The 69,777-nt window shown below is 36.0% G+C and overlaps 7 protein-coding genes and 1 long non-coding RNA gene across 9 annotated transcripts in view; 7 read left to right on the top strand and 1 right to left on the bottom strand.

Annotated features, from left to right (window-relative positions):
- Positions 1-6,259, top strand: part of LOC132170277 (probable linoleate 9S-lipoxygenase 5) — a 6,638-nt gene extending 379 nt beyond the window's left edge. The window contains exons 2-9 of the mRNA XM_059581194.1: positions 2,222-2,511; positions 2,576-2,816; positions 3,759-4,097; positions 4,192-4,277; positions 4,376-4,483; positions 4,569-4,873; positions 4,960-5,223; positions 5,392-6,259. Coding sequence (XP_059437177.1) covers positions 2,222-2,511; positions 2,576-2,816; positions 3,759-4,097; positions 4,192-4,277; positions 4,376-4,483; positions 4,569-4,873; positions 4,960-5,223; positions 5,392-6,145 — 2,387 coding nt within the window. The 3' untranslated portion in view covers positions 6,146-6,259. The remainder of the gene's footprint in view (positions 1-2,221; positions 2,512-2,575; positions 2,817-3,758; positions 4,098-4,191; positions 4,278-4,375; positions 4,484-4,568; positions 4,874-4,959; positions 5,224-5,391) is intronic.
- A 4,450-nt stretch (positions 6,260-10,709) lies between these two features.
- Positions 10,710-16,623, top strand: LOC132169987 (probable linoleate 9S-lipoxygenase 5). The gene is made up of 9 exons (XM_059580918.1): positions 10,710-11,299; positions 12,448-12,737; positions 12,830-13,070; positions 13,810-14,148; positions 14,265-14,350; positions 14,472-14,579; positions 14,666-14,970; positions 15,172-15,435; positions 15,752-16,623. Exons 1-9 carry the CDS (start codon positions 10,858-10,860, stop codon positions 16,506-16,508), a joined length of 2,832 nt encoding a protein of 943 aa, XP_059436901.1. The 5' UTR covers positions 10,710-10,857; the 3' UTR covers positions 16,509-16,623.
- A 587-nt stretch (positions 16,624-17,210) lies between these two features.
- LOC132173096 (DNA polymerase zeta catalytic subunit) lies at positions 17,211-30,225 on the top strand. The gene is made up of 19 exons (XM_059584671.1): positions 17,211-17,419; positions 17,975-18,057; positions 18,513-18,570; positions 18,960-19,009; positions 19,132-19,244; positions 19,335-19,377; positions 19,574-19,642; positions 20,084-20,186; positions 20,344-20,511; positions 20,603-20,694; positions 20,792-21,172; positions 21,564-23,181; positions 24,415-24,639; positions 24,730-24,780; positions 24,869-24,945; positions 25,046-25,210; positions 26,186-26,328; positions 27,302-27,890; positions 28,138-30,225. The coding sequence occupies exons 1-19, from the start codon at positions 17,308-17,310 to the stop codon at positions 29,956-29,958; spliced, it is 5,961 nt and encodes a 1,986-aa protein (XP_059440654.1). The 5' UTR covers positions 17,211-17,307; the 3' UTR covers positions 29,959-30,225.
- A 1,808-nt stretch (positions 30,226-32,033) lies between these two features.
- On the top strand, positions 32,034-36,426 carry LOC132173097 (uncharacterized). Its single transcript, XM_059584672.1, has 5 exons — positions 32,034-32,824; positions 33,081-33,198; positions 33,466-33,818; positions 34,272-34,370; positions 34,891-36,426. Exons 1-5 carry the CDS (start codon positions 32,172-32,174, stop codon positions 36,209-36,211), a joined length of 2,544 nt encoding a protein of 847 aa, XP_059440655.1. The 5' UTR covers positions 32,034-32,171; the 3' UTR covers positions 36,212-36,426.
- Positions 36,427-37,734: 1,308 nt separating this feature from the next.
- On the top strand, positions 37,735-39,425 carry LOC132171470 (translationally-controlled tumor protein homolog). Its single transcript, XM_059582789.1, has 5 exons — positions 37,735-37,834; positions 38,433-38,506; positions 38,656-38,784; positions 38,874-39,031; positions 39,135-39,425. The coding sequence occupies exons 1-5, from the start codon at positions 37,807-37,809 to the stop codon at positions 39,250-39,252; spliced, it is 507 nt and encodes a 168-aa protein (XP_059438772.1). The 5' UTR covers positions 37,735-37,806; the 3' UTR covers positions 39,253-39,425.
- Positions 39,426-43,235: 3,810 nt separating this feature from the next.
- Positions 43,236-44,964, top strand: LOC132171434 (translationally-controlled tumor protein homolog). The gene is made up of 5 exons (XM_059582743.1): positions 43,236-43,370; positions 43,968-44,041; positions 44,195-44,323; positions 44,413-44,570; positions 44,674-44,964. The coding sequence occupies exons 1-5, from the start codon at positions 43,343-43,345 to the stop codon at positions 44,789-44,791; spliced, it is 507 nt and encodes a 168-aa protein (XP_059438726.1). The 5' UTR covers positions 43,236-43,342; the 3' UTR covers positions 44,792-44,964.
- A 6,906-nt stretch (positions 44,965-51,870) lies between these two features.
- On the top strand, positions 51,871-67,172 carry LOC132170228 (protein ALWAYS EARLY 2-like). Of its 2 annotated transcripts, none has more exons than XM_059581127.1 (20): positions 51,871-52,093; positions 53,312-53,437; positions 53,909-54,007; positions 54,280-54,342; positions 55,257-55,334; positions 56,112-56,280; positions 56,926-57,173; positions 57,304-57,667; positions 58,633-58,710; positions 59,530-59,810; positions 59,996-60,061; positions 61,049-61,372; positions 61,464-61,642; positions 61,746-62,028; positions 63,320-63,526; positions 64,359-64,508; positions 64,969-65,112; positions 65,203-65,418; positions 66,058-66,348; positions 66,625-67,172. In XM_059581127.1, exons 2-20 carry the CDS (start codon positions 53,333-53,335, stop codon positions 66,787-66,789), a joined length of 3,510 nt encoding a protein of 1,169 aa, XP_059437110.1. In that variant the 5' UTR covers positions 51,871-52,093; positions 53,312-53,332; the 3' UTR covers positions 66,790-67,172. The 2 variants fall into 2 exon arrangements, with proteins under 2 accessions (XP_059437110.1, XP_059437111.1); XM_059581128.1 differs by having other exon boundaries at positions 51,872-52,093; positions 64,969-65,079.
- A 690-nt stretch (positions 67,173-67,862) lies between these two features.
- On the bottom strand, positions 67,863-68,733 carry LOC132170431 (uncharacterized). Its single transcript, XR_009438957.1, has 2 exons — positions 68,609-68,733; positions 67,863-68,528 (listed from the first exon to the last, which is right to left on the bottom strand). It is a non-coding gene; the product is annotated as an uncharacterized LOC132170431 (long non-coding RNA).
- Positions 68,734-69,777: the final 1,044 nt, after the last annotated feature.

The raw sequence follows: 69,777 nt of genomic DNA, 5'->3' as shown, positions 1-69,777 counted from the left end.
TAATTTACACAATTACAAGGCTTATATATATATATATGCAGGTTTTCTGGATAAGATTTTTTCATTTCCCACAAAAAAAAAAAAAAAATAAATAAATAACCCGGAGGGTTGGCCTAGTGGTTGAAGTTTGTGGTTTTTGAGAACTATATCATTCTTTAGATTCTAAGCTCGAAACTTGTTATGCGCAAACTTCTCCGATGTAAAAAGCCCGCTATTTATCTTGATTTGTATAAAAAAACTTTTGAGTTGCAGTGCTCGAGCTCGATGTTTACTCTACTGCGTTCTCGAGGTTTCTGTTTTTCTGAATCAGTCATGCCTTCATCATCATTAAAGACAACTGTTTTTCTGAGTCAGCCATGCCTAGCTTCATCATCATTAAAGGTGCTATAAATGGACACTGCAGTTGGTCATATCACTTTTTTTCTACATTATTTTAATTTATTTAAATATTTTTAAATGGGAATGGGAAAATGTGCTGAAGACTTTACCTTACGCCAATTAGCTGGTGGATCACGGGCATGCACTATCCTCAACAATCAGTCAAAAAGAGCAGTCAGTCATCTTTCAAGGCCATGCTTTCCATCATCTTTTTTTTTTTTTTTTTTTTTTGAAAGACTTTCCATCATCTACTTTGTTTGACTACGGTGGTGTTTGGCAAATGAGTTGGCCTAGACATTGTAGTTGATGTAGATTGATGTGAAAAAAAGTAAAAATGTTTTGTATAAAAAAAATGAAAAAGTGGTATGAAAAAGTGAAAAAGTTTTGTTTTGTAGTAATTTTTTTATTTGAATAATAATAGAAAGTGAATGATTTGATATAAAAAGTGAAAAAGTTAAAATGTTTTGATGTTGATTTTTTTGGGAAATAGTGATGAATAGTGTCTGGGCCAAAGCAAAGCTTTTACCAAACAAAGCTTACATGTATCATCAGAAAGCCCATACCCACAGGCCCACAAGTGAAATGGGTTATGCATAATATGCAGATAATTGCTATAGTTCTCAAATTTTTTCTTCAAAATATGATCTTTCAATAATGTGTCACAATTCTATATAATTTATTATTTTAAAAATTGTGACACATCATTTTAGGACTATATGTGTGGAACAAATTATAAAATTTGGACATCATTTTGGGCTTTTTTTGGTCTTTGGGTTTTTGATTTTTTTGATTTTTTTGATTTTTTTTTTTATAACTATGGAGTTAATTTATATGAGCATGCTTTTTAAAGCTTTTTATGACTTTTTTAAAATGGGATTAGTCTAATTTTTGAACTAAATACACTTGTAAACTGTACTATGAAAATACAAATTGAAATGTAAACACTAGGCAATACAAGTAAATTGAAAAAAAAAAAAAAAAAAAAAGTACAAAATATAATTGAATTAAATTATATTTTTTGAAAAAAAAAAAAAAGAATTGAATTTAGTTGCCTTGAAATAATGTCCATAGCTAGATAGTGGACACACACTGTTAAGTGTTTTACTGAAATTTCAAACCACAGTCAAATTAGCTAATATTTAGAGCATTCATATTCAGCTCAGTAAAAATTTAGATAAATTTAACCATTTTTTTAAATTCTTTTTCTATTTTAGCTGTCAACTTCTTTAAAATACTTACATCGGGCTCAACATTTTAATTATCAACTTTTAATATTTTATTTAAAATTTATTATTTTTTATTCTTTATGTAATTCTAGGAGGAGGAGAGAAAAGTTTAAATGATTTTTAATTAGAGGAGAGATGATGAAATGATTTTTTTATTAATAAAATTATAGATTGTTGAGCTATAGTGCTCAAAACTTTTGGCTAATTTGTTGAGTCGGATTTTAACACTATGGCTCAATAAAATAGCCAAAAAAATTATTTTGTTGAACCGGATGTAAATGCTCTAAATACCGAAGCACACAGAAATAAAGTCTCAATAAGACAATTATTTTCTTATATCCGCATCCATGTACCCATATTCAGCTATCCATCCGCATATGTATAGCGTATATGATATCTGCATGCCGAGGGTTAGGGGCTGAAAATCTCCCATAATCCATGTGGACAGGCAGATAGCGGATGCAAAAGGTTATTAACCGCCCACCTGAATAACCCTACTTGCATCTAAAATTACTTTGATGGACCAAATGACGTGTCTTTGCAAATGACAGAATGAATGATATTTGGCTTCTAAATCACTACATAAACCAATTATTGTATTTGTTGTGTTTTTGTAGCAAATGGGTTGCAAGGGAAACTTGGAAATCCAGCATACTTGGAACACTGGATAAGCACAATCACCCCATTGATAGCAGGGGAGTCAGCATTCAAGGTTACCTTTGACTGGGACGAGGATATAGCAATTCCAGGAGCATTCTTAATTAGAAACAATCATCATAGTGAATTCTACCTCAAAAGTCTCACCCTCGATGATGTTCCAGGCCAAGGTCGGATCCACTTTGTCTGCAACTCATGGGTTTATCCTGCAGACCAATACAAAAACGACCGAGTTTTCTTCTCCAACAAGGTAATATAGCAATTTTGGCATAAGGTGTGGGAATGTTCAAGCTGATGCATTTATATTTTTGCAGACATATCTTCCAAGTGAAACACCGGCGCCACTGCTGAAGTACAGAAAAGAAGAACTTTTGAACTTGAGAGGAGATGGAACAGGGGAGCTTCAGGAATGGGATAGGGTCTATGACTATGCTTACTACAACGATCTGGGAAATCCAGATGAGGACCCGAAATATGCCCGCCCGGTTCTGGGAGGGTCTAGCGAGTACCCTTACCCTCGTCGGGGAAGAACAGGACGACCACCGACAGAGACAGGTTTGGACCCAACTATGCTATATTAATCGCTCGCACTTATAACTTTTTCTAATGTGCGACTCATAGGGTTGGCAATTTAACCCGCGAACACGACACATAATTTTAGAGTTAGGGTTTAGGTTAACTGGGTTTGGGTCATAAACGGGTCATCCATTTTATGACCCGTTTAATAAACGTGCCATGTTATGTCAACCCACGGGTTCGCGGAATGACCCATTTATTTTTATTTCTTAACTTAGATTTTTAACCCCAAAAAAAAAAAAAAATGTCATTCATTTGTTTTGTATTGCATGATATAGATGTCCATTGTAATTAGACATGTATCTTAAAATTGAGCTAAATAGATTGTCCATATGTTTGTTGAATTTATGCAATTTATTTTAAGATATGTTGAGATGTACATGCTCAAGCTCAATCAACACCAATAATAGATCCATGAATTAGCTTTTATTGTTTTGGAGGCTTTCTATCAATTTTCCCAATCATCATTCTTTTTCAATTAAAAATTGCCACATTGTTGCTTGGTTGCTGGGATTTTGCCATTTTTGGTTAGCCTATAAAATTAAAATGACTTCACTGCCATGTCGGGTTGTGCTGGGTCGGAACCTATTGACAACTAAATTAAACTTGTTCACAGGTCGGGTCGGATCAACCCGAAACAACACGTTTATCTAAACAGGTTACACGTGTCATGTCGTGTTACCCATTAAGAAAACGTGTTGTGTTCGGGGTTGAGTGTTCGACACGTTTATATAAACGTGTCAGGTTTGGGTTGGCATAAACGGGTTCGCAGGTCAACCGGGTTGACACGAACACATCAACCCGTTTTGCCAGCCATACTCAACGTACTGTACTTTTTCACTGAAAAAGTTGGGAGTCATTTTGGTGTGTATGACTATCATCATTGTTGTCATTAAGATTTTTATGTAATAACCTTAACAGATCCCAACAGTGAGAGCAGAGTCAAGCTTCTTATGAGCTTAAACATTTATGTTCCTAGAGATGACCGTTTTGGCCACTTGAAGATGTCAGACTTCCTTGCTTATGGAGTGAAATCCATAGCTCAATTCCTTAAACCTGAGCTGGAGTCCATATTTGACAGCACTCCCAATGAGTTTGACAGCTTTCAAGATGTGCATAAACTCTATGAAGGAGGAGTTAAGCTACCTGGCGGCTTACTTGAGAATATTAGGGACAATATCCCAGCGGAGTTGCTCAAGCAAATTTTCCCAACAGAGGGTGAAGGACTCCTCAAATATCCAATGCCCCTAGTGATTAAAGGTATCATCATGTCTTTTTAGGCATAGCCATATCTATGTGCCTTCCAATACTACTTTCTTTGAATTGATAGTGGTGTTTCAATGATCTGGGGCAGAGGATAGGTCTGCATGGAGGACTGATGAAGAGTTTGCAAGGGAGATGCTGGCTGGAGTAAACCCTGTCAACATTCATCGTCTTGAAGTAATCTTAAACTTCTATTATCAGTTGCATTTCAATTGATCCACATGCAGGATCATGTCTTTTCATCTTTACTCATAATTAACTCTGATCTAATACAGGAATTCCCACCTGCAAGCAAGCTAGATCCTAAAGTATATGGTGATCAGGCCAGTACAATAACCAAAGATGACATTGAAAATAGCATAGATGGAATCAGCATAGATGAGGTAATATTCTGCAGTCGCTTTGCAATTACAGTGCTTTATTCTTATAACAGTTGAAGCGTCGGGATTGAAACGGCTTTGGTTGTAGGCAATCAACAGCAACAAGCTATTCATATTGGATCATCATGATGCAATCGTGCCGTATCTGAGGCGAATAAACTCAACATCCACAAAGACATATGCCACCAGAACAATCCTTTTCTTGAAGAATGATGGGACTTTGAAGCCATTGGCTATTGAATTAAGCTTGCCCCATCCTGAAGGAGACCAATTTGGTGCCATTAGCGAAGTGTACACACCAGCTGAAGAAGGTGTTGAAAGTTCTATTTGGCAACTGGCAAAAGCTTATGTGGCTGTAAATGACTCTGGCAATCATCAGCTCATTAGCCACTGGTACACCTCTGTCAGAAAAAGCTTAGCAAATAAATTCACTCTCTATTTTATGATGGGTTCTTGAACAAATTTTTTACTTGTCACAGGCTAAATACCCATGCAGTGATTGAACCATTTGTGATAGCAACAAACAGACAACTGAGCGTGCTTCACCCAATTCACAAGCTTCTGCATCCTCACTTCCGTGACACCATGAATATCAATGCATTTGGTCGGCAAGTCGTCATCAATGCTGGTGGGATTCTGGAGGCGACTGTTTTTCCAGCAAAGTATTCCATGGAGATGTCATCAGCAGTTTATAAGAACTGGGTTTTTCCTGAGCAAGCACTTCCTGCAGATCTCATCAAGAGGTAAATGTTTTACTCCAGAACAAAATGACATAATCATGGTACTGTATGAGATATTTGGCATTATAAATAACTTTGAATCAGAAATGCAATGTGAATTTATCTCAAATTACTTCAAAACTGCTGAATGATAGACTTCAAATGACATGTTACTTGTTTTGCTGCAATTAGGGGAATGGCAGTCAAGGATTCAAACTCCCCACATGGTGTTCACCTACTGATTGAGGACTATCCATATGCTGTTGATGGGCTGGAAATCTGGTCAGCAATAAACACATGGGTTGAAGACTACTGCTCCTTCTATTACAAGAGTGATGACATTGTACAAAATGACTCCGAACTGCAGTCCTGGTGGAAGGAACTTAGAGAGGAGGGCCATGGTGACAAGAAAGATGAGCCCTGGTGGCCTAAAATGCAGACTCGTGAAGAGCTGATAGAAACATGCACTACCATCATATGGATTGCTTCTGCCCTCCATGCAGCCCTCAATTTTGGACAGTTCCCTTATGCAGGCTACCACCCAAACCGCCCAACAAAGAGCCGAAGGTTGATGCCTGAAAAGGGCAATCCTGAATATGAGGAACTCAAGTCAGACCCTGATAAGGTTTTCTTGAAAACAATTACTGCCCAGCTCCAGACACTTCTTGGTATTTCCCTCATTGAGATTTTGTCAAGGCATTCTTCTGATGAGGTGTATCTTGGGCAAAGAGATACTCATGAATGGACGTTGGATGCAGAACCATTGGAAGCCTTTGAGAGATTCGGACAGAAGCTGGCAGGAATTGAGGATAGAATTATAAAAATGAACAATGACAAGAAATGGAAAAACAGAGTTGGACCAGTCAAGGTGCCATATACTTTGCTCTTTCCCACTAGTGAAGGTGGGATTACTGGCAAGGGAATCCCCAATAGTGTCTCAATCTAAAACTATGCTTCTCTAACGGGTTGTTATTAGAGTTCTACATCAAAGTTTTTCTTTCTTTCGGCTACTTGTGCTATAATAAGTTTTCCCTTAATAAAGACGTGAGGTTGGAAACTCTCTCGAGGGAGTGAGTAGTTTCGATTTGAGTAATTGCTTCTTGGAATTTCATCGAAAGTACGAGGTATTTTATGTCCTTACACTCTTGAGGGTGTCTTATAAGAAAATGCGATGGCAAAATGCTGATATGAGGAGACTAGGGTTGTCTGCAATAGCTCTCAATGCAACAAAAACTTAAAAATACGGGAAGGCTCTCATGGAAAACCTGCCTCAAACATAGACATTTTCAGTTATACGATCACCTATCAATTGATATCAGAGTCACTCATGTCGGACTTTACCCTCAAGGACAAAGGTTTTTTAAAAGGAAAGAATAGGACAAGGGTCTTTTAGAGGGAAAGAAGTATTACGGGCCTATATGGAACTAAGAAACCGGAATTGCGTGGAAGCTGGCAATGTGGGACTTAATAAGCATATTTATAAATTACTCACTTTATGTAAACTATTTATCTTTTCAATATATGACCAGGATGTTTCATGAACTAATAACCCAGAAAAGAATGCTGCTCAAACCAATAGAGAAAAATCAAGCATGGTGATACTGCACAACAATAATGAATAGTATAGAATCGAAAAGAGAGAGATTAAGAGAGAGTAGAGATACAGATTTACGTGGTTCAGTAAAGTGCTTACGTCCACAGAGAGGCAGCTATATTTTTACTCTTAATGATTCAGGGTTACATCATAACACACACACACACACACACACACACACATATATATATATATATATATATATATATAGGAAAAAACCCTAAATTCTACTTATACGGACATATTAAGAAAATTCCCAAAATACTCCAGCTCCTCCGCTCCTATCTTTTACTGGTGTTAATATGAGACAGCAATTCTAACAAGGCAGATTTCAACGACCCTTCCCTAAGGCCCAAATGAAGTCGTCTCAAGTCATTTATTAGTAGATGAGTTATTTTGCTGTCAGCAATCCTCTTCTAAATGTCAGATGTCCTCCATTTGCCCACACAGCCATTTGGAAGCAGTGGTTCATTTCATCTTTCATCTTTAATCCTCTGTACAGGCCACGGCTCTATCAATTGTACTAAAGTACTAAAGCCCCTATGATTCTTAAATGGCTGTTTGCATCAGTTGTTGCTTAATAGTAAACGTTGTTTCGAAAAGTCTCCCACGATGCCTTGTCTAAAGATATGACACAAAATTTAAGAATTACAACTGGCTGTGGTTTTTCGCCCTGTCTCCATACTTGTTTATGTTGCTATCTACCATTCTCGATCATTGACTATAAGATCAATGTCTTTTTCAGTTATGGTGCACACCTCTTTTCTATGTTAAATTACCAACGGAGACCCCCTCCCTCCCTGTTATCCTTTCTGTTGCTCAGAAGAAGAAAAACAATTAACAAAGACAGGAATAGGATTTTTCTTCATTTCACAATTAAGATTTTTTTTTTGTTACATTTAATGCGTACAAGATGGACCCACATTTAGGTATCGGCTTGGGGGCGATACCTAAATGTCTTCCCCCCCCCCCCGGCAAAAGTTGATACTTTTTTTAGAAGAGTAAATTTTTGATGCAAACATCCCTCCGAAGCTTGTTTACCAAATAATAGGTAAACATGTAAATAACGAGTAATGCTAGGGACCATTCGTTTTATCATCACAAAGATGATGTAACTTTTAAAATTACTATTGAATAAGTTGTTGCAGTATTTGAATTTCTCTTAACTTGATCTGAATGGTTGACTATAGATATGTCTCTAACACGCCTCCTCAAACTCACCATAGGGGGTAACGTTGTGAAGTACAATGAAGTGTGACAATGAGATTGGCTTTGTGAATACGTAAGCCAATTGATCTTTGCTCAATAGGAACCGGATGTCAATTGATTTTCTTACCACCATATTATGAACAAAATGGAAGTCAATTTTAACATGTTTTGTCGGGACGTGAAACGCTTGATTGGAAGAGATGTATGTCGCGCCAATATTATCTCACCACAAGATAGGAGGCTGAGAACGTAGTTAACCAAGTTTAAATAACAAGTAATTTATGCTGTGCAAGAGCTTTGTACTCTGCTTCTGTACTAGAACGGGCTACTGTGTCTGATTTCCAGCAACTCCTAGAAATTAGATTCTATACACAAAAATTCGGGTTCTGCCTTAGCTAACTGTGTATATGATACCATGTTTTCTAAAAAATTTAAACAACTCGGTAACATATTCACCATTTGACATACGTAAAATCTAATCTGAACCATAAAATACATCATCTTCATTTCTGATCTAGACAAAAATGGAAGTTAAAAGTATTGTTTCATTTTTCCACGAGGCTTGAGCAGGTGGCATAGACATGCCCACCTTTATCAGATAACATTTCGAATACATGTAACTGGGAAAGAATATTAGAAAAAGGTATTAACATTAGTTTTTAGTTTCCCTTTTAACTATTTGTTGGTCTTTAATTATAATTTATGGTCGGTGAAGTATTATCATGGGGTTGAGCTTCTAGAATTCTCTTCTCAACTAAAACGATGGGCGCATGTGGTTTGGGGTTCAAGCAAGAGATCTTCCATTTTTGTGTTAAGTTGGCCTAATTGGATTCAAATGGAAGCCTAAGTCAAAAATGAAAACTAGTTTTTTTTTTTTAATCTGAAAATTCATAAATTTGTCAGTATAATTGGGGCCAAGTGAATAGTGTTTGTGAAATTACATGATCTATTTCTAATTGACAACCATTTATTTTAATTTGGGTTAAGTTTCATTACCACAAAGAAGAGTAATGTTAAATACTATATCTTTATTTTACTTATATCCCAGTAGGTTGATGTGGCAGCGCCCGTCAACCCTTGAATTTCTCTTTTCTTCTTCTTCATATATATATATATATTTTTCCTAACAATAGCTAATTCAAAGGCTGATGGACATTGCTACCTCAACACTGTAGGATGGGGTGAGATGATGTCGTAGTATGTAGCATTACTCTAACATAAATCACATTTATCGAGCATCCAAATTAATCCCACTGAATTTCCTTTTATTATAAGGAAAATTATTTATTTAGTATCTACGTTTACAATTGTACTAAACTTATTTCTACAATATCAAAAGTAATTTAAAGATTCTTAAATAAGCCATCTATCCAAAATGGTCTCTACGGTTTGTTTGATAGAAAACGTTAAATGCATATGTGGATCCACGTCACAACCAATCGTTGATTGACATGTGATATAACTGATGATTTTATCTATTGGTTTTTATTTTTCAAACCACCGACGATACGAATCATTTTAAACAAATGGCTTCCTCTAAAAATCATAAAGGTACTTTTATGCCCCAAACCATCAATTTGATACAACTACATACCTTCAAACGAAATAAGCAATTTTCTCTTGTTACAAACAAAATCACATAGCCACAAAATTGAAAACCAATTGCATGATCTCACCCTAAAATAATCTTTATTAATACCCCAAGATCTGAGCTATGTGGTTAAATGTCAATCAATATATATTATACACGTTTTAGACAAGTGGGAAAGGCCAAGCTTCAAAGCTACTAACTTTCAAATTCAGCATTTTTTTTGGGCATATACTCTAGGTTACAAATGACTTTTTCTTCCCAAATTTGATACTAGTCCTGTTCCAACCCCACAGACCAATTGCAAGTCGGACTAGTCACTAAGAGCCAAAGTGAACCTCCATTCTTAAAAAATTCCCTAATAAAATTTTCAAGACACGCTTTGAAAAGACCAATCGCAAGTCGGACTAGTCACTAAGAGCCAAAGTGAACCTCCATTCTTAAAAAATTCCCTAATAAAATTTTCAAGACACGCTTTGAAAAGACCAATCGCAAGTCGGACTAGTCACTAAGAGCCAAAGTGAACCTCCATTCTTAAAAAATTCCCTAATAAAATTTTCAAGACACGCTTTGAAAAGTCAACCCTAGGTTGGTGACAAAGGTAGTAATAATACTAGGATTCTCACATAAATTTGGACCATTAAAAAGCTTATGCTATAGTTTTTTTTTTAACAACACTTAGCCAAAAAAAAAAAGACCAACTAATAAGCAAACAGATGGACATAGATTTTTAGTAATTTCATTGTTCGAATTAGTATGGGGCTAACTTGTTCAAACGAATTTTAAATTGTTCTGCCACCAATTTAAACAAGTTCAAACTCTTTTTTAATAGGTAAGGTCGAACATGAAGAATATTTAATTTACATGGAGAGTGATTTGATAGAATCAAAGTTCGATTCTAGAATTTTTGGCTCTGATACTACGTTAAATCACTATTTTTCGCATAAGCTTAAACTGATAGGAAGAGGTAAATTTAATCACTTAATTATGACTTTAACAATCTAAACATTAAATTGGCGGGATTCCAATCCCAAAAAGACCAAGTATTATAAGAAAAGCCATGGAAAGGTGGAGTGTGAACAAGTGAGCTTCTTGGTCCTTAATTAGTCAATGCCATGTTGCATATTCTTGTAAGTTTCTATTAGTCAAGAGTCCGTATTGCATATTCATTATCCCTGTTAGTATAGCCAGCTTTGCTCTCCCATTCCTCACACCGACTTCCTCAAAGCTTCCCTATATTCTCTCTGCTTCTCTCCCGAAGCAAGAGATGTTCCAGCCCACAGATCTGAGCCTGTCTCCATTGAAGTCGCTGGCAGGACCTGGAGTTAGGCCAATCTTGACCATCAAAGATACAATCAATGGTCGAGATCGCTTTGCATCAGTCCACAACAGACCCATATTTTCCACCGTGAAATGTCATGGTGTTTCCAGCATGACTGGTTTGGCGCGAACTCGGCCGCGAATTATCACTTCAATGGCAGAAATGGGCAGAACTCCGCCACGAGGAGTTCCGGCGGCCAAAGGAGCCAGATCCTCCTTCACGGCGGAAACCGAGAACAGAGCGACCAAGATCAAAGGGACTGTCGTGCTGATGAAGAAGAATGTTTTGGACTTCAATGACCTTCATGCATCGGTTCTTGATCGTGTGCATGAGTTGTTGGGCAGAAGGGTGTCTCTGCAGCTCATTAGTGCTGATAATTGTGAGCCCGGTGAGTTTGTTTTTGCTACTTTTTCTTCATTATTTACTGCTCTCTGTTTCTTCACCATGGAAATGATAGGCATGCCATGTTGGAATCAAATGTATATATGCATAAAGCAAAAAAGAAGGTAAATTATTGATGAAAACAATGCTGGTTTAAACAAATTAGTGATGAAAATCAGGTCATTTATGATCCCAAACAAGCTTTTTGGTATATCACAGACTTTATAAAGTAGGCCCCATGAAACACCCAGAATGATTTGTTGGTGTGCCAGCAATTGTCACAGAAAGTGGAATCGACTTTTTCTTCTTCTTTCTCTTCTTTTTTTTATTTTTTTTTTTTTTTTTTATTTTTTTTTAATTTTTAATTTTTAATTTTTAAATTTTTTTTTTTTTTATCTTTCTTGGATGGGAATGATGAAGAGTTTTTTGTTTTGTTTTTATCTTTCTTGGATGGGAATGATGAAGAGTTCATGAGTTTCAAGTGAGACTGAACAGCCAGGGGGGAGGCTTTACTCTCAACAAAGAGTCAATGCCTGAAACTCCCAGTCAATGAGCTATTTCTCGTGGCCTTTAGAATTTCTCTATAGTTTTTTTGTTTTATATATTTATATATATAGGCTTATCTAATCAACTTCTAATGGTGAGCCAGCATCGTCTAAAACCCAGAGGCGTATGAAGACCAAAGAAGAAAAAATTGAACCGTTCACGTTTAGACTAAGACTTAACGACAGTGACACTGACATGGACCCACCATGGCATTCAATATTCATTAACAATTTTAAACACAACCGACAAATATGATAAAAATTTAATATTAAATTAGCCGGTTAAAAGTTAAGGGATTTGATCCATTTAACTAAATGAATCGAATCGACAATATTTTAGATGACTCGTAAATCTGGCATAAACCGAATTCAAAATTAGCGAGAAATGGTTAAGAGGTCTAATTCATTTAAGTTGATGAATCTAAAAGTTTAATACGATAGGATTGAAATGAGATGAATTGTTGGCTTGGAGTTCAAACTCATGACTTATGTTATTAATATCATGTTAGATTTGTTGTGAATTTAATAATTTAATTAATTAAATGGGTTTGGTGATTTATGAGCTTCATGAATACGACGAAACTAATTTTAAATTGGATTTGTTTATTAGAAAATGGGTCGCAGGCAAAAGTTGGAGAGCCAGCACATTTGGAAGATTGGATTACAACAATCACCCCATTGACAGCAGGGGAGTCAGCATTCAAGGTAACCTTCGATTGGGACCATAAAATAGGAGTTCCGGGGGCATTTACAATAAGAAATAATCATCACAGTGAGTTCTACCTCAAGAGTGTCACGCTTGAAGATGTTCCAGGACATGGCCGGATCCTCTTCGTTTGCAACTCCTGGGTTTACCCTGCTGACAAATATAAGAAAGATCGCGTTTTCTTCACCAACAAGGTATTTGCTTTTGTATGCAGCAAGTGAAATTGCTCAAAGTTATCAGAAATGAAAAAACATCATATTTGTATATATATATTATGTTTCTGCAGACATATCTTCCAAGTGAAACGCCATTGCCGCTGCTCAAGTACAGAAGAGAAGAGCTAGTGAGCTTGAGAGGAAATGGGAAGGGAGAGCTCCAAGAATGGGACAGAGTGTATGACTATGCTTACTACAATGATTTGGGAAATCCTTGCAGGGGTCCAGAATATGAACGCCCAGTTCTTGGAGGGTCTAGTGACTACCCTTATCCTCGCAGGGGAAGAACTGGTCGACCACCAACAAGGATAGGTCAGACATTTGAATTTATTCCTGTCACTTCCTCAAGTTAATGTTTGTTAGCGTTCGGGATGATGTAGCAGTGAAAAACAATCTTAATTTTTATATTTTTTATAAATGCTGATACAATAGCTGATTTTCACTACCACGTCTTCAAATTGTACGACAGTCGTATATAAGGACAGAGCCAAAAAGGGTAGGGGCCGGCGATCAAAAAATTTTACTGCTAGGGGCCACTATCCTATAATTTTTATTTATTTTTCTTAAGATTTGAGGCGGGGCATGGCCCATGCCAGTCTCCCTCCCTCCGTCCTTAGTCATAATACTAAATAATATTACTTTTGCCAGAAACATATCACAGATACAATATCTCGGAAGAGTAATGTTACTTTTCACATTCATTTCAAACTAGTTGACATTACGTGTTTTAAGAGGCTTTCATTTTTGGCCATATCAGCAGCATAAAACATCTCATGTTAGCCCATGTAAAAGCATTACTCATCTCGGAAATAATTAGCTTTTGTTATTCTTTTCTCTCTTTTGTGTGTTGGGAGGGCAGTTCATGCAAGAAAAATGATATAGAATGTAGTCATTTTAGAGTTATTTACAATCATGAATCATTTGGGAATCAATCCAATTAACATATTATTAATGATGAATCAGATTTTAATGTGTTATTTCAACTCATTGATAGAGTAAGAGAGAGCATAATGTTTTTATCCATAAGATTCTTTTGTTAATATCTCAACAGATCCTAACACTGAGAGCAAGCTGAACCCTCTTGAGATCCTAAAAGTTTATGTCCCAAGAGATGAAAGATTTGATCACTTGAAGATGTCAGACGTCGTTGCTTATGCACTGAAAATCATAGTTCAATTCCTCAGACCTGAGCTAGAAGCTCCATTTAACAGCACCCCTAATGACTTTGACAGCTTAGAAGATGTACTCAAGCTCTATGATGGAGGAATCGAGCTGCCCAAGGGTTTACTTGAGAATATTAGGGAAACCATCCCTTTAGAGACGCTCAAGGAAATCTTCAGAACCGATGGTCAAACGCTCCTTAAATTCCCAGTGCCTCAAGTGATTAAAGGTAATGGATATATTTGCAACTTGTATAGCAGATAACATTGCAGATATTGAGATGTTTTTTTCTTTGTCTACTATTTTCTCTTGGTTGAATTTGATTTTTGTGATGGTTTGGAGCAGATAATAGGTCTGCTTGGAGGACTGATGAAGAATTTGCAAGAGAAATGCTGGCTGGAGTAGACCCTGTCATCATTCGTCGTCTCCAGGTAAACTTAACTGCTGCAATTCTTTGAAAAGAAAACAAGATTTAAATTGGAAGAAGTTTGAAATCCTTATTTTGGATGTGAAAGCATCTTCTCAAATCTAAACATAATCCTTTCTCTACAGGAATTCCCTCCATCGAGCCAGCTAGATAGTAAAGTATATGGTCATCAAAAAAGTTTAATAACCAAGGAGCACATAGAAAAGTACTTAAATGGGGCCACCATCGATGAGGTAATGTTACTGAATTATTTCACAATAGCCTGCAGTTATTCTGCAGCTAATAAACCATATTAACACAAATCAAATTGGTTTAATAGGCAATCAAGAACAACAAGCTATTCATATTAGATCACCATGATGCACTCATGCCATACCTGAGGAGGATAAACCAGACTTCCACAAAGACTTATGCCAGCAGGACTATCCTTTTCTTGAAAGAAGATGGGACTTTGAAGCCATTGGCGATTGAGTTAAGCTTGCCAAATCCAAAGGGAGACCAATTTGAAGCCAATAGGAAAGTATACACCCCAGCTGAAGAAGGTGCCGAAAATTGCATTTGGCAGCTGGCTAAAGCTTATGTGGCTGTAAATGACTCTGGCTATCATCAGCTCGTCAGCCACTGGTATGATTCTGTCAAAAGAAAGTTTAGCAAATGACACCGTCGATTAAAATATTAATTAAATAATTAAATTTATCTTTTCCTGTCAACTTAAACTTTAGGAATAACTGATGATTTAACATGATATTAGAGTCAGCTTAAGTTTTTGAGATAAGTGATATTTAACACGGTCCATATTTTGAAATGCGTTCATTTTGATCACAGGTTACATACCCATGCAGCGATTGAGCCGTTTGTGATAGCGACCAATAGGCAGTTGAGCGTGCTTCACCCAATTCATAAGCTCTTGCATCCTCACTTCCGTGACACCATGAATATAAATGCATTGGCCAGGCAGATCCTCGTCAATGCTGGTGGTTCCCTGGAGTGGACAGTATTTCCAAGAAAGTACTCCATGGAGATGTCATCAGTAGCTTATAAGAACTGGGTTTTTCCTGAGCAGGCACTCCCTGCTGATCTCATCAAGAGGTAAATCCTAATGGTTTATTATTATTGAAAAAAATTAACTCAAGAAACAGAAATGCTTTCTCAACCAATCAATCATTGAAGCCACTATCAACAAAACTAGTCCCTAGCCAAATTATGCACTATACTGCATAATGTTTAGAAAAGGTTGAGCAAATAAGGAATGAGGATTTTGGTAAATATTGCTGAAAGTGCCTAAATCATGCTATATCACCACTTACCAAAAGCTTAAAGTGATAGGAATGATAAATTTAAATATTTAATTAATAGTCTAACATGATCATATCTCAATGACATGCTACTCTTTTGCCCTATTCAGAGGAATGGCAGTTAAGGATGCGAATTCCCCACACGGTGTCCGCCTGCTGATAGAGGATTACCCTTATGCTGTTGATGGGCTGGAAATCTGGTCAGCTATAAAACAATGGGTGGAAGACTACTGCTCCTTCTATTACAAGACTGACGAAATGGTTGAAAACGATTCCGAGCTGCAGTCATGGTGGAAGGAACTCAGAGAGGAGGGTCATGGCGACAAGAAAGACGAGCCCTGGTGGCCAAAAATGCAGACTCGTGAAGAGCTGATAGAAACATGCACTACCATCATATGGATTGCTTCTGCCCTCCATGCAGCTATAAACTTTGGACAGTACCCTTATGGAGGCTTCCCCCTAAACCGCCCAGCATTGAGCTTTTACTTCATGCCTGAAGAAGGCACTCCTGACTATATAGAGCTTAAGAATGACCCTGACAAAGCTTACTTAAAAAGATTTAGTTCCCAACTTTTGACCATTCTTGGCATGGCCCTTATAGAAATCTTGTCAATGCACTCATCTGATGAGATTTATCTTGGGAAAAGAGATTCTCCTTATCAGTGGACCTCAGACACAAAACCCTTGGAAGCCTTCAAGAGATTTGGAAAGAAGCTGGCAGAAATTGAGGATAGAATAACAAGCAGGAACAAGGATGAGAAATTACAGAATCGTGTTGGTCCTGTCAAGATGCCATACACTCTGCTCTACCCTTCCAGCAAAGAAGGATTAACTGGCCAGGGCATTCCCAACAGCGTCTCAATCTAAAGCTTTTCTGCATTGTCTTAGCAGCAGATTGCTCAATTCAGTGTCTTTTAGCTTATTCTTCATTTGTAATAAGAAACATTTATATGTTAGAATAAAATGAAAATAGTTCTTCTCTTTTCTTCCTAGCATGTGTAGATCAAGAATGAGAGGGTAATATACCTCCATTGTTGAGGATAAGCTTTTCATCGCGTAACGTCTATCTGATGGATGCTCCAAGTGCAGAAAATAACACTATCGTGTACATTGTTAGCATTTTTTTTTGGGTCGTTAAAGAAATATTAAAATGTATATGAGATTTCCTTTTATTCTTACAAAATTTGACCATTTTGATTAGCAAAAGGCACAAAAAAAAAAAAAAAAAAAAAAAATAGAGGAGAAAAAAAAAAAAAGGCAACAAGAGTGATTACTCCTTTAGCTTATTTATATATACACTTCTTCATCAGAACTTGAAAACTAATTTTCAGAAGCAAGCTAGGGACCACAAACAAATATTATGAAAAGTTCTGTAAAGAATAAAAAATGGGGATGGTACTGTATTCTAGTCTTCTAGAGTACAAAACTACAATTTCATAAAATTATGGGGAGAAAACTGCTATTTGAACATACTCTAGAGTAAAAACTGCAATAGCGTTCCACAGAAGCTTTTTGATTCTTTTAACCGCCCTCTCCGTTGCGCCAAATATATGCACTTTTCATTTCCCTCAAAACCCCTAGTTCAAAACCTTCTTCCTCTTCCCCCTTTCCTATTACATTCCCTGAGACAAATTTCAGGGCATTTCTGTAAATTCTGAGAGAAACTATGGCGGATTCGCAGTCGGACGCGAATTTCTTCAGCGTACGGATCGTCTCCATCGACTACTATATGGCCCCGCCGATCCCAGGCCTCGATATCTGTTATAGTAGCTTCCACGGTACTACTGGAACCCAAAACGATGTTGTATAATTCGGTTTTTGTTATTCGTTGTTTGGGAAAGAAACGATATTTGTAGCAAAACTAACGTGACAATTTGGCTGCGTAGAAGATGATTTTGAATGAGATTTTGTTTCCTTTTCTTTTCCTTAGCTTTCTCGGCAATCAAACGGAGGTTTAGGGTGTGTTTATCAGTTTTTGTTTTTGTTTTTGTTTTTATTTTTTATTTTTTGGCTTTCGCGAAGCGAAAAGCCATGGTTCCGGCTTAGCGAAATGCTAACATTGACTGGAGGTTTTGGTTTTCTCAGGCGCTAAACAAAGTAACCTATGAAATTTTTTAGTTAAATTTTTAGCTTTTCGTTTTCTGGGAAACTAGACACAGGGTTGGTAATTATGTCAGGCAAATTCCATTCATAGAAATTAATCATACAGAATTTGTGTAATAAATGATGTGGAGTGCAGAATGCATAGATATGTTATTTTGTATTATTTTTTGTTGTTAGGCTTACACTATCTATAAATTCGCTTCGGTAATTTGATTCTTGAATTTTTGAAGGTGGGAAGGTGAATGAGGTTCCTGTTATAAGAATATATGGATCTACACCGGCTGGTCAGAAGACTTGCTTGCACGTTCATCGAGTAATATCATTGCTCTGTTTGATTTGTACGAAGAAGTTCTGGGTTTTTCTTTAGTTAATGTTATGAAAAAGCTTCGATCAGCTCATATGCAATACTCGAAATAGACATATCAAAACCTATGTAGTTACAAGGAGCTTCCCAGAATAATTCTGTGCTAGTAGCTTGGTTATGTGGAGAAAAGAAGATAAAAGAAAGGAATTTTATTTTCCTCTTCTTTTATGTTCCTTAGTGGTGAATCGAGCATAGTGCCAAGTAAACTTTACTTATATCAAGCATTTATAATTTGTAACTTGAATAAATGTCTATGAAAGGAATAGAGAATGCATGTTATGTAAAGCAGGGAATTAAATATGGTAAATGTTAGTACTCTGTTATGCCAAAAAAACCTAGTGAATCTTTCTTTCTCTAATAGTAATCACGTTACTGGACTAAATTGTCCATATTGTTTCTTGTAGGTTTTACCCTATTTATATGTGCCGTGCACAGATATCTCGCTTCAATCGGACAAAGATGGTACATGATATTTCTGTAACTAAGCCAATGGCAAAATATTACATTATGTTGCCAATCCTAATTAGTCATGATTAAGGTTTTCTTAGGCTGATACTGTGTTTTCTATTTTTCTTTTTAGTTTTATTTTGGATGTAGTGTCTTTTTTAGTCCCGATGTGAAATTTGGTCTACCTATATGCTAGATTGATCATTTCTGTAAACAACTTACAGTTTTGACTTCTTTTTTTTTTTTTTTTTTTTTTTTTTTTTTTTTTTTTTTTTTTTTTTAAATTTATTTATGTTAAGGTATGCTGTGGTTTTTGCTGTCTGGTTTTCTGCTCTATCTATTCTATAAACAGGATTCATATTTTGAATTGCAGAATTAATCCTTTTTCTTGTTCAATTGCATAGGCGATGCATACACAAATGCTGTATCTTTCGCCCTTGAGAAAGCTTTAAAGGTATGCTTGGTTGAAACAGGTTATGTTCTGACCTTGCTTGCTATTAGGTGTCTGGCAGTTGTCCTTTGGATTTATAATCCTGCTAATATCATGTCAATTTACTTTGATTTGAACTCTTATAGCTTAAAGGTAATGCTGGTTCAAAGCGACTACATGTGCATGGTTGCAGCATTGTGCGGGCAAGGAAATTTTATGGTTACCATTCATCTGAAGAGCTTTTTGTGAAGATATATCTGTATCCAAATTATATCCCATCTCATATAGTTCTCTATACACATGTAAATAGTCCTGAAGTATGTTTATTGAACACCTTGACAAAGTATAGCTATTATCCACATGATGTCTCACGTGCTGCCAATCTTCTTTTGGTACGCCTCTTGAACCTCTGACTGATGCTCAGTTGTTTGGATCTTTTTGTTCATATTTTTTTCATAAACTACTTTACATATGTTTGATCACATAGTGGAGCTTTTTTCATTTGCGGCTGCTATATTTGGCTTACCTTGTTTGGCTAATGTATTGTGGCATTAACCTCCTACTACTTTATTATATTTATACTTGTAGAGTGGTGCAGTTCTTGATAAAAGTTTGCAGCCCCATGAATCACATATTCCCTTTATTCTCCAGTTTCTGGTAAATATTTCTCTACATTTAAATCATTGAATTGGATATATATATATATATATATATATATATATATTTTATTCTAAGAATTAAACATGATAGTGTGGTTCCCAAAGGAATTACTGTTTGATAGGACACTTAGACAATATGGGTACTTTATACTTATTAAAAAAAAAAAAGGGTAGTTTATGATGAGAAATAGCATAATCATCCGCTAGGCAATTGGCATTAGCTTTGGGTGGGTTGGGAACATGTTCACACTTGAATCCCACCAACTTTGTGCACCTATGACACATGTATGAGGTGGGTCCCATTGTGATGCGTGTGGCAGACTCACAATTGAGTTGCTCATTTCTCATGGAATGTTCAAACACTTAAATTCATTTACCATTTTTCTTCTTTTGTGTTTGCCTTTATGTCATTCAAGATCTAAGCTTTTCTTTTTGCTAGATTGACTATAACTTGTACGGAATGGGCCATATGCATTTATCAAAGATGAAGTTCCGCCATCCAGTACCCGATGCTTTCTCACTGAGGAAATGTGATCATAATGGTTAGTGTAGACAGCATATTAGTTGACTTACATGCCTACTGATTTCCAGATTATCTTTTATTTTCTTTTGCCAAATGCTTATGGGATAAGCATAAATGTGTCTCTGATGTCCATAATCATTGCTTTTTAATGAGGTGTGAATCTTAACATTAGGAAGACCCAAGTTGTGATGCATCTTTATGTTCACCAATATGGATATCTTCAACAATTCCAGCTGATTGGATGTGGCAATTTCCTAGTGAATTTGAGGCTTCATCAGATCAGGGCATTCCTTTCATTAAACGTCAAAGTGTTTGTGAACTTGAGGGGGATGCTTCTATAGATGGTCTGTTTGATATCAAGTTATATCACTTTTTTTTTTTCCATCTCTTCCTCTTCATGTCATGGTAGAATTGTTCTTTATTTGGTTTTTGCAGAGATTCTTAATCAGCAGTTTAAAATTTATTCATCTCTTTCACAAACCCATTCAGATGTGAAAATGGTCCAGTCACTTATACCAATTTGGGAGGTCTGTTTTAGTCACATAAATTTGCTGTTTTTTTTTTATGTATTTGTTGTCATTTGGTATTCTTTGGTTGTTCATTTGGTGAACTTTTGTGTTTTAGGAAGAGTATGAAAGGACTGGAACACGTGAGGTGGCAATGCCTCCTGATCCTGGCAAACCACTTCAACAAGATGTTCTTAGAACTCTATCACTGGGTCTTGAATTTGAGAACAAACTTATTGAATTGTGTGGTGACGCAATAACATCATCAACTGTTGAGGGAAATTTGGTTGGACTTGGACATGTTAACACTGACAATATAGAAGTAGAAGCTTTGAAGTGTTCTAAAGAAACAGAAAAAGTTGGATCTTTGTCACCACAAGGTTCAATATGTGAAAAAGAAGATGGTACCAAATCTATTGAAGGGTGGGATATTAGTCCTAAACCATTGTCTACTAATGAAATGCGATCCTCGGCAACTACTGAAACACTAGATCCAAAGGTAATTTATCATGATTTGAACTTCCTTTTCATCTAATAAAATTATTTTATTTATTGAAAAATGTAGTTGCTCATGATTTTGCATGTCTATCCTCCTGGATGTTGGGGCCTTTTAACTTTTAAGCATAACTTTTCTTTTGACCAAGTGACTTGATTCGAGGGCCTGGGCTATTTTAGTTTATATGGACACAAGCAGCAATAAGAGTTTTGAATGCCTTTTGTTTTCTTCTTAAGTGTTTATTTACCTCTCTCTCTGTCTCTCTGTTTTTAGACTGAGATGATATTCAGAATCCATGTAGTTGTACAACAATGTTATTTGTTCGGGTATTGAAATAATATAATTAGTTACTGGATTTCTCTCCATGCATTCTTAAAATCCATGTGTTTTCCAGGCTGCAGATAAGGAAGCCCTTGGTCTTCTAAGGTGGCTTGCTACTTCTCAGGCTGCCGAAGATATAAACTCTGATGATGAACTTGTTTGTGAGACTGTTCTGAGTCCTTTGTTGCCTTCAACAACCATTGATAAGGTGCTGGAGAAAGCAACTATGGATTATGAGAGCGAGTCTCAAAAAGAGTGTCAAGACATTCTTGATTCAATTGATGACTTGATTGACTTTGAGGGTCTGAAGGAAAGAGCTTTACATCCTTCTGATCGGAATCATTCTCCTCTAACTTCATCAGAGAACATGATTCCACAAGTGGATGGCTCTGGGGATGAACTGTTCTCAACTCCTTGTGCTGGATCAACTGGAAACTCATCTGGAACGGAGATGAGGGCTGAACTTGAAGGGTCTTTGGAATGCCACACACTGCAGGATGTTGGTGGAAGGTTCACCAGTAAGCATAAAAGAAAGCAATCTGTATGGGGCTCTTTACCGTTTTCCACGACAAAAAAGGTGAATAATGACTTGGAACCTGTTGGTTTCCACAAAATTGATTCCTGTGTCCATGAAACTAAAGCTCCTGAAGATACAAGTTGCTTGGCTATTAATGAAGCGGGAAGTTATGCTGCTGATTTTATGAAAAATTCAGGTACAGATGTTCGTGATTTAAAGGAATCAAGTCGTTTGGTTGGATGCTCTGTGCGGGATTTGATGAGGAGAAAGCGAAGCTACCGAGTTGAACCACCTGACTGTGGGTCTCATAGGGATAAAAGGGTTCTTTTGGAAGGGGAGCGAAGAGATGGCATAATTCTCTTCCCTAGACAATTAAATGACGAGCTTGAAGTTGAGTCTCTCAACTTGAAGCAATCTCTTACAGGCCAACAGACAGATTTCCATAAAGCTTGTGAGGCTAATGTGACACCTTTGGATTGTTCCGTCTATGGTAAACACCCTCTTTTTTCCAGCAGTGACAGCTTGTCGCAACATAGCAAGTTGAAAGATGGAAATTTTGGTTCTCATGAAAAAGTTGCTGTTGAGGTCGGCATAGTAGCTACCACTGGACCAGTGGATTTCACAGTAAAAGGCGCATCTCAAGTGCATACTATACCACGGGTTTGTAAGCCCAACAATGTAGATTCTGCAGCTTCCATGGGCCATTGTGAAATTTGCAATGATAAAGAGTCTGACTTGGGTGCAACGGCCATGACTAATGAGAGATTTCCGCTAAAAGATGCTGCTGCTTCAAGCTGTTTGCGAACTGGTCTGATTGAATGTAAAGTATCTCGTGCACATTGTTCTATCTATGAAAGTGGCCATAAAGATGAATCGTCTCTGGCCCGTGTACATAATAAATCTTATGAGAGTGTTCTAGGCACAAACACCACAACTGATTCAATGGGTTTACTAAATGAGAATTGTGGTGGTGGAGAACAGGGAAGGGATTTTGTTTTTTCTGGGCTTGGCAACTCAGAGTCCATAGTTGTCAACACACAGGTGAAATGTACCAAACTAATTGGCATGACCTTCTCCAAGAAACCCCCTATTGCAGACTGGGCAGATGGGACATCTGAAAATGCTTCTTTTCCACCTACCTCTGATCCAGAGGAAAATTATGAGGGAACATCAGGTTGCATTTCTGGTTTACTCCATGGCATGCAATTTCTTTTTTCCTTTTCTTTTTTTCAACTTCTCTTTTGGCTTAGAACAAGCTCCATTTGTGCTGAATTCATGTTGCAGTTTATGATTTAGATAATAATTCATTTTGTTACTCAAAAAAGTACTTATTATTTTCTTCTTTTTCATTTTTTCTTCTCCTGTTTTTGGTTAGGTGTTGCATGGGTTGGGGAGGGATATGGAAACTAGGGTGCCAGCATATCAGGGTTTCAAGATGATATTGGTCATAAATTATGTACTTTGCTTTGACTTGGATTGGTACTGCTTATGAGAATATAACTGGATATTGAGAGTATGCATCTCTACGCAATTCAGCCTTGGAAAGTGGAGAACTCTATTTTAAAAAGCTTTATTTGATAAAACTTTAATAATATATAGTACAGTATTGAAATTGAAAAGATTTGTCATATATAACCAGGATATCACAAGAATTAAATCTTGAAGTAGTAAGGAAAATTTAGCATCCAAATTGAAACCCCTAAAAATTCTTGGACAGTGAACATGCGATCTTTGTCAGAGGACAATTTCACCTTTTTACATCCTTAATCCATTATAAACATCATCCAGCCAAATTGAGTCATTATGGTTTCATTTATTTGACAAACTTGTCTGAAGGCTTTGCTTTTTCTAGTCCATTTTATATTTCATGTGTAGGCAATAAATAGTATTTGTTGTTGCTGTCTTAATTAACTTAGAACATTGCTGCCCCTAGGGTTTGTAAAAACCTTTTGGATAAAAATAAGATATTCCACTCTAGGGTGGTTCAGTGTTGTTACAATGAGACAATATTAAGAAGAAAAGGGTAGGCCCAATGAATTTTGCAGAGTTTTATGCTCTTTTTTTTTTTTTTTTTTTTACATTCTTTTTCCTTCATACAATTCCATATATATAGTAGCTTTGTTTGCTATTTTAGATTTTGGGACAGCTCATAATTGGACAGCTAATAAAGGAACAAATCACCCTTTTCTAGAACGTGAACACATCACCTTCTTCTAGAGCATGGACATGTCAGCTCATACACACATTTGCTCTAACAAGTATGCATTCTTGATTATATTTGTCCTTTACATCAACAAAATTGTTGATGAAACAAGTTCAGGTTTCTGTAGGATTTATGTATTCGAGTTTGTGGGTTTCCTCCATATTAGGCACTAATCTCATCTCACATATTACTTTTTCTTTTAAGGGAGAGGCTTGGATGATTTTCTCCCTTTTTTTGAGAGGGACTGTGGAGAAGAGAAAGAAGTACTGGACAAGCATGCTGGAAATAGTGACTCCAATTCTGATCAAGTTGTCATGGGTGTCTCTACTCACTGTCAAAATGACGGCTCCTACTTGTACCTTTTAACACCTGTATATTCACCTCCTTCTGCAGATAGTGTATGTAGATGGCTGTCATGTGAGGATGAAGGTTAGCTGAAAATATTAATTGCATTGACTTCATTATTTATTTATTTACTTTAAATTTATGAAATCTTGCTCTTTGGTTTTGGGCCTTTAGGTGCTTCTGGAGGGAACAATGTAGCATCAGTGGAGCCATTACCATTGAAAGGTAGAACTACTTTAATATTTCTTGGTGGGAAAAATAACACTTGATTTTGGCAATGAGAAACTTCTTATCAATTTTGAACTCTTTGCAGGTTCATCTAGCAGTTTGGTTGGTTCACAAAGTTCTTTGCCTGATGATTATGACAAGGCTTTGCCTGAATCTTGTTCTGTAAGTGAATCCTATTCTTGATCTTTAGTGTTATGAGAACCCCCAGAAAACTAAATGCTGAAAGGAGCCCATTTGGTGATGAGGTGACAACATAATGCAGGGAGGAGGTATTGTGAAAGAAAAAGTATGTGTTGGTTTCGCAGAAGATATATCTCAGATTTCAGGGCCACATGGGAAATCAAGGCCTACCCCGCTTAGTCAAAGTGGATTTCGGGACCCTGCAAGTGTTGGTGGTGGTCAACAATTGACATTGTTAAGTATAGAGGTATTAGTAAATATCAGTCTATATATATATATATTTTTTTTATCAAGTTTGATATTTTTGTAAAACTGAATTTGCATTTTTAATTTTTTTAATAGATATGTTATCTCAAACTTAAATCCCCATGGCTTTGCATATTTCATATTTTTTGTGATTATTATGAAAACTCTTCCATGTTGTTGTCCGAATAAATGTTCATTGTATAATTGTGATATCCATCGCAGTTGAAGGTTGATCTTTGAAGTATGGAGTTCGTACTATCTAATGCTTAGCACTATGATTACACTTTAGTGATTCAGACAATACATCCTGATTATATTTATTTATAGTATAAAATATAGGGCACCATCTTACTGTTGCCAATGTCAGTTCTGTCAATTATTTAATCAATCAATTTGATTTATATGAGGGAGGCTTGTAAAGAAAAGCTTTGGCTTCTGGCCTTTCTCAAGGAATATATTTGTAGATTTCCTTTCCCCTTTAAAGTTGTTTGGTGATGGAATTTCACTACCTCCAATTTTAGACTAGTAGTTGCTATTACATTATGGGTTGTTATCTATATATGAACCAGTTGTTTATTGGTATCTCCGACGTGTAGCTCTGGACTAAGGATTTTTTCAGTACATGAAAAGGAGAAAAAAAAACACTGGTCAAGATCTTGCTCTTTACTCAGAATCGTTTGGATTATATATCCAGAGTGGTAAATCTTGGTATACCGAGACTTTTAACATATTTAAGGAGTAGATTAATGTTCATTCGTTTAATTAAGAATGGTTGCTTTCCACTTTTGCTGCTTTCTATAACCAGATGATAGAATTTTATCTTTGCTTTGCTTTTGGAACAAATGACCTATCAAAGATTTATCTTTAAAGCGTTATGAGTTTTCCTATTTTAATCTTTTATTTTTTATTATTCAAAGTTTTTAAAATTTTCATTGAAAATATTCACTTGTTTAAACGTGGATTTGATGGGTGATAGGTGCAAGCAGAATCAAGAGGAGATCTCAGACCTGATCCTCGAGTTGATGCCATCAATATTATCGCTCTTGCTATTCAAACTGATACTAATTCCATTACTGAAGTTTATGTGCTTTTGTGTAGTAAAACTGAAGCTGATAACAGGTAGGGTTGATAATAATCACATAGAGATGTCATGCAATTTTTCTTTCCACTGCTTGTTTTCTCTATTGAGTGTGACTTGACGAGCTTACTTTTCTAACCGAAAACTTTGTGATTTAGACATTGTTGATGAAGTGTGCATGGGAAAAATCATATTTCTTATGTTCTGTGGTTTGTTTTCTGTTGGGTTTGTGAATGTAGGATGTTGGAAGGTTATAATATTTTGGCTCAAATGCATTTACTCCCCTTGAACTTTCACCCAGCTGCACTAAAAACGCTGAACTAAATTTTTAGTCAGTTTTAGCCACACAAACTTAGAAGAAGATGCAAAGAGACTTTTTTTAACCTTGTGCCCAAATTCATAATGCGGAGTCAGCATGTAATGTCATGGTCACTGAAATGCACTTAAGGGCATTTGGAAGCAACTCTCATTGCCCATGCCCATGAGAAAAGAAACACAAAAGAAAAAAAAAAAAAAAAAAAACTCCATTTTTATGTTGTAAAATGGTGATGAAATCTCTAGCACCAAAACAAAGGCGGATTTGTTTAAGATTGATGCTTCTCTTTATTTTCAAAGCCTGCGCATTGTTTCAGTTTTGAGTCTCCTCTGCCTACTCCTTTTGATGAAGAACACACTGCTAATATTAATTTCTTATGTATCATCCTGCATGGATGTTCCTTGTATAAGATGCGTTATGTTCTTAAATGTAATTGTCCTTGCATGTGCATGTACGTTTGTGATTTTCACTAGTGGTCACTTTTGATTTTCGATGTATTTGATCAATCAGTTAATCTGGAAATTAATTAGTTAGTTAATGTTGTGCACCTGTATTTTGCTGCCTTCTGGAATTGCACGCTTGGTAAGGACTACTTTGTGTTCCATGCCACATCATCATTGGATGCCTTTATTATTTCATCTGTTATGGAGTGTCATTTTTTCTAATTGCTTTTCATGCCCTTCTTCATCTATTTACAGGAGTCTAGATGGAATATCTGGCTGCAAGTTGTTGGTTTTCTCTGAGGAAAAGTACTTATTTAGTCACTTCATGAAGATTGTACGTTCATCTGACCCTGATATATTAATGGGTTGGGACAGTCAAGGTGGTTCTCTTGGGTTTTTGGCAGAAAGGGCTTCACATCTTGGTATAGCTTTACTCGATAACATATCTCGGACACCATCTGAGACCAAGATGGCTGCTGGAGATTTGGATATTCCTGAGAAAGGACTTCGTGATAATATATTAACTGAATCAATTACTGGTTCTATAACAATAGAAGATGCAATAATTGAGGATGAATGGGGACGAACTCATGCCAGTGGTGTTCATGTAGGTGGTAGAATTGTCCTGAATGTATGGCGATTAATGCGTGGTGAAGTGAAGCTTAGTATTTACACAATGGAAGCGGTAGCTGAAGCTGTGCTGAGGCGAAAAATTCCATCATTTCATCACAAATTACTGAAAAAATGGTTTTCTAGGGGATCTGGACGAGGAAGATTTAGATGTATAGAGTATGTGATAGGGAGAGCAAGATTGAACCTTGAGATAATGAACCAACTTGATATGGTAGGGTAACAAACTTTGTCAGTTCTAAGTGTTGCATATAGGTTTGCATGTCACTGCTTTATCCGGCTTTGGGTTTGGGTTTTATTTTGTTTGTGTGTGTGTTTTTTAAAGAAAAGTGGCACTTGCATATGTTAACCAAAGTATTTCTAATATGTTTAGTTCAATTGAAAATCTAAATTATTCTTGGATTTCTTTTCTTCAACTTTATTTTCCTGATTGAATCATCTTGATGGATGTGATTTTGCAGATAAATCGAACTTCAGAACTTGCACGTGTTTTTGGCATAGACTTTTTTTCGGTTCTCTCTCGAGGTTCACAATACCGTGTTGAATCCATGCTTCTGAGATTGGCACATACACAAAATTTTCTTGCTATCTCCCCAGGAAGTCAGCAGGTTGCTTCTCAACCTGCAATGGAGTGCCTACCTCTTGTAATGGAACCAGAGTCTCGTTTTTATGCAGATCCAGTTGTTGTTTTGGATTTTCAGTCTCTCTATCCGTCAATGATAATTGCATACAACCTTTGTTTTTCTACTTGCCTTGGCAAAGTTACACCTTCAAAGGCAAATACACTTGGGGTAAGTTCCTATTCACGAGATCCGTATGTTCTACAGAGAGTGAAAAATGAGATACTGCTCACTCCAAATGGTGTTATGTATGTGTCTCCAAAGGTCCGTACAGGCATACTGCCCCGTTTATTGGAGGAAATATTATCAACTAGAATAATGGTGAAACAAGCAATGAAAAGGTTGCTTCCCTCACAGCAAGTTCTTCACAGGATATTTAATGCAAGGCAGCTTGCTTTGAAGCTGATAGCAAATGTGACATATGGCTATACAGCTGCTGGATTTAGTGGTCGCATGCCTTGTGCAGAGATTGCAGACAGTATTGTTCAATGCGGACGAAGTACTCTCGAAAAGGCAATTTCATTTGTGAATGCACATGATAAGTGGAAAGCTAAAGTTATTTATGGTGATACTGACAGCTTGTTTATCCTCCTCAAGGGACGCACGGTCAAAGAGTCTTTTCGAATAGGTTATGAGATTGCATCTGCAATCACTGCAATGAATCCAAATCCAGTCACTTTGAAAATGGAGAAAGTTTATCATCCATGCTTCCTCCTTACTAAGAAACGCTACGTTGGTTACAGTTATGAGAGCCCAGAACAGACTGAACCTGTATTTGATGCTAAAGGTATTGAGACGGTCCGCAGGGATACATGTGAAGCTGTTGCCAAAATGATGGAGAAGTCGTTGAGACTCTTCTTTGAACATCAGGACATTTCTGAGGTTAAAGCATATTTGCAGCGTCAATGGAGCCGGATTTTATCTGGCAGAGTTTCTCTTAAGGATTTTGTTTTTGCCAAGGAGGTTCGATTGGGCACCTACTCTACAAGGGGCTCTTCACTCCCACCAGCCGCAATTGTTGCCACTAAAGCAATGAAAGCTGATCCCAGGGCAGAACCACGCTATGCAGAGCGGATACCTTATGTTGTAATACATGGAGAACCCGGCGCCCGCCTGATTGATATGGTTGTTGATCCAATGGAACTTTTGGCAATTGATTCCCCCTTCAGATTAAATGATTTATATTACATCAACAAACAAATAATCCCAGCTTTGCAGCGGGTATTCGGACTTGTTGGAGCCAACTTGAACCAGTGGCTTATAGAGATGCCCCGTCCAGTCAGGGAAGCCTTTGCTAAACGCTCCAGCTATGCTCCAAATCCGCACAGAACCAGAATTGATTATTACTATCTCTCTAAACATTGTATACTTTGTGGCGAGTTGGTTCAGGCATCAGCCCATCTATGCAATCAATGCTCGCAAAATGGAATTGCTGCTGCTGCAACAGCTGTGATAGGAAGAACTTCAAAAATGGAGAGAGAGATGCAACACCTTGCTGCCATATGTCAACATTGTGGAGGTGGAAACTGGAGTGTCAAGTGCACTTCGCTAGCATGCTCAGTGTTTTATGAGAGGCGGAAAGTTCAGAAAGAGCTACAAAGTCTTTCTTCTATTGCTGCTGACGAAGGTTTCTACCCAAAATGTATGGTCGAGTGGTTCTGAAGGGACATAAATTTGTTATAAACTGGTTTGTAAAAAATTCATACAAACACATTTAATAAAATGACATGTGTCACGTAACATGTGAGGTTTATTTTTAATAACCTATTTGTCCGTTCTGAAGGGTCAGTTGCTCCAATATGTCACCCTTGAACTATGGAATAGGAAGAAAGGTGGGTGTGTTGTAAGTTGATTTATATGTGTTTTAATGTAATTTAATCATTTGTTGCTGTACAAAAATAATGAAGTTTGAACTACTTTGCTGTTTCATGTTTGTGTCTTCCCTGTGTTGCTCATCAAAAAAAGGAACTATGACAATATCTTGTTGAAATTTCGAAATGATGTAATTCAAAAATGTAAATATGAGGAAGTCGCTCTCTCTCTCTCTCTCTCTCTCTCTCTCTCTCTCGCATGGGCCTCATTAGCCCTACTCTTTTCTTTTGAGCCTTTTCCCAGCATGGCCTCACAAAAACTCAAGGCCCCAAAATGTCTTCATTCTTGTAGCAGCGGACCAAAAGAATTTAAAACCAAAAATTCGATATATATTTTAGCTATAAAATATATATCGAATTTTGTTTCTTGTTAGCAAAATTAAATCTAGGAAAAAGTACATTTTATTCCTTAGGTTGGGGGCAATTTTCAATTCGCCTTCTAATGTTTCAATTTTTGTAATGTACCTCCTTAAACTTTCAATTTTTTACAATTTGACCAATTATATCCCAAATTTTTTATATTACCCATAATTTTATTTTTTATAAAAAGTTTTTTTTTTTCTTTTAATAAAAAAAAAACATTCGAAGTCACTCATTTGGCTATTGGCCATTTTTGCATCCTCAAATTTATTTATTTAAAAAAAAAAAATTTTAGACAATATAAAAATTAAAACAAAATAGCCAATGAAAAATTAAAATACTAAGGCCTCGTTTGGTTCGCGGATTGTCTAGTCCATTGGAAAAGGATTAGCTACCATTGGGATTAGCTACCACTGGGAATAGATTAGCTAGTCCTATTCCTTTGTTTGGTTGTAACGCTGGAATAGACTACCTAATCCTATTCCTTCGTTTGGTACAGTGCAATATGTTGGTGAATGGAATTGTATTGTGATCTTATTTCCTAAAATACCCTTATAATATAAATACAATTTATATTATTAAGGACTTTCATTCTTTTTTTTTTTTTTTGAAACATAAACAATTTTACTATAATTTTTTTTTTTTTAGTTATGTCATGTATATATAATTATATATATATATATATATATATATAACTGAATTAAAAATCACACTGAGAAAGTATAGAGAAAGAGAGATGGAGAAACAGAATAAAAAAAAAAATAAACCCTAAACAGAATCAAAGAGAAACGATACAGAGAATCAAAAGAAAAAAAAAAAATAGAGAAACGTTACAGAGAAAAAAAAAAAATCCAAGAAATAGAGAGAGAATGAAATAACCAAGAAACAAAGAAGAGAAATCGAAGAGAAGAGAGGGGGAGAGAGATCGCTTGCGCAGAGAAGAGAGATCGTTGCTCTTTGAGAGATGGAGATCGTTTTGCAGAGTCTCCTTGAGAGACGTGGGTGCTAGAAGGGTAGGGTTTTTGTGGGCAATTTACACGATAATTTTAATCCCACAGGAAAGGATTAGCTAAGCCACTCGTTTTTGAGTGGCTTAGCTAACCCCGTGTATATAGGATTAGTAATCTCACAGGAATAGCCATTCCCAGGAATAGAGTGTTACCAAACAAAGGACTAGCTATACCTAGTGTTAGCTAGTCCAATCCAATGGTCTAATCCGCGAACCAAACGGGGCCTTATTTATTTATTTTTAAAAAAAATAATTTTAGACAATATAAAAATTAAAACAAAATAGCCAATGAAAAATTAAAATACTAAAGGTTAAATTAAAAATCGCTCAAATTTAGGAATAGAGTATAATTTTCTCTTAAATCTATCTTATGCATTTGACGGATCAGCTTCGTGAGAAAAGAAATTGTCATTTCAATTCAAACTCATTTGACAAAACAAAAACAAAAAGGAAAAATAAAGAAAGAAAAAAAACGCAAAAAACCCATTTCAATTTCCATTTCCATTTCTTCTGAAAGTGGAACCCGACAAAGGGTTTAAGGGTTCTTCCCTATACCTCTCTCTCGCTCTCTCCCTCTCGTTCATGGAGGGTTTAACACTCCAGCTCAAACCCTAAACCCTCTGTTTCATACTCAAATGGCACAAACCCCATTCTCTCTCCTCCTCCTCAGACGACTCACTCTCTCCTCTCAAAACCCCAAACACCCTTTCCTCCCTTCTCTCCTAAAACCCTTCTCCACTTCCCAACCCTCCCCATCCTTCTCTTCAGAGCCACCACCAAAACCATCCTCCCTTTCCTCCCGCCTCAGCTTCGTCTTCGACCAAATCGACGCCATCGGCAAACAACAGCAGCAGAGCGTCTCCCAGAAGGACCAAACCCTCCAGCGCATCCGGGCCTGGCGCCAAGACCGAAAACCCCAAACCGACCCACCACCCCATTCAGAATCAGAACCATCACAGTTAGGGTTAGGCTTAGGGCTCAATAGCAACGACGAGGATGCTGCCAGTTCCATGGTAAAGGAGGAGGAGGAGAAGAAGAAGAAGAAGAAGGCGATGGTGGAGGTTGTTCACCCGTGGCCGGAGTGGATTGAGCTGATGGAGAGGTTGGTGGGGCAGAACTACTTTGATCATAGGAGGAAAGACGAGGACAGCTTGGTCCAAGAGCTGGGCTTCGATGCGGCCGAGATTCCGGCGGTGGATGATGATCTGGGAATCGATTTTACCAAGGATTACAAGGCGGTGCAGACGGCGTGCATCAATTTCGGGAAGGACCGGTTCGATATTCTGAGGTTTGTAGGATTCGATGGTCTTCCGGAAAATGGAACAAAAAGAAAGCATTACTTATTTTTTCCACTCAACAATGAATTTGAAGGAATAGTGGAACAATTTCAGTAGATTCGTGTTAGACTGGATTACTGAAACCACTAAGTACCCTCTTTATTCTCTAGGACCCTAGGTTAATGTTGTTAATGCATGTAAAGGGTAACACTATTGCATTTCACACCACTTTGCTTTGCAAGTGCTGAGACAGAAAATTAATTTCAGGTCCTTGTCGAGACAGGATATTCAAACTTTGGTTGGTTTTGGGTGCCCAAGTGTGGACAAGAAGGTGGTTTTCTCTGCAAAACTTTTGAGGAAGCGCGTCCAACTTGATGAAGGAGATGTGAGTGTTACTTTTTTACCTTGTTTTGTGTTGAGCATATTGCTCGCAGATTTCATACAAAACTGAGTTATGTACTGACATCACTGTTGGCTCTTCTTTCCCACCCTCCCCCTATTTCCCCTCCCCTCTTTTGTTGCTTAGCATTTCTGTCTTTTAGCGTTATTCTAGTTTCAAGATTCTTTGCCTCATCCTCATACCTATTTATATGAGTAGATGATTGTATATGTGATTATATAATTGCATTCATGACGGTTATTTGTATGTCAGGTTTGCAGTTCCTGCAGTTTGAGGAACTCCTGCGAAAGAGGATATTTGCTTACCAACAAAGAGGATGAGGCACGGACTATTGATATTATGCGTGTCCTATTGGCTTTTGGTTTTGACCCCGTGAACGGATCAGTAGTCAATAAGGCTCTTTTGAAACAAAAGTCTATCAAAAATGTTGTCCGTAAGGTGTTACATGAGGTTGTCAAGTTGAGCTCAGTTCCAATAGACCCCAATCTTCCTCCCCCAGTAATAAAAAAGCCCCCACCAAAAGTCAAGCAGGCTCCTCCCCCTCCAAGGAAACGAGTTGGACGTGACGATGTTGAGATGAAAAGAGGAGACTGGCTATGTCCCAAGTATGTCTTATCTAAACTTCTTTTATCTGCTCATGGCCAGGCCAATTATTTTGTTCTGTTATCAATACAAGGGTTGTAATTTTTCTGAGGATGAGTATAAATTCCCGTGCAATTTTTCATTTCAAAATATATGAACGTAGAGCCCTGTCGATGTGATTTTACACATGATTTTCATCTGCTTGCTTAGAAATATCTGCAACCCACTACAACGTGCATTCAAGGCAGATCCTTATTTTGTTCTGTTATCAATACAAGGGTTGTAATTTTTCTGAGGATGAGTCTAAATTCCTGTGCAATTTTTCATTTCAAAATATATGAACGTAGAGCCCTGTCAATGTGATTTTACACATGATTTTCATCTGCTTGCTTAGAAATATCTGCAACCCACTACAATGTGCTTTCAAGGCAGATCCTTATCAACAATTAAAGATGCTGAATACTTGCTGTTCTCAGGTGTGACTTCTTGAATTTTGCAAAGAATACCATATGCCTACAATGTGATGCCAAACGTCCAAAGAGACAGCTGCTTCCTGGAGAATGGGAATGCCCCGAGTAAGATTCATTCCATGGCTATGTTCTTTTCCCCTTGTTCTTGCTGATATTATCTTGAAAATATATTTAGGATTAGTTGGCTGTATTGAATTCTATTTGTAAACTATGATATGTTTGCATGTTAATCTTATGCTATTTGTGTACGATCATGGGTTTTAGGTTCATTTGGGTGCATGTACAGGCTTCACGATTTTGTATTGGTTTAATTAGGGAATAATTAGATATAATTTGGTAACAGAGTTGGATAATTAGAACAAAATTTTTGACATTTTCTGCTGCAACTGCCTGCTCCCCCACCTCCCTCCCTCGCTGGTTAACTCTTCCTTAGCTTCCAATGGAGTTAATGGTTATGATAATTACTCTTCACTGTCACCTCCTTGGAACCTGAAAAACGTTGGTTCCTGACCCCCTCAAAAAAAATTCAATGTGCGTTGTAGATGAACATCTATATTTCTACACAGCCAGCTTTAGAGCTTTAGAGTTTATTATATCCCTTATTGTTGGTTTTGTTATTTGGCAGGTGCAACTTCTTAAATTATAGGAGAAATATGGCATGTTTTCATTGTGAATGCAAGCGCCCACCTGACGGATTTATGGAGAACAAGATGCAAGAAAATCAACGCGGTCCTAGAACAAGGTTGGAGAAGACTGCTCAGCGGCAAGAGGTTTCTAATGCATGGAATTTTGATTTTGATGACAATGAATCAGATGGGGCAGATGTTGCTGCTTTTGAGTATGCGGATTCTTCTGTTATGGCTGAAGATTCTCCTTTAGATAACCAGGCCCATGGAGGAAATTTCCGAGGGCCTGAAGACAATTTTAGCAAATCTAGCAGAGTGCCAAGGGCCCAGGAAAAAGAATATTCTGATGGTGATACTAACAGACCTGGGATGGGGTTTGATGATTTTGAGGATGAAGAAGATAATATTGATAGTTACGAGCTTGAAATTCCTCATAACAATTCAGCACGGAAGGCTTCTTCAAATGATTTTTCTGAGGCTGAAGGGTACTCTGGATCAGAAGATTTTGAAAGCACTAATAATAATGTGCCTGCTCGTGGCAGACCAAGTTCCCCATCTTACAATAAGCCTTCTAAATCTATGCGTGTAAATGCTGCTTTCTCTGGCTCTGAGGATGATTTGGATTCAGATGAAGATCTTTCAGTTCATCCCAACTGGAAATCTAGTCATGTTGCTGATTCTAGGCAGAGAGGTAGAGGTAGAGGTCAAGCAAGTCCATCCAAGAGATTAAGCTTTGGTTCTGATGAGGAACTTGGCCTCTACTCTGATGTGGATGATGATTCAGATGAGAATTTCAGATCCAGGCAAAAGAATGGGAATAAATTGGGTTCTGGAAGGAGGGATTTCCGGAGGAAAGGAAGTTCTGATGTTGACGATGGTCGCTTTTCTGGTCCAAAATTTGACAATGATGATATGCGCTCTTCTAGAAATAGATTGAGAGGGAATAAAGAAGAACCCGATAGAAGACGAAACAAGTCTCAAGGTCGTGACGGTAATAACTTCACAAGGGACACAAAATTCAGATCCGGTGGTAAGATGGGTAGTAGATGGAACACTTCCAATGATGATTTTGATGAACCATCCCAAAGGTCTCGAGGTAGTAACCGAGGATCTCAAAAGAGTCGTCATGATGGGGGGCGAAAGAGGGATAGGGATGGTGATATGTGGAACTTTAAGGAGCGTGGAAGAGGAGATAGTTTTGGGAAGCAGCAGCGCGGAAGAGGAGATAGTTTTGGGGAGCCGCAGCGTGGAAGAGGAGATAGGGACATGGACAGGGATTCTGGTGAATTTAAAAACAGTAGGCGTGTTGTAGTAAGATAGATGTGAACAATGGGATAAGCAGAATCTCACTAATTGATTCTTCTAGCCTCTGACAGTTCCCAGTCACAAGATCCATATTAGTGAAAGAAGCCATATTAAAAGATTAGGAAGGAAAAAACATGTTTGGTTTCCTATCTGCCACCTCTGTAAAGTCAATTAGCAGATATTTGTGCTTCTTTTAAATTGGCCCGGGTATCAGATTGGTCTTCTCCTGCTGATTTGAGTTTGTCTGATTTTATTTGCCTGCTGGTTGCACAGAAATGGTGTACACTTTTTTTTTTCTTTCTTTTTTGGGGGGTTGGGTTATTTTACTTCTTTCTTCCTTCTTTTCTTTCTTTGCTTCAATTCAATATTGTTCCTGAACTACTCAGATATTCGATTGGTTTAATGAGCAAGGTTACTGCTTTTGTAAATATAATCGACAAATTTTGTAAGCTTCATTTGCAAGGTTTGCATTTTTTTTTTTTTTCTTTTTTTGGGGGGGGGGGTCGGCGAATGATTACACATTTGTGTCAGTGCTAGAATCTTGATTACACATTCTATAAAAAGACTGATTCTTTTGATTTTTTGCCATCTTTCTTGGGTATTAACTTCAATGAGGCTTTTGTGTAATTTTGTTAGACAGTATGAAAATTAAGACAATTTTTTAGGCCAAAAATTAAAAAAAGTTCCAAATTGATTTTAGGCCAATTTAGTGACTTATTTACTAAATTGGGTTTATTTATGCCCAAAAATATATTTGTGAATATCAAATTTAGAAATAGAGTTATATGCAAAAAGTGATGTTTTTAGCGATGAATAGTGAAAACCGCTCGGGTCGGGAATTTTTTCTGAAATTGAGGTTCTTTGAAATTTTAAGAGTAGGTAGAGAATCTTAAGATAAGCACTATGAGTTTTTATTTGAATCAATCTGAGTCCTTTTGACTCAATGTTCATCTTGTCAAAGTTTAAATGCCAAAAGTGAACATAAGGTAATATACATTTAACACCCAATAGTTATTTAATATTACTAACCCACATATTATTATTCTAACTTATCTATTATTATTATTATTATTATTATTATTAGTATTAAATCTGTCTAATTAACTCCAAATAATATCACAATTTATTATTAATATTTATTCCATCAATATTCATATAAACTCTTAAGTTCCTTAATAATTTATGTCACGCCTAGTATGAATATTAGGATAATTCTATCATCCTAGTATGAATATTAGGATAATTCTATCATCAAATTAATATCTCATAAAATAATGACATTAAGTGAGATTGAAAAGATAGTCACCAGTTTGCTCCAAACGGACGTAGTAATTTGGAGTCTCGTCTTTTAATTAGAGTCTAGTAGGAGTTTCGTCTCCAGTAGGAGTCATGCAGGAGTTTTGTCTCTTTATCTCCTACTTCTCAGAGAAGTAGTAGTAGTCTATGTTTGATTTCTAGTCAGAATAGGTTTATTCCTCTATTTAAAGGGAACGATTATTCAATAACAAGCATGCATAAATTTATCCCTCAAACGTATACGTATTCTTTGAAAGAGAATCGCGCGTCGAATCACAAGGTCGGTTTCGAATTCACGCTCTCACACTGCAACCATGCTAGTTTACCAGGATCTTCTCACAGGTAAATTCTATCTCTATTATAGGGTTTTTGCTATGTCTCTATATAAGAATTATTCGGATAGAATTTTGTACGTAAAATTTCCGAGTTTTGTTTTCTGGGCTTGATTCTATTTAGGCGTGAAAGGGTGAAAGTTTTCGAATATTAATTAGATTCTCTAATTTGAGGATTTGGCAAATTCTGCCAATCAGATCCAATAGATTTTAGTTTAGAGTGTTCAAAAGTTGGATTTTTCTCGTCTATTAGCTAATGGTCTGTCTAGTATATCTAGATTCACTCACCAAAGATTTTAGTGGATCTACACAGCTAGATCTACGCTATTCGTGACATATATGGGTTCACCAACGTAGATATGCTTTAGTATCTTTAATTGTTATTCATTGCTCGTGTCAATGTAAGTTATATATATGCCATATATTGTATATAGTGTGGGTTATGGAGTTTATTGTTCTAGTTTCTTTGCTATGGATTCTAACTTTACTGTGTTGTCAATGTTTATATGCTTGTGGTTTCTTAACATACTTTTTTGAGAATGACCAAATTATTTTTGAAATATCATAATGTGTGAGCTGTAAACTCATCTTCATTGATGAAATTTCAGGTGACGAGCTTCTCTCCGATTCCTTCCCTTACAAGGAAATTGAGAATGGAATTCTGTGGGAAGTTGAAGGAAAGGTTGGAACTCTTTTTATTTGTTAGTTTTATCAGTTTTGTTAGTGTTTGTGCTTCTGAGGGGATTGAGAGCTTGAACCTTTGCATACAAAAAAAATGTATGCAAAGCAATTAGATAATCTAACTTTGGTGTGTGCTTTGTTATCTGGCAGTGGGTTGTTCAAGGAGCAGTGAATGTAAACATTGGAGCAAACCCTTCTGCTGAAGGTGGAGATGAGGATGAAGGTGTTGATGACCAAACTGTCAAGGTTGTTGACATCGTTGATACCTTTAGGCTTCAGGTGAGAAAGCCCACTGCATTTAGTTGCTATTATCTTATTATTTCCCGCTCAGGATATATGTTGAACAAAAGGTTTTGTATTATTTGCAGGAACAACCTACTTTTGAAAAGAAGCCATTTCTTACATACATGAAGAGATACATCAAGAGTCTGGCAGCCAAATTGGATTCAGAGCAGCAAGTGTTGTTTAAGAAGCACATTGAGGGAGCTACCAAGTACCTTCTTTCAAAGCTCAGCGACCTCCAATTGTATGTGCTTTTCCTATTCCGAAAGTTTTCATAATTGTGCAGAATTACTCTTTCCTTTTTCTTCTTTTTTTGGGTTAATTAGTTGGGTTCATCTTTGTGGCAGTTTTATTGGTGAAAGCTTGCATGAAGATTGCTGTTTGGTCTTTGCATATTACAAGGAAGGTGCCACTGATCCGACCTTTATCTACCTTTCCCATGGGTTGAAGGAAGTCAAGTGTTAAACATTGGCCTTCCTCTTTAGTAGTTTTGGTTTTAAGTTAGCCAGTCTTTTCTTTTACATTTCCCTTTGGTACCATTGGGGTATAATGGTACAACTAAGAGTTTTGGTTTTTTAAGTGTTTTCCTGCTGGTGACATTGTGAGGATTTATATATAGATCGTGTGTTCTGGAAATTTGTTAGATGACCAATTATGGTGTTTTTTTTGGCCAATGATTTATTTTTCATCTTAAAACCTTAGTTGTATAAGAAGGCGGTATGTTTGGAATTGCGTTTGAGGGGTTTAAAAGTACTTTAACACTCAAAAAGTCCATTTGAAAAAATATATATATATTCGTTTAAAAGCATTTTTAAGGGTTCAAAAAGCGTAAAAATGGTCAAAACGCACTTTTGGCAAAAATTTAAAAATGAAGCTTTTGTCTAAAAGCGATTTTTGACTTAAAAGCTCTATTTTTCAAATGCAATCTCAAACAAATTTTAAATGCTATTATTGTACATCTCCCACATAATTGGGATGACATCCTCTTTGGTTTAAAGGTTATTTTCATTATCAGCATCCTTTCTCAAACTATTCTCAACCTCAAACTATTCTCAACCAGCCAAACACTACAAGGCAACTTTTTATATCTTTTTTTTTTTTTTTTTTTTTTCCATCATTTTATGACCCCTGCCATTCCCTTCCAACCATGAATTCCCACACATCATGGCTCGTAAATTACACGAGACAATGAATCACTGGAAGAAACGCAAACTTTCTACAACATCCAAACGTTCTATATCAGCCGAACGAATGAATTTCATACAAGTTTGCAAACAATACTCATTGAAAGAAAAGATATTAGATATGGATATCTTGAAAAGAAGAGAACGAATATGCCAAATGTTCTTTGGATAAAACACACTACTAAAAGATTAATTCTGTCAAGTGAAAAATAAACGTCCGCTTGTATCTATTAATTACCAAGAAATATGATCCCGACATTTAATTCCTGGTAGTTACTAATTTATATGCCAATGTGTTAGGAAGAAGTCCTTTCTTGATATTGTATACTCAAATATAGTAGGAACATTTTTTTTTTTTTGAAAGGACTAGGAACGTTTTTACTATATGGTGCTTGATAATTTACTCCAGTAATAGGTGTTTGTAAAGGAATTGAGATCCCCTCTAATTATAGAGAAATTAGAGATTCTTCAATTGTTAATCGTGGCCCTTTATTTTAAATTTAATGGTTTATAAAATGTTAGTTGTTTTTATATAACCGAGGCATTAAATGCTGGCTTTTGTTTTACCGAGGTTCAAATAATTTTACAAACCATTGAATTTAAAATGAATGGCCACGATTAACAATTGAAAAATATCTAATTTCTCCCCAATTGAAAGGGATCCGGATCCGTTTGTAGTGACCCTTCATCCGCTTCAAGCAAAAAATGAATAGAATAATCCTTAATTATTCAATAAATGCAGCAAAAGGTGACCTAAATTGCAATAATGATGAGATCAGAAGGCTTGTTTGGCCATTACAAGAATACTGAACAGCTCCAGTGCATTCTACGTAGGACAAAGGTTCAAATCCACGCCCAAATCGTCCATTAAAGAAAAAGTAATAAATAAATAATAAAAAGGTAGTATAATTGCTTCAAGGATCCTAACGTGATTAAACATTAATTTTCCATCATTGATTAATAGCCATGATTTTGCTACCATTTTCTATGATAAAATACAATAATATGCACATTAACAGAATATAGAAACAAGCAGCGCATGCAGCAGATTTTCTTCATACAATCCATTAAACACCATTCACGTACGTATACCCACCTACCACAAATGATTCAATGCACATAATTGGAGGGGATTAATGCACGATTTCGTAATATGAGATTTTTCAATTTTGAATAATTGGAAGAGATCTCAATTCCATAGTTCGGGCATAAATTGAACATTGGATTGTACAAAGAAAATCATCAAGTAAAAGAATTTTTTTTTTTTTCTTTCCTTTTCCTTTTGTTGTGGTTTCTGTTCTTTAATTACTGTTGAATCAGCTCCTGAAGTTTGTGTTCTTGATTGAGTGGATGAGGAGATCTATTCTATTTCTCGTGACTATTGGGTGTTCCACTACCCTTCGATGATAAAAGAAAATAATAATATGAAAAGGTAATGTCCAATGAAAGCGGACAGTCCCTACCAGAGATGGACGTATATGAAGACCGGGTAGGCTATGGCCTACCCCAGGTTTGGAATTTGTATTAAATATACTGCAAAAAATACTAATTTTTTAAGAAAAACAATTATTTTCTGTCTTTTATTTTGCTTATATTTTCTTAATTAACACTCAATAAATACTAATTTTATTTTTTATATGTTGATTTAATCTTTAATCTTAATATATTTTTCATCTATTTTTTGGTTCTCTGTTTTATATATTTCTCCTTCATACTTTGGCCCCGTTTAATATAAATTCCTAGTTCTGTCCCTGGTCCCTACAAAATTTCATTGGCTCCAAGGCAACCTTTTTATGGTATAGGGCTGTCTATTATTAGCTCTTTTTATTAATGTGTTTTGGGATTTTTATTTATGTTTTAATATGACATAAAACATAAATAAATTTTAACGAGCGAAGGCTTAAATGTTTTTTTTTTCTTTTCTTTTCTTTTAGATGACCTATTTTCTTTTCTCTTGTCAATAGCTTGTCACATTTCTATGGGACAAACTAAGTACAATCGAATCAATTATATTCCTTTTTATCTTAACCTTTGGCGCCACATGAGCCCAAATATCATATAGATGTAAAGTGTTGTAATTGGCATGACAAATCTACTTTTTCATATTGTAATCAGCATGCATATTATATAATGTCCATTACATATGTTGTGGGTGAGTCATAATAATTGTTCTTACAAGTATATATCTTTTTGCATGAGTTGACTCATGCACAATATGCATTTATAATTAGTTATATAAAATGGAATGTTGGGAGAAAAGGCAACATCCCCCAACCGCTCCAATTTCCTTACCTTGAATGGGTCTCTGGCTTAGGGTTGGTTGGAGATTCAAAGGAATAGTTGGGAAGCATACCTCAACAACTACTAGAAACTATGAATGACAAAGACCAACTTATTTTCTTGGGTATTTGGGGTATTAACTTCAATGAGGCTTTTGTGTAATTTCCTTAGACAATATGAAAATTCAGACACAGCTTTTTAGGCCAAAACTTGAAAAAACTCCGAATTAATTTCTGATTTCACTGAATACTAGTATTAGTCACTTATTTACTAAATTGGGTTTATTTATGCCCAAAAACATATTTGTGAAGATCAAATTTTGAAATAGAGTGATATACAAAAAGTGACATTTTTAGCGATGAATAGTGAAAACCGCTCAAGTCAGGAATTTTTTCCAAAAATGAGTTTCTTTGAAATGTTAAGAATAGGTAGAGAATCTTAAGATAAGCACTATGAGTTTTTATTTGAATGTCCTTTGACTCTATTTCAACTAATCAAAGTTTAAATGCCAAAAGTCAACATAATGTAATATACATTTAACACTTATCTATTATTATTATTTTAATCTATATTAATATTATGAGTATTCAATCTGTCTAATTAACTCCAAATAATATCATTAGAATACAATTTATTATTAATACTTATTCCATCAATATTCATATAAACTCTTAAATCCCTTAATAATTTATGTTATGCTTAATATAAATATTAGAATAAAATTAATATCTCATAAAATAATGGCATTAAGTGAGATTGAAAAGATAGTCACCAGTTTGCTCCAAACGGGCGTAGTAATTTGGAGTCTCGTCTTTTAATTAGAGTCTAGCACTCTAGTAGTAGTTTTATCTCCAGTAGGAGTCTTGCAGGAGTTTTGTCTCTTCATCTCCTACTTCTCAGAGAAGTAGTAGTAGTCTATGTTTGATTTCTAGTGTTTATTCCTCTATTTAAAGGGAACGATTATTCAATAACAAGCATGCATAAATTTATCCCTCAAACATATACGTATTCTTTGAAAGAGGCTGAGTATACCTCCAATCGCGCGTCGAATCACAAGGTCGGTTTCGAATTCACGCTCTCACACTGCAACCATGCTAGTTTACCAGGATCTTCTCACAGGTAAATTCTATCTCTATTATAGGGTTTTTGCTATGTCTCTATATAAGAATTATTCGGATAGAATTTTGTACGTAAAATTTCCGAGTTTTGTTTTCTGGGCTTGATTCTATTTAGGCGTGAAAGGGTGAAAGTTTTCGAATATTAATTAGATTCTCTAATTTGAGGATTTGGCAAATTCTGCCAATCAGATCCAATAGATTTTAGTTTAGAGTGTTCAAAAGTTGGATTTTTCTCGTCTATTAGCTAATGGTCTGTCTAGTATATCTAGATTCACTCACCAAAGATTTTAGCGGATCTACACAGCTAGATCTACGCTATTCGTGACATATATGGGTTCACCAACGTAGATATGCTTTAGTATCTTTAATTGTTATTCATTGCTCGTGTCAATGTAAGTTATATATATGCCATATATTGTATATAGTGTGGGTTATGGAGTTTATTGTTCTAGTTTCTTTGCTATGGATTCTAACTTTACTGTGTTGTTAATGTTTATATGCTTGTGGTTTCTTAACATACTTTTTGAGAATGACCAAATTATTTTTGAAATATCATAATGTGTGAGCTGTAAACTCATCTTCATTGATGAAATTTCAGGTGACGAGCTTCTCTCCGATTCCTTCCCTTACAAGGAAATTGAGAATGGAATTCTGTGGGAAGTTGAAGGAAAGGTTGGAACTCTTTTTATTTGTTAGTTTTATCAGTTTTGTTAGTGTTTGTGCTTCTGAGGGGATTGAGAGCTTGAACCTTTGCATACAAAAAAAATGTATGCAAAGCAATTAGATAATCTAACTTAATTTGGTGTATGCTTTGTTATCTGGCAGTGGGTTGTTCAAGGAGCAGTGAATGTAAACATTGGAGCAAACCCTTCTGCTGAAGGTGGAGATGAGGATGAAGGTGTTGATGAACAAACTGTCAAGGTTGTTGACATCGTTGATACCTTTAGGCTTCAGGTGAGAAAGCCCACTGCTTTTAGTTGCTATTATCTTATTATTTCCCGCTCAGGATATATGTTGAACAAAAGGTTTTGTATTATTTGCAGGAACAACCTACTTTTGAAAAGAAGCCGTTTGTCACATACATGAAGAGATACATCAAGAGTCTGGCAGCCAAATTGGATTCAGAGCAGCAAGTATTGTTTAAGAAGCACATTGAGGGAGCTACCAAGTACCTTCTTTCAAAGCTCAGCGACCTCCAATTGTATGTGCTTTTCCTATTCCGAAAGTTTTCATAATTGTGCAGAATTACTCTTTCCTTTTTCTTCTTTTTTTGGGTTAATTAGTTGGGTTCATCTTTGTGGCAGTTTTATTGGTGAAAGCTTGCATGAAGATTGCTGTTTGGTCTTTGCATATTACAAGGAAGGTGCCACTGATCCGACCTTTATCTACCTTGCCCATGGGTTGAAGGAAGTCAAGTGTTAAACATTGGCCTTCCTCTTTAGTAGTTTTGGTTTTAAGTTAGCCAGTCTTTTCTTTTACATTTCCCTTTGGTACCATTGGGGTATAATGGTACAACTAAGAGTTTTGGTTTTTTAAGTGTTTTCCTGCTGGTGACATTGTGACGATTTATATATAGATCGTGTGTTCTGGAAATTTGTTAGATGACCAATTATGGTGTTTTTTTGGGCCAATGATTTATTTTTCATCTTAAAACCTTAGTTGTATAAGAATGCGGTATGTTTGGGATTGCGTTTGAGAGGCTTGAAAGTACTTTAACACTCAAAAAGTCCGTTTAAAAAATATATATATATTCGTTTAAAAGCATTTTTAAAAGTCCAAAAAACGTAAAAATGGTCAAAACGCACTTTTGGCAAAAATTTAAAAATGAAGCTTTTGTCTAAAAGCAATTTTTGACTTAAAAGCTCTATTTTTCAAACGCATTCTCAAACAGATTCTAAATGCTATTATTGTACATCTCCCAAGTAATTGGGATGACATCCTCTTTGGTTTAAAGGTTATTTTCATTATCAGCATCCTTTCTCAAACTATTCCCAACCAGCCAAACACTACAAGGCAACTTTTTATATCTTTTTTTTTTTTTCCCATCATTTTATGACCCCTGGCCTGCCATTCCCTTCCAACCATGAATTCCCACACATCATGGCTCGTAAATTACACGAGACAATGAATCACTGGAAGAAACGCAAACTTTCTACAACATCCAAACGTTCTACATCAGCCGAACGAATGAATTTCATACAAGTTTGCAAACAATACTCATTGAAAGAAAAGATATTAGATATGGATATCTTGAAAAGAAGAGAACAAATTTGCCAAATGTTCTTTGGATAAAACACACTACTAAAAGATTAATTCTTTCAAGTGAAAAATAAACGTCCGCTTGTATCTATTAATTGCCAAGAAATATGATCCCGACATTTAATTCCTAATAGTTACTAATTTATACGCCAATGTATCAGGAAGAAGTCCTTTCCTGATGTATACTCAAATATACTAGGAACATTTTTTTTTTTTTTTTTAAAGTACTAGGAATGTTTTTACTATATGGTGCTTGATAATTTACTCCAGTAATAGGTGTTTGTAGTGGAATTGAGATCCCCTCTAATTGTAGAGAAATTAGAGATTCTCCAATTGTTAATCGTGGCCCTTTATTTTAAATTTAATGGTTTATAAAATATTAGCTACTTTTGTATAACCGAGGTATTAAATGCTGGCTTTTGTTTTACCGAGGTTCAAATAATTTTACAAACCATTGAATTTAAAATGAATGGCCACGATTAACAATTGAAAAATATCTAATTTCTCTCCAATTGAAAAGGATCCGGATCCGTTTGTAGTGACCCTTCATCCGCTTCAAGCAAAAAAATGAATAGAATACTCCTTAATTATTCAATAAATGCAGCAAAAGGTGACCTAAATTGCAATAATGATGAGATCATAAGGCTTGTTTGGCCATTACAAGAATATTATTGAACAGCTCCAGTGCATTCTACGTAGGACAAAGGTTCAAATCCACACCCAAATCGTCCATTAAAGAAAAAGTACTAAATAAATAATAAAAAGGTAGTATACTTGCTTCAAGGATCTTAACGTGATTGAACATTAATTTTCCATCATTGATTAATTAGCCATGATTTTGCTACCATTTTCTATGATAAAATACAATAATATACACATTAACAGAATATGGAAATAAGCAGCGCATGCAGCAGATTTTCTTCATACAATCCATTAAACACAAATCACGTACGCCACCTACCACAAATGATTCATTGCACAGAATCTCACATTTATGTAAATTCAGAGAGTGAACATAGTTCGTGTATAAATTGAACATCGGATTGTACAGAGAAAATCATCAAGTAAAAGAATAATTTTTTTTTTTTCTTTCCTTTTTCTTTTATTGTGGTTTTCTGTTCTTTAATTATTGTTGAATCAGCTCCTTTGTGTTTCTTGATTGAGTGGATGAGGAGATCTATTCTATTCTCTTGACTATTGGGTGTTCCAGTTCCACCAGTACCCTTCGATAAAAAAAATAAATAATATGAAAAGGTAATGTCCAATGAAAGCGGACAGTCCCTACCAGAGATGGACGCATATGAAGACCGGGTAGGCTATGGCCTACCCCAGGTTTGGAATTTGTATTAAATATACTGCAAAAAATACTAATTTTTTAAGAAAAACAATTATTTTCTGTCTTTTATTTTGCTTATATTTTCTTAACACTCAATAAATACTAATTTTATTTTTTATATGTTGATTTAATCTTTAATCTTAATATATTTTTCATCTATTTTTTGGTTCTCTGTTTTATATATTTCTCCTTCATACTTTGGCCCGTTCAATATAAATTCCTAATTCCGTCCCTAGTCCCTACAAAATTTCATTGGCTCCAAGGCAACCTTTTTATGGTATAGGGCTGTCTATTATTAGCTCTTTTTATTAATGTGTTTTGGGATTTTTATTTATGTTTTAATATGACATAAAACATAAATAAATTTTAACGAGCGAAGGCTTAAATGTTTTTTTTTTCTTTTCTTTTCTTTTAGATGACCTATTTTCTTTTCTCTTGTCAATAGCTTGTCACATTTCTATGGGACAAACTAAGTACAATCGAATCAATTATATTCCTTTTTATCTTAACCTTTGGCGCCACATTAGCCCAAATATCATATAGATGTAAAGTGTTGTAATTGGCATGACAAATCTACTTTTTCATATTGTAATCAGCATGCATATTATATAATGTCCATTACATATGTTGTGGGTGAGTCATAATAATTGTTCTTACAAGTATATATCCTTTTGCATGAGTTGACTCATGCACAATATGCTTTTATAATTAGTTATATAAAATGGAATGTTGGGAGAAAAGGCAACATCCCCCAACCGCTCCAATTTCCTTACCTTGATTGGGTCTCTGGCTTAGGGTTGGTTGGAGATTCAAAGGAATACTTGGGAAGCATACCTCAACAACTACTGGACACTATTAATGACAGAGACTAGCTTATTTTGTGTTGTGCGTACTTCGATCAAAATGTCTCACGATTTATTTGAAATTGTTAAATCGTAACGGGTTGAAACATATTAGCTACACAACATAATCTAGTACATTGTAATGGCTACTGTGAAAGACAAGGCATGTGACAGTGGGTGGGCATTAGGGTTGCAAAGGTTCGGCCGAGAGTGTTTTGGCAATGGCTTTGGTTGAATAGGCTTTGAGAAGATGCAAATGGGGTGTAATTTTATTAGAGTCAATTGATAGTTACAATGATTATGGGATTCCTAAATCTAAATAATAGTTGTTATACAATTCATATAAACTACCTTTGAATTTGAATTGTGTCAAATCATTTAATGGAAATAAGAAACAGTAAACTACTAAACTAGACAGTTTGAACTTGTGACTGCTTTTATAAATCAACAAATAAAAATAAAAAAGGGTAAATTGTTGGATGTGCACCCACCCAAATAAAATAACAAAAGTGCCCCTATTTTTTATTTTTTTTTTTAAAAAAAAAACACACATAAAAAGAAAAAAATGAAACTACAGGAGTGGCAACTGCCCCTAGGGGTGAACCACCCTTAAGGGTGCCCATGCAATTCAAGGGTGCTCGAACCACCTTGGCTACCTCCAAATCACTACTTAGGCCACTACCTGTAGTTTGGGAGTAGTCTAATCATTTTCAAACACCTACATGGAGGCGTTGTTTGACAACCCTTTTTAAAAAACAAATTTGGAATGTCTTTAGGAAAAAGAGAAAGAAAAATCAGTCAATATGATGTCATTAAGGCTCCATTTACTTTGACGTAAAATTATTTTCAGAAAATGATTTCCGTATTTTACGGTGTTTACTTCGACGTAAAATAGTGGTCAACGGAAAATATTTTCCTTTTGACCAAAAATTCTTATTTAATTTTCGGACTATGATTTTCTGACTATAAGCATCTCATTCTTAAATCGATGGACCTCACCAAGACCCGCCCAAAACCTTGTCGGGACTTGACCGGGTCCCACTCGGAACTTGACCAGGACCCGCCCAGAACCTAATTGAGATTTGACCATGACCCGCCAGGGACTTGCCCAGGACCCCAGCGGGACCCGCCCTGAACTTGCCCGGGACTCGCTTGGGACCTGCCTTGGACTTGACCAAGACCCGCTCAGGACTTGACCGAACCTGCCTTGGACCTAACCGGGACCCGCCGGGACTTGACCGAGACCCGCCCAGAACTTGCCTGGGACCCTGCTAGGACCTGCCCGAGACTTGACCGGACCTGCCCAAGACTTACCCAGAACTTGCCTTGTCGGGTCCTGGTCAAGTCCCAGCGAGGTCCCGAGCAAGTCCTGGGTGGGTCCCGGTCACGTCCCGAGCGGGTTCCGGTCAAGTCCCGGCGGGGTCCCGGGTAAGTCCAGGTCAAGTCTTGAGCGGGTCCCGGGCAAGTCTCGGGTGGGTCTCGGTCAAGTCCTGGTCAAGTGTTGGGCAGGTCCCGGTCAAGTCCCGTGGGGGTCCTCGGCGGGTTCCGGTCAAGTCCCGACAAGGTCCTGAGTAAGTCCCAGACTCCCAGGAGGGTCCCGGGCAAGTCCCGGTCAAGTCCTAGGTGGGTCTCGGCAGAGTCCCGGGCAAGTCCTGGGCGGGTCCTGCTCAAGTCCTGGGTAGGTCCGGCGAGGTCCCTGGCAGGTCCCTGCGGGGTCTCGAACAAGTCCTGTGCATGTCTCGGCAGGGACCTTATTGGAAAATATATATATATAAATAAAATAAAAAAAAAAAAATTCCGTGTGCAAAGTAAACATCGTAAAATGTTTTCAACGGAAAATATTTTCAGGAAAAATGACTTTCCTGAAAATATTTTCGACGAAAAATATTTTCAAAAAAAATGACTTTCCTGAAAATATTTTATTAAGGAAACCATTTTCCATTAAAGTTGCAAATAGCTCTTTGAGGTTTTAAAACTGTTGGGGTACCATGTCAAATTATACTGTGACATGTGTAATTTAAAATAAAAATAGAAACATAAAAAAGAAAAATTACCCCTCCATTTTAATTTTAATTCTTGTTTTATATTTTTATATTTTTTGTTATAAGCTACACATGTCACAATATGGTTGGCATTGCAGCACCTTAACGGTTTACATCAAACTTTTGGATGGAAGTTGCAGCCTTATGGGCTACAAGCCTACAATCCCCCCAAAAATTTTAGAATTCTCCCTAAAATCTTTGTTTTTTTGTTTTTTAAGATATACCTTAAAAATTATTATTATTTTACCTTCCAAGCCCACCCCAAAACCTAAAATTATATTTTTGCCCCTGCGTATTGTGTTTTTGGCTTACCACAAAGAATTTTCAGTCACTTCTTAAACACTATGCAGCTCTTTTGCAACTTAATAAAATTAACTGTTGGTTTGGAATTGAGGTTTTAAGTATGATTTTAAAAATTGTGTTTTTAAAATCGTTACTTTTTAAAATCGTAAAGGAGTTTGATAAAACAATTAAACTATATATATTTTTTTATCAAATATTTGTTAGAGAAATGCTTCAGTGCAATATAATGCCCACATTTGACCCATTTTTAGTGACGTAGTAGATGGATAATCACATGAAAGGGAAGATTGAAATTTGAATTTCAATCCTCTCTCTCTCACTAAATATGGGTCAAATATGAGCATTATATTGCATTATAGCATACATCTATTTGTTATGCGAAATCGTGATTTTGATTTAAATTCGCGCATTTTCAAATAAGTACCCCCTAGCATGCTTATAAAAATCGCATATTTTTTTTTATTTTAAATTAAGTGCTTTTTAAATCCCAATGCCAAACGCCTTACGTTTTGCAATATATTTTAAAAATGTAGATTATTCTTGAGAAATCACAATCTCAAACGCACCCTAAGTGCGTGATTTTGTTTTTTTTTATTTTTATTTTAATGAAAGGCATTATCATCATTTCAAGTAAAAAAATGAGCACAATGTCACATACTCATTTTCCCACCTCAATTAATGGAAGGAGCTCTTTGCATGGAAACAAGAGGTAGAAGATGCAGAATGTCACAAGTGTTAGTTTGAAAGGATAAGTGCAAAAGAAGTGTTGGTTTTCAAAAAGTGATATTTAAAAATAAGAATTTTTAAAATGTATAATTTGAAAAAATGATTTTTAAAAACACAATTAAGTATTTGGTAAAATCTAATTTTTGCCATTAAAATTGCAAATAATGCACTTTAAAAAAAGTACCTTTTTTTTTTTTTGAAATAAAAAAGTACTTGATTTAAAAACCATACAATACAAACACAATCTATTTTTTATGATTTGGGACAATGTCAAACACGCCATTCATAAAAGTAAGTTTATTTTCTCAAAAAACTAATATATTTTTTTCAAGTTCTAATGAAATTCTAGGAAGTCGAGAGTAACCATAGACCATTAGATTAATAAAAAAAGAAAAAAAATGTAAGTAAAAAAGAAAAGAAGAAAGAACTGAGATAAGAAAGAAGCATATGCCCGAAAGGAGGGAGAGTTCGACCATCCCACCATGGTCAATCTAATGAAAATATATAAGAAAAGTAAAATAATAATAATAAAATAAAGTTTTTTTTTTTTAAAAAAAAGAAAAATTCTATTGATTGCTGTCCAATCATGTCACTCTTCTTAAAAAATGATAAGATCGATTAATAAATTTACATAAACTTCGGCATCTCTAATTTCCATTAAAAAAGAAAAAAAAGAAAAAGGGGAGTTTGAAAGGAAAAAAAAAAGTTGGGCCAAAAGTTGATTTAAAAACATACTTGGACTTACAATTGCAAATACCAACAAAATAGCTTCCAGAAATTGAAAACCTATTGCGATATTTGTCTCCAAAAAATTTCAAATATAATCACGTGCATAACCCTCCACCCAAATCCCCCACAACACCAGTCAATCCTCGCCGTATAGATCCCCACCTTAGCCACGTGTACGTCTAATACCACTCCACAATACAAACATCGTCCTCTCCCTCCTTGGACTCCCCTCACCTCCCCCCCCTCCACACGCGCACAGCACAAAACTTCAATTGGCTCTCACTCAGCGCCCCTCTTTCCTTCATATATTTAAGTTTCGCGGCAACCTCTCTGCTTTCTCTTTATCTCTCCTCTCTCTCTCTCTCTCTCTCTCTAAAACACTTTTTTGATATTTTCTTTCAGTTTCAGAGTTTTTCTCGCTGAAATCCTCTCCCTATCTGCGTATGTACATGGTTGGGTTTTCGGATCGGTTTGGAGTTCATAATCGGTGAGAGTACAGCCCGGACCTGTCAATTAGGGTTTAAATTTGAAGATTTTTGAGTTTTTTTGTCTTGTGTTTTCTGGGTTTTCGAACTCCTGCTTAAAATTTCGAATCTTTTTCGTTTTCTCGGCTTGTTTTGGCTGCTTTCAGTTTTTGAAATTTTATTTTATTTTATTTTTTGAATTGTGGCGTTTGGCTATTCGTAGTGAATTTAATTTTCGGTTTTGTGTTTGTGTTTGTGCGAGTGAGTCTCTGTGTGATTCGATTCATTTGGGGGGTTGTAGACGTTGAACTCGATTGCAAAATGCTGTGTGTGGAATTGGGTTTTTGATTTTCTTTTTTGGGAGCATTTCGCAAAAATCCAACTTTTTTTTTTTGGGGGGGGGGGGCGGCTCAATGGCGACCATTGACTGATAACATGAAGACATTTGATCTTTCTTCTTCTTCTTTTTTTTTTTTTTTTTGTTAATGTGATATTCTTGAATTTGATTGTCTTTTCGAAGTGTTTTGGCTGTTTTCCGAAAGTGGGTTTCGTAAATTAGTTCTTTTGAACTGGTGCGCTTGGTTAATTTGCGACGAATCTGAATCTGGGGTCTCTGTGCGTATAGTTTGATTCATTTGTGTAGTTAGAGCTTTGAATTTGATTGTTCCGAAAAGCAGTTCCTTTGAACTAATGGGTTTGGTTTCTTGTAGCGAATCAGTATCTGGGGTTTTTGTGTGTGCGGTTTGATTCTAAAGAATTTGATTGTGAAATGTTCTTCTAAGGAATGCAATTTTTTATTCTTACCGAACCATTTTACACTCATTTTGTTGTTGGTGTTGTTTGTCTGACATTTAATTTTACAGGGGGTTTAAAAGGTAAATGGGCATTCAGATATGTGGTAAATTTGAAAAAAATTATTGCGCAAATTTTTATTTATTTTTTAATTTTAAAACTAACAAAAGGGCTGCTGTGAAGTTCTTGTACTTGTTTGTGCCCCTATTGTTTGCTTGTATGCGGATCTTGCATGATACATCATTGTGGAATGTTGAGTAGCATGTTGGGATGTAATGTGATAACAATATTATTTTGTGGAAGAGAAAAGCTTGATAATTTGTAGTTAAAAGAAATTATCTCTTTTTTGGGGTTGACTAGTCTTGAAAATGGAATCTGCTATACTATGTTGTTGATTTAGTTTCGTGATTACGAAAGTATTCCACTAATTTTGTTTTTGTTTATCTCAGATAGATAAATTGAAGTGTTCAATGGCCCCGACAAGAAAATCTAAAAGTGTGAATAAGCGATTTTCTACTATAAATGAGGTCTCTCCTGAGAAAGATGGTAGGAACTTGGGCAAAAGTAAGCAGCGGGTAAGTCTTACTTAGTGAGACAATGAAAAAATATTCGGTTACCCTAGTCCTTATTCTTCTTTGTTGTGCTTTGACTCTCTATGTCTAGGTTTGGTTACACTTGTTAACCAAGTTTCATAAACCTTTGTTGGTCAGTTTTTATGGAGGGTAGAATGTAGTGTGGGCCTTTTATGAAGTTTTGAAGTATCTAATAGGATCTTCAAAATGATGGCCTCTTGTATTGGACACAGTCAATCTTTGTGGCAATAGAGAGGATAATTTCAGATAGGATAGAACAGCAAATATATAGGATCATCAAATGAGCCTCTTGTTTGCATGGGAATGTATTCATGTGGGCAAACATAATTTGTTATTGAGGTCCATAAACCAACCCAGTATACAGAGATTAAGGCTTAGTTGAGTTGACTTTAAAGCTTCAAAGTGTGGATTTTTTTTTTTTTTAATATTTTGGCTGCTGTATTTTATGCACAGAAAAGGAAATATTCTGATAAGTTAGGACCTCAATGGAGCAAGGAGGAGCTTGAGCATTTTTATGAAGCCTATCGGAAATACGGAAAAGACTGGAAGAAGGTATGCCTTTATTTGACATTGTGTTTTATTTACTCTTTTGGGATTTGCTTAATTAGCCATAATTGGTTGTCTTTCATTATATAAGCAGCTTCTAATTTATGTGGTGTAACTTGATATCTAATTTGGTTATGCATACATATGAAAACATTTTTCATGCTTTCTCCTCGTAATATTGTTTACAATAAAATTTTCTGTTCTAATGAGTCAATTTATAACGTGCTCCAGTTTTGTTTTTGGTCTCTTTTCTATTATTGACTTCTGTGCATATCCAGGTGGCTGCTGTAGTACATAACAGATCCGTTGAGATGGTGGAGGCTCTCTACATTACAAACCGGGTTAGTAGCATCCATTACTGTTAGATTGATTTATAACTAGAATCCGTAAAAAACAAAGCTTTCTATAATTTAGGAGTATTATGGGTAATTATACCAACAGTTGTGTATGTGACTACCTTTTCCTTTCCTTGCATAAGCAGTGAATATTCTTCATTTCATGCAAGCCATTTTTTAAAATTAAACACTATTTTCACCTTTCTTGTATAATCTATTGCACTTTCTTTTAATATAATTGATTTGCATGAACTAATGATCAGGGTATGACCTGGTTTAATATTTCTTTTGTTTTTTTCTTAATACTTGTCACTGCTTTGTCTTGAACGCATTCTTATAGATTTGAATAAGGGTCATGGTGCTCATTTACTTCTATTAATTGCAAGCTGGATGATTGAATCTACTAAACCTCTTGGCAGAAAATAGTTTCTTTTGCATCCTAGTTATTAGATAGTTTGGAGCGGGTTTGTCATTCAGTTAATAATTTCTTCTAGTTTCAATAGTTAGTTCTGGTGAGATTCTTGATAACTAAAGTTAATAAATTTGTATGAAATTTGATCTTAAATTCAGAAATGAAACTGGTTTGCATATGTAAGTAATTTTGGGCAAAACTTGGATGCCTAGTTAAGAAGGTAGGTGACATGAATTGACTTGATTTTTATCATTTTGTTTGGAGATTAATTCTGCAGTTGGAGTTTTGGCTTATCTTATTCTTTTCAATGGCTTTGTACTGCTCTATCCGTTATTTTATTGTCAACGAGTCAAGAGGTTCATGATATGTATGTGCTCCAAAAATATGGCCCATATGTGTGGTCTTCTGCAAGTTTTTTAGCTCTAATTGTGTAACTTATGGATTCTTATGGTTTTGAGTGTCTTTGACTTATTGGCATTATTAACATGGGTATGCTCTTGTTTTGCAGGCATACTTATCCTTGCCAGAGGGTACAGCTTCTGTGGTTGGCCTGATAGCAATGATGACGGATTATTATAACGTCCTGGTGAGATTAGATTTAATATTTCCTGTTCAACTGAGTTTGGTCACTTTACTGTCAATCTGGTCCTGTTATATATCTGTCGATCATATTGTTAGATTCGACTTTAATTTGGCTTATATTGGTACCATAAAATAGTAGATATAACTAATGGTTTGTTGTTTACAAAATTATGTCTCTGGGTGAACATGCTAAACATCATTTTTTGGAATTGGGCTGTTGTATGAGTTTCAGAATGTAAGTTAGCAGCTTTTTGGCATGTTAGCTTCTATACAATTTCGGCACTATAAATTATTTTAAATAAGATAAATTTGTTGTTGCTGGACTGCTGACAGCACTTATGTTTTCAGCTACAGTTGATTTTGTTTGTAATGTTTTCATGATGTGCTCTCTTAGGCAAAAAGGAAGTGACTGTATGTTTTCTAACTACTTTTTGATCTTTCTTTGCTGTGTTTTAAGGGTTGATTACTGTCTGATTCCTAGTTTAAATTTAAAAAGTATTGTTCCTTTCTGTTAGTTGTAAACTCTTACTGTCTGTGCTCCAACTGCTATCTTGCTATTAAATACTAGTGATAATTTTCATTTTTGCAATCTGAACCTTGGTGTTTCTATTTTCATCAATTTAAAGATGTTTTGGATAGCCTATATCATTGAATTGGGTTTTCCCTTGCAATAACTTAGTCATGAGTGAATCACCATGTTTATTGTGCTAAGTTAGCGTCTTTGCATTTTAAACTTAAGAGTATGTTTGTTTAAATCTTACTTTCATGGTCTGCAAAACAGGAAGAAAGTGATAGTGATCGAGAGAGCAATGATGCTTCAGCATCTCGGAAGCCTCTGAAACGCAAGCGGGGGAAAGTTCAACTTAGTGTCTCAAAAGATCCTTTCGAGTCTCGGTCAATTGCAACAAGTGATGGATATTTGTCTTTATTGAAGAGGAGACGGTTTGATGGTATAATTAGTTACATTATTACATAGTATAGCTGCTGGACCATTGTTCCTTCACTATTTATCATATACTTGTATATATTTTTTAGGTGCCTGTAACTTGTACTTATTTCTATTATATCAATGTAGGCATATTAGTATATAGAGAGTGGAAGGTAAAAAGAATATGTGCAGTACAAGCTTTTTTTCAAAAAGGCCCACAAAAGTGGTGCTTTTACGTTTTTTGGAGGGCTTTTTTTTCGGGGGGGTGGGGGGTGGAGGAGCGCCTAATTGAAAGTAAAATGAAGCGACAAAGAGAATGATTTACATCAATTTCTTCAAAGAACAGTTAAATGAGTTTAACAGACTGTATCCTGGAATTAGATTCAGAGTGGCAGGGTATAACTAACTATCATTTCTCCTGCAGCAAGATATATTTGTCAGTTTGCATATCATGCCCATTCATTAGAATTAAGCAAAAACCCTCGTGGTTACTAACCAGCTAGACTTTCCTGCATTGTTGCTTTGTTTTTTCATCTTTGCTATTTATAAGTCCGTACATAATGAACTGCACACTGAAATGTTATATAGTGTGATTCTTTTGAAAAGAGAGATCAAACTTGAATTTATTTGAAGAATTCCCCTGTTGATAGATTGAATCTTATATTAGGTACCCAGCCTCGTGCAGTGGGGAAAAGGACACCTCGGTTTCCTATTTCATATTCACATAAGAAGGATGATTCCAAATTTTATGTTTCTCCAAATAAAAGAGGTTGGAAGTCAGATATTGATGATGATGAAGTCGCACATGTGGCAGCATTAGCATTAACTGAGGCTTCACAGAGAGGAGGCTCTCCAACACCATATAGAAGAACAGAGCACACAAAATCCTCACCTGTTCAGAGCTGGGAAAGAATGGTATTTTGTTTTTCCCCTGAGTTGGGAAAGAATTGTATTTCGTTTACATGTCCCGTCATTACCTTTTTCCTTCCTTTTATTATCACGAATATGAATAATTTCTTAATCTTAATACTTTGATATGATTTAGCACATACCATCTGACATAGCTCGTGAGGCTGCCATGGATGAAAAATGGTTGGAAGGTGGTATAGGAAGTAGGAGAGCTGAAAATGGAGATTATGCAAGAGATACTTGCTCCTTGATGGATATGGAAGGTGTAGGGACGGTTAACGTTTTTCGAAAGGGGAAGAAGTCTTACAGAAAGAAAGAGAAAGTTGAAGACATTGGAAACCATCAGTATGATGATGGTGGAGAAGCCTGTAGTGGAACTGAAGAAGGACTTAACTTTGGCGCCCTTAAAGGAAAAGTTAACAATGAGGTTTCAACTGCAAAATCTAAGCGATTTTCTCCACAAGGTCAAAGGAAGAGAAGCAAGAAACTTTTCTTTGGAGGTACCTTTGTTAGTAGTAATTGTTTTATAAGTTGGTTATGGCAAGATTTTTTAACCCTTTATTTTTTTTTCAAATTCTTTGCTGGGTGGGTTTTTTTTTTTTTTAGTGGGGGTTGGGGGGTTTCTATTTTTTTTTTTTTATTGCTATTCATATGACGACTATTTGTCCACTCAAATAGTTACTAATAGAACCTTAGTTTCCATTTTGTTTCTGAAAATTACGAATTCAAACTTTTTGTTTCTATAGTGGAGTGAAGTTGTTCCCCCTTTCTAGGAGTATGCTTTTTCCATGTTTTGAAGCTTTTATTTTTAATTGAAGTTAACGGCATAGCCACCATTTTGGAATAAGTGAATAGGTTAGTGTAGAAAGAAAAAGTGGAGGCATGGCTCGAAATTATGGGATTCAGTTTGCTGATATTGGTAAACGTGCAGACAATTATGTACGATCAATAGCCTCGTAGTTGGGGGGCTATTGAATGTTTCACCAATACCTTCTATAAAACTTGTGGAAAAGTTTCTGAATGTTTCAGAGGCATATATCAGTAAGCTTTTATTTCTGCATATTTGATAATAGAAATATTCATCAAGATCTATCTTTCATAAATTTTATTAGAGGCTTCCCATGTATTTGGGAAACCATTTCACTGGGATTTGAATATATTTTTTAAAAGAAGCTATGTTTTGAAGCGAGCAGAGAATATGGGCAAGTCTTCTGGACTGTTAATCAGGAGGTCCAAGTTTCGAGTAAATTGGTCTATGATATTTAATAACAATAAACAGTATAGGGATTATTGCTCGATTTTTTTTGATTGATTTATATTCTAAATAGCATCATTCCACCCCCCCATGAACATGTGTTATGTAACCATTTTTTGGTTGGGTTGAATGCTTGCTCTTGGTCAGTTAATTAGATAGCTAGATCTTCCTATAATAATGTTATAATTTTGTGTTTTGCTGTTTTTGTAGATGAAAGTACTGGCTTGCATGCTCTGCAGACATTGGCCGATTTATCTCTATTGATGCCAGCATCCACAATGGAATCTGGTATGTGATTTATGATTATAGTCTAATTTGTTTTGGAGTGATGCTGGGCATGTGTCAGTCCTCATTTGTATGTGTGAGTGAGAGAGAGGGAAATTAATTAGTTTGATTATTTGCATTTGTTTGAAGACAGAATATATGTATTGGATCGTGCACAACTAGAATCAGACAATATAATAAAGTAATTTCTTTACTTAGTGCTATATAATACAACATTTCATTGACAACCTAGTCATTTATTCCTAGAAATCAAAATTTCTAGGGAAAAATCATATTTAGTCCCTAGGGTTTAATCTAATTTGGATTTAGTCATTGGGTTTTAATTTCAAGAATAAGGTCCTTAGGTTTTGCCTAAGTTTTAAATAAGTCCCTCAATGACTTAAGCGTCAAAGTTAATTTCCCGGCTGCCACACGTCTCGTTTGACACGCCAACATCCATGTCAGCACCCAATGGCAATGCCATGTCATCAAGTACCAAATCATCCATCGAAAGGGGAAAAAAAAGAAGAAGAAGACCCAACATAGAAATAAAAACCATATTCTTCGTCATCCCGATCTATGTTTGTTATGGCTTGAATTTTCGGATGATTCAATTTTTTTTTTTTTAATCTTCATTTATACCTTTTAAAGGGTTTCTGTTTCAAAATTATGAAAATTGGAAGTTCATATTGGCATTAAAATTTCACTTAATGCTGTTATTGAACTTAGTTCTCAGGATTTATGCATTGTTGCTGTTCTTCTTTTGTAAATATCACTTTTCATTATAAATGATATGATCCCTTGTTTTCTCTCATTTTTTTATTGTTTATTTGTTGGATCTAGAATCATCTGTCCAGTTGAAGGAAGAAAGAACAACTTTTGATATGGATGACAAATCCAGTATACCAGAAGGTACATCTACAAGCCATTATAGAGATAAAAAAGTCCCTGGGGCAAAACAGAAGGCACTTAATGCAATTTCAGGTGTTGATGATACAACTTCTAAAAAATCAAAACTTGGGAGGGATTCCGCAGTTGATGTTAATGTTACTTTTGAAACAAAGGAACAGCTTCGGCCTGCTGATAAAACGTGGAAAAGAAAGCGCAAGCCCATGGTATCAAAGGTAACATAGGGACTGATTGTATTTGCTTCTCTATACGTATTTCTTGTTGGGGGATTTTTATTTTTTGGAGGTGGGGGGGGGGGGGGGGTAACCTCTGTCTCTCTCATGCGCACACTAATACACTCTTAGTGTATAGCTATCTATCAGTTGATTTGATGATGAGCCAATTCTTGTTCAAGTTGCAGATATCAAATGACAAATCTCGAATTGATTTTCATCTAAATGAAGTTAGTGAACCATTGCTGACTGCGGTATGTGAGCAAATGCCTATCTTTTTATTACAAGAATGTGTATTATCTCTGTGATTGATTTTTAAAAGTAAATTCTCTAACAAGTCACGATACCTCAATACTGTTTTATAAGTATGTTTTGCCTAATTGCCATATAATAATTAGAGCAACTTTGCTTTCTGTTTGGGTGATCTACACAATTACATCTGCAATTGAATTGAGCTTATCTCATACAGTTGGATGTCAGCTTGCTATGAGCTGACAATGTTATGGTGGAACTTAAATCTATCAGGTGAAAATGAGAGTAGTGCTAACATTCTTTATCTTTATCCTGCTGTAGATGCCACATCTAATATACCCCAGAGATAGTATTCCTTACTCATTGTAGATTTGACCATATATAATGCACTAGGGTCCTGCCTGGTATTCAAGCTAATTTTCCAAAAACAAGCTATGGCTGTTGGTAAATGGGCTGAACATGGAAAGTTAAAGCTACTAACTCTAGTAACAAATTGAACTGAATCTTGTGAAATGTGTTTGTTTTGTCATGGGATCATCAGTTTAAAAATAATCAAAGCTTTTGCTTCATAATGCCTTGATTTATGTAGAAACTAAAAAGTTATCCAGTTCTCCTGAGACATTTTACTCTGCATGTAAAATTGGAGATTGTTAGTTTTCTTAAATAATAACTAGTTATACTTGTGCCAATGGATATTGGATCAAATGGCATCTCTTCCTCCAAGAAGGATGGGGGGTAGGGTCACAGGTACAGGTGCATAAGTTATTACCCATCCTGGTATCCACGAGAAAAAAAAAAAGTTGTTTTCTGTTTGTCCATATGCATAAATATGTATTATCACCAAGAAACATACATTAACACTTGCACACATAGATATACATATGCATAATTATGTGTGTTCATATTTGAGAAGTCTCTGGTTATATGTTGGATGTTGATAAAGTACAAGAGGAGGCAGATGATTGTTAGCTTAAATACATGTGCTCTAGGTCTTAGCTGAAGAAGAGAGTAAACAAGTGATCAAAGGTAAATGCATGGCTCAAAGTTTTCCTTTTCCAAGACAATGGAAATCAGCCAGATCATCAGAAAGTTTCTTGGATAGTGGTCATAGAAGAGCAGAGACTGATTTAGCAGTATCAACTGCACAAGTTCCTGCTACAAGTGAAGTTAGTTTACCGACTAAACGAAGAAGCAGACGTAAAATGAGTCTACCGAGATCATCAATCTCTAAAGAGATGAAGTCTTATGACAACATTTTGAAAAATCGACATAAATACTCCGCCTCATTGCAAGACAGAGCACTCCATCTTAAAGTAAAATAGGTCCCTTCCTCTTATTTTTTAGAAACCTACCACTTTCTAAAGCTTAAAGCTTCATTATTCTTTTTTCCCATTTAAATTGCAGGAAAAGCTTTCTTGTTGCATTTCATCTCCTATGGTCCGCAGATGGTGCACTTTTGAGTGGTTTTATAGTGCAATTGACTACCCTTGGTTCTCAAAAAGGGAGTTTGTGGAGTACTTAAATCACGTTGGACTGGGCCACATCCCAAGACTAACTCGTGTTGAATGGGGTGTCATAAGGAGGTATGTTTTCAACTGAAGTTAATGTCAATACGGCTAGGCATATGACATGGAATTATTGAAAATGTTAATGACACATATTTATAGTGTTTGCTTCTAAATGCAGTTCTCTTGGCAAACCTCGGAGGTTTTCTGAACATTTTCTTCTTGAAGAAAGGGAGAAACTTAAACAATATCGGGATTCTGTGAGAAGACATTATTTTGAACTTCGTGCTGGTATTAGGGAAGGACTTCCTACAGACTTAGCCAGACCTCTATCAGTTGGACAACGAGTAATTGCTCTTCATCCAAAATCAAGAGAACTTCATGACGGAAGTGTGCTCACTGTTGATCAGGACAAGTGCAGGGTGCAGTTTGACCGTCCTGAGTTAGGAGTTGAATTTGTCATGGTAGCAGTTTCTTTCACATAAATTCATTTCAGTTCTTTCCTCTTATGTTCATATATCTTCAGTATCGGAGATGTCTTTGATGCTGTTGTTTGTAAATGACATATGTGCAATTGTATTCACGTGTGCCTGACTCTGTGTGCCTGCATGCGTGTGTGCACGTGTGATATATATATAGACAGATAGATGGAGAGAGAGATTGATACTATTTGTTGCAGTAGGTGAATCCTATATAGTTCTTAGCAATTTTTCTTTTCTCACTGACTGCATACTAGGTTTGTGTGCCAATGTGTTGGTGCATTTGAATTCATTTACGGCATGGGATTTGATTGCTGACAACATTTGAAGTGAGTTTAGTCTGGCTAGGGCTTCAATAGTGAGTTAGTTTATCTTATTGCCATGAGTAACATGTTATTGTGCTATATAAGTACATAAATGTCTCCACCTGCTTGCCATCTTTTCTCCATATGTTGTTAGTTATCATATGGTGCACTATAGAGCTTAGGCCATATTATTCTCTAATGAACTATCATTTTCTTTTCCTATTATACTCCCTTCTCTTGAAGAATAAATCATGGGTTTGCGTTTGTAAATGATTGCAAAGGCTGTAAGTTGCTTGTCTTTAAACTACATTTTCATTGTTTCTAAACCTTGAAATTATATTGAAAAGAATGGTGTTATAAGGAAGGATTATGGAAAGCAGAGGGCCCATTTGGTAAAATTTTGAGAAGTGTTTTGGGATTTGGGTTTTGAAAAAGGTAATAGTTGAGAATTGATTTGGTGGGGACCACATTTAAGAAAAGTTGAAAATGGTTTAGTACAATTTTGGAAGTGTTTTGTAAAAATTGAGAAATATTTTTATAAAAAAAAAAAAAAAAAAGAAAAAAAAAAAAAGGTAAAGTGCTGCCACATAACCACCAGTTTTTTTTAACAATATTAAGTTATTTTTTGAGGGTTTTGCGATGAGTTTTGTTGTTAGTTTTGAAGAATGTTAATGGTGGGAGCCACATCTGAAAATCCATTTGGTTAATTGGTATTTGATAAAAGGGTTTCAATGTTTGAGAGGTGAGAAAAGAGCTTTCTAAAAGTTTAAACAGGCCCCAGAATTTTTCATTTTTCATAATTTTATGTGTCATATTTTGCCATTTTATGATTGAAATGGTGCAATAGACGGTCTGTCTAATATCTCTTGGTTATATTATGGTAAAGAAATTGCTGTCACCAATGACTTGTGTTATTGATATGGAAGCCATATATTATCTTTCTCTAATGACATGGAAATAATTCATTACAGGATATTGATTGCATGCCTTCAAATCCATTGGATAATATGCCAGAAGCTCTTAGGAGACAGAACATTTCCCTTGACAAGTTCTCTCTTATATCCAAGGAATCACAAATGAATGGAGATCCAAATATTGGAGGATCTATGATATTTTCCTCAAGTGGGCATATGGAGAAGGTTTCAAGCCCTGTGAATACTTTGGTAAAGCAGGGAAAGGTAATACTGCTTATCAGATACTCATATACGTCTATCTTGGATAATTTCAAAACTGTACGGCCCAGTACATCACAATCAACTATATATACATTTTACATTTTTTGGTTTGTCATGTTTCTTTTTTCTATATTTTTATGTTTTGGCCTTATTTTGCTTGCTCCGATTCTAGCATATTGTGATTCTGCTTTAACCTACCAAGTATGGTCACCAAAATATATGCTGCTGGACTTTGGAGAGACTAAAATCTTGGCAGTATAAGTGGGTAGCAGGCACTCATTCACGGACCACCAAAGCTACCTTTTTACCCATGCAGATCACAACGTAGGTCAAAGTGCTGACCTATCAATGGGGGAAGCTCCCAGGATACCTTTAGACCAACCAATTTATTGAATATCAGGGTTCCGTGCAGTTTTTCTGCAACCCAGTTTACGTTTAGATTATTAGAAGAGTTATCATTAATTATACACATTTTATTATTTAGTATTCTGTTTGTTAACCAAATTAACTTGTGTTATTTTCTATTTCTTGTTATAATTTTAATGAACCAGGCAGCATAACTAAAATGTACTATGAGTTGGTCCCTTTTCCTGCATGGGTTAAAAATACCTTAATTAGCTTAACTATACTTGTATGGTTCCAATGTCCTTTTTATTTTCCAAATAACAGCATCACATTATCACAACAATGTGGGAGTAACAGTTTTTACTGAAGTTAGGTCTTATTTTGAGGTTTTTTTTTTTTGTCTGGGATATTCACTGCCAGAGATTGGAAGTTAAAGTTTGAATTCTAGAGTTTTCTCAGATAATATGATTGTCTCCAATATTTTGCCCAGGTGGATACAAGCCATGCTGTTTCCCAGGCTAAGGCAGATGTTAGTGCACAACAAGCGGGCATTAGTCAGCCTTGTGTGCTGGCCCAGAATCAAGCAAGGGAAGCTGATATAAGAACTATTTCTGAGCTGACTCGTGCTCTAGATAAAAAGGTTGTACTATTTTATATTGTAGTTGATCATAGAAATGTATTTGATCTAAACAAGTTAATTCAGTTGGCACAAGGGTTGTACTATTCTGATTCTTGATTATCATGCATTTATGTGCCTTGTCAGAGCCTTTATTTGATTATTCTATCTTTGGTTTGTGAATCTGTTGTAACAATGTTTTCCATTTTCTTGGCCAGTTTGCCTGGCATCTCTTAACATATTTGAGATTCTGTTCATATTGGTTTCTTGAAGGATATTTTGTTTGTTGGTGATCTTGAAGAATATATATATATATAAAATTTAATATTTGCTACCCATTATTTCCTAAATATTGGACATCCTCTCAGACATTAGGATCTGCCAAACTAGTTTTTGTCCATCTCTATATACAGAATTTTTTATTGGAACTCTTCCTTTGCATATCATACTCATGCTGTGAAGCCTTTCTGTTGCTTTCGTGTAGGAAGTGGTGTTGACAGAGCTTAGGGGCATGAATAATGACATGGTGGAAAACCAAAATGATGGAGGCCGCTCTTTAAAGTATTCTGAACCTTCCAGAACGCAAATCGCCACGGTACTTGTACAGTTAAAGGAAGCCAGTGACCAGGCATGTGGCTTCCATGAATTATATTTTGCTTTACATTTTTGCGCAAGTGTGCCATTCTCTGCCTTTTTCATTGAATGTTGCTGTGTGCAGGTTTCTTCTGCTTTGCTTCATATGAGACAGCGTAACACTTATCCAGCAGATACCCTGCCTCCTTGGCTGAAGCCCCCAGCCAATTCTAGTGTCCATGGTGGCCTCACAAATTGCTTGGATAATTCTTCTATATCTCAAGAATCGGGATCTAATGTCGTTGAAATTGTCAAAGGCTCAAGATTGAAAGCACACACAATGGTAGATGCTGCTATTCAGGTATGAGTACTCTCTCTCTCTCATGTGTTTCCATGTGAGTGTGTGTGCTGGTAAGAACTTTTTTATTTTAATTTCTTTTTATATTCTCAGTTTGCATGCTATACACAACCATGTATGTATGTGGGTATCCTTTTCCTTGTTGGTTTTGAAAACTGAAGAATAAATTTATGATAGAGAATGCTCAAATACACAGGCAGCTTATAGGAGCTTCTCCAAAATTTACAATCAGAAAGAATTGTGGGTCTTTTTTTTTTTTCATTTCATTTGGTCTTTATTTGGTCCGACTTTCCGAAGGTCTATTTTCAATTAATTGATGGATCCCCCATATTGCTAATCAGTAGCATGTATGCAACACACTTTATTTGTTATTTCCCAGTATGATATATGTTGTTGGGCTTGTAGGATATGTTATGTATTCTGCAGGTCATGAGTTTTTAATATTTCTGCCGGTTATGGCCTAGATCAAGCGGTTCTTATGCAGCTGTATATTGATGTATTTGAACAAACTATCCATTTTGGCGCTGTTTGTTTATTTGCCTCAAAAGTTTAAGCATGTATTTGTTTATTACCTTTTTTTTTTTTTTGGATGAGAGGAAGCAGTTAGCCTAATTACACCTTATGACGCAATATTCAACTCAGGCATTCACATTGAAGAAGGAAGGGGACGATGTTTTTACAAGGATTGGGGAGGCTTTAGATTCTATTGATAATCAGCAACTAACATCTGACTCTAGGGTACCAGTGGTCAGGTCTCAACAGCAGGCGAATGGCAGTCTGGGTAACCACAATCAGTTGACTTCTTGCTCATCAGAGCCCCTACTTACTAGTGATGTATCTGGTACAAAACCGTGTCACGATTCTGATGGAAATGAGGCACAAATCCCATCGGAGCTTATCACTTCCTGCGTTTCTACGTTGCTCATGATACAGGTAATTTGGAGATTATGGTTTAACATTAATGGATTCAAGAAGCAATCTCTCTCGTGAGTTGTGTATGTGTGTATGTGTGTTATGGGACTTTGAATGCAATGCTAGTGGCAATCACTTGGTTCTGATATCTTTCTACTGCCTACAAAATATCATTTTTGGGATTACTCGTTATCATTGCTCATTGCTGTCTTTTTTTTTCAAAATTATTTTTCCTCAGCAAAGATCTATTCTTGTAAAACCTTGTTATGCTGAGTATGACTTTCCTGTAACATGCAGACTTGTACTGAAAGACAGTATCCTCCCGCCGATGTGGCTCAGATTTTAGATTCTGCTCTCACAAGCTTGCATCCATGCTGTCCTCAGAACCTTCCTATTTATAGAGAGATTCAAATGTGCATGGGAAGAATTAAGACCCAAATATTAGCCCTTGTACCAACTTGAATATTATCCTGCCCTGTTTGATCTGTACAATTAACCTTGTAAGTATTATGCTGGAATCTTGATTTCAACCTCGGTTTCGGCTTTTTTCTTTCGTTCTTTTTGTTTGTGATTAGGCTAACTGGGATCAACATTTAATACTAGTGATAGTGATATTGTAATTTTAGCTTCGTTTTGTAATTTATGTTTCCTAATTCTCAAGTAGATTGACTTAAAGTTAGTAGAAGAGAATGCTACATCTTGAAAGCATCCTCCCCCCATTTCTCCTCCCTCTATTCTTTCTGTAAGGAAAATGTGATGAAGATTCTTGCATGGAACATGTGAGCCTTAATAGAAATTCTTGAATTTAGTACTTCGGACCTCTATGAATATCCTGATTTTCTTCTTGTGGCCTCCAAGTACTCTCACTTGCAGCCGAAATGCGTTCCTTGTAATTCTTCTTTATTGCACAAGAAAAGTAGTATTGTGTGGGCCGAATTAAAAGTATGATAAATACAACTTTAAATAGAAATGAAGTAATTTATTTCACAAAATGTGTAATACAAAAAGTATATTTAAGAAAGTTTATAAATATATCAAAATTGATAAATTAGCAACCTAATATATTGTCTGTCACGAGTAATACTAGAAGTCTTTTTTGTGTCATTCTAAAAATGAAGCGTTTTGTTTTAAAAATGAACTACTTTTGTTTTAAACAGGCTCCCAACTTTTATTAACGCTCCAATGATCTCATCCTTAACAACCCTAGGAGGCAGGATCAATCTGCTCTCAACATCCTCTTCTTAAGCAACAGGGTTAAGAGGAGATCCATCACAAGCTGAAACTTTCATATGAAAAATCATTTGGCAGGGCATCCCCCATTAAATCCACCATGTCGCTTTCTCCCTCTTGGAGATGATCAGGACCATCTCTGCCCCTTATACAAATCTCTCCATTGCCTCCAGACACTTTCAGGTTAGGTAATCTTTCAATTGTGGATTGGATTAAGAACATTATTAGGCCTTCGATTTTCCTTCAAATAGATGAGAAATAAATAAAATAAAAAATTATTATCAAGGGCTTTTAAACAAGAGAAATAAACAAGCCATCTTAAATTTATAGACAATTAAAAAACCCGTGATGAATTGTCACACTTAGTAATGTTACAATAAAAACGACAACCAAAGATACTTTTTTCCTTTTTGGCCAGCGCAACCAAAGATCAGCAACTCTAAAACTGAAGTAACCAACTTTTTACGTACAGCCCACCAACAGCAAGAGGTGCCACATACGAATCACCTTTTGTTCCTTTTTTCTTTTGCCTGCCTCATTTTCTGTTAGCATTAGACACAAACATGGCAGCTGTGCCAGCCAGATGCAGGGTTGATAATAATCAGGAGCAGTGAATAAAAAAAAAAAAAGGGCGAAAAATTGAATCCTCACAATTTACAGATTTCTTTTTTCTCTTTAAAATTTTCTATCCTAAAAAAGGGAGTGAAACTCAGAAGCATGAGGCTCGTCAAACCATGACATGGAGAGACAAATTAGACCTTTCACAATGGGAAGGAAAGCGTAGCTCAAAGATACAAGATGTCAATAAAACAATGGTACTTCCCCCAATGGCACCATGGTCAACCCAGTGATGCGCGAAATGGCAGCCAACAATTCTAGCTAACCTAGCAAGAAGTTGAACACATCACTCAATGATATTATACCTTCCACACGATTGCTGCCAGCCTCCACAATTACAAGTCTCCTAACCCCTGAAAGGATGCATGTCAACAAGCCACTACATGAAAAGAGGGGGATAACATAAAACATACTACAGAGCTAAGCAAATTACCGGGATTTGCCAACCGTTTCATCACTTCGTGCAGTGGATCAGATCGCAAACACATTTGACATCTCTGTCCATTGAAGAAGCCATGAGGAGAATTTGCATCTTGCCCTAATTGCAGTGCCTATAAATGTAGAAAACGGCAGATTCAGAGACAAGGTAACGCATACATACAATTTTTTATCTGACATGCAATTTATTAGTTTGATTCCTGATTGAAAGACACAACATTTCACATCTGGAAATTTGTGAAGAAACTACAGCAATTGCTGCAAGTCATTTGTAAGAACTGATTATTTTTCCCACGCAAATAACTCAGCTACACATTTTTAAAAATGCACATTTTGAGAATGTATAAATACGCATATTTCTCTGGTGTGTTTATATCCACGATAAATGTACTTCAAATTTACATTTGTCACCCACTGAAAACATTGACTCCAAGCGAGTTGAAAAAAGCAAGTAGAACAATTCCTTGCATTTTTGTCACAATCACTCGACTAGTACATTCCCAATGACGGTGATGGAAAATCAACATTTCTTTGAGCCTTCATGGTAAGGTAGAGAAATTTAAAAGAGATGGTAAGACCTAGCAGCTATCAGTTGGGGTGTGGATAAGCTTGTGAAGAAGGAAGCTTATCCCCAGCAAAGGAAAATGACTCATTAACGTGGTTCTCAGAAACCCTTTCCTATCCTTGGTTCAAATCTAATTTTAAATAAATGGAGGAATATATATATTGATGATGAGGAACCCTTCCAACGTAGAGCCACTTTGTGTATCCACCTATGTTGGATAAACCTCGGACTTGTGCAAAATGCCCCCTTCACATGGGTCAGTTAATCGGGTTGGGCCCAAAGAATTGTCCACATCCAAGGGGATTCGAACCTTAGATTTGATAGGAATCCCACCAAGACCAAGGTCCTTACCACTTAAGCCAACCCTTTGAGGTTTTTTAAGGATACGTTTTTTTTTTTTTTTATAAGTAATGGGGTTAAATACTAAAAACCCTCATAGGGTTTGAACACTTTATTTTTTTCCCCCTAGGTTTTGATTTGTATTACAGGATGTACCTATGGTTTTGATAAAGACCAAATTGGTCCTTCCATCCATTGACCGTTAGTTGACTTAACGGAAGTCCACGTCACTGACATGTGTACCAATTAAAATTCGACAT

The sequence above is a fragment of the Corylus avellana genome, chromosome ca2 (genome assembly GCF_901000735.1).
Source record: "Corylus avellana chromosome ca2, CavTom2PMs-1.0".
Classification (NCBI taxonomy): Eukaryota; Viridiplantae; Streptophyta; class Magnoliopsida; order Fagales; family Betulaceae; genus Corylus; species Corylus avellana.
Note: the sequence above shows the minus strand (reverse complement) of the source record. Positions and strands in the feature narration are given on the sequence as shown.

Coding starts and splice junctions, on each gene's coding strand:
- LOC132173096 (XM_059584671.1), top strand. CDS start 17,308: ATGGCGGATTCGCAGTCGGACGCGAATTTCTTCAGCGTACGGATCGTC. Junction 19,643..20,083: donor CCTTTATTCTCCAGTTTCTG/GTAAATATTTCT, acceptor TCTTTTTGCTAG/ATTGACTATAACTTGTACGG. Junction 24,640..24,729: donor GCTGTCATGTGAGGATGAAG/GTTAGCTGAAAA, acceptor TTGGGCCTTTAG/GTGCTTCTGGAGGGAACAAT.
- LOC132171470 (XM_059582789.1), top strand. CDS start 37,807: ATGCTAGTTTACCAGGATCTTCTCACAG. Junction 37,835..38,432: donor TTACCAGGATCTTCTCACAG/GTAAATTCTATC, acceptor ATGAAATTTCAG/GTGACGAGCTTCTCTCCGAT. Junction 38,507..38,655: donor TGTGGGAAGTTGAAGGAAAG/GTTGGAACTCTT, acceptor GTTATCTGGCAG/TGGGTTGTTCAAGGAGCAGT.
- LOC132170228 (XM_059581127.1), top strand. CDS start 53,333: ATGGCCCCGACAAGAAAATCTAAAAGTGTGAATAAGCGATTTTCTACT. Junction 54,008..54,279: donor ACGGAAAAGACTGGAAGAAG/GTATGCCTTTAT, acceptor GTGCATATCCAG/GTGGCTGCTGTAGTACATAA. Junction 59,811..59,995: donor GCAAGCCCATGGTATCAAAG/GTAACATAGGGA, acceptor TTCAAGTTGCAG/ATATCAAATGACAAATCTCG.
- LOC132169987 (XM_059580918.1), top strand. CDS start 10,858: ATGTTCCAGCCCACAGATCTGAGCCTGTCTCCATTGAAGTCGCTGGCA. Junction 13,071..13,809: donor TCGACCACCAACAAGGATAG/GTCAGACATTTG, acceptor ATATCTCAACAG/ATCCTAACACTGAGAGCAAG. Junction 14,351..14,471: donor TCATCATTCGTCGTCTCCAG/GTAAACTTAACT, acceptor CTTTCTCTACAG/GAATTCCCTCCATCGAGCCA.
- LOC132171434 (XM_059582743.1), top strand. CDS start 43,343: ATGCTAGTTTACCAGGATCTTCTCACAG. Junction 43,371..43,967: donor TTACCAGGATCTTCTCACAG/GTAAATTCTATC, acceptor ATGAAATTTCAG/GTGACGAGCTTCTCTCCGAT. Junction 44,042..44,194: donor TGTGGGAAGTTGAAGGAAAG/GTTGGAACTCTT, acceptor GTTATCTGGCAG/TGGGTTGTTCAAGGAGCAGT.
- LOC132173097 (XM_059584672.1), top strand. CDS start 32,172: ATGGCACAAACCCCATTCTCTCTCCTCCTCCTCAGACGACTCACTCTC. Junction 32,825..33,080: donor GACCGGTTCGATATTCTGAG/GTTTGTAGGATT, acceptor AATTAATTTCAG/GTCCTTGTCGAGACAGGATA. Junction 34,371..34,890: donor GGAGAATGGGAATGCCCCGA/GTAAGATTCATT, acceptor GTTATTTGGCAG/GTGCAACTTCTTAAATTATA.